The 54,820-nt window shown below is 39.6% G+C and overlaps 2 protein-coding genes across 2 annotated transcripts; both read right to left on the minus strand.

Annotated features, from left to right (window-relative positions):
* Window positions 1–7,373: 7,373 nt before the first annotated feature.
* On the minus strand, window positions 7,374–8,833 carry LOC146632519 (uncharacterized). Its single transcript, XM_085354449.1, has 3 exons — window positions 8,805–8,833; window positions 8,020–8,497; window positions 7,374–7,907 (listed from the first exon to the last, which is right to left on the minus strand). The coding sequence occupies exons 1-3, from the start codon at window positions 8,831–8,833 to the stop codon at window positions 7,374–7,376; spliced, it is 1,041 nt and encodes a 346-aa protein (XP_085210575.1).
* A 20,428-nt stretch (window positions 8,834–29,261) lies between these two features.
* Window positions 29,262–32,773, minus strand: mych (myelocytomatosis oncogene homolog). The gene is made up of 3 exons (XM_085354450.1): window positions 32,577–32,773; window positions 30,556–31,084; window positions 29,262–29,860 (listed from the first exon to the last, which is right to left on the minus strand). Exons 2-3 carry the CDS (start codon window positions 31,073–31,075, stop codon window positions 29,313–29,315), a joined length of 1,068 nt encoding a protein of 355 aa, XP_085210576.1. The 5' UTR covers window positions 31,076–31,084; window positions 32,577–32,773; the 3' UTR covers window positions 29,262–29,312.
* Between the last annotated feature and the right edge of the window lie 22,047 nt (window positions 32,774–54,820).

A 54,820-nucleotide genomic window follows, 5' to 3' on the forward strand; every position in this document is an offset into this window, starting at 1 on the left:
AAGTTACAGTTACAGAATTGTTATATATATATATACACACACACACACACACACACACACACACACACACACACACACACACACACACACACACACACACACACACACACACACACACACATATATAAATACAGAGACAAATATAAATAAAATATACAAAGGGGATAAATAGAATAAATAGGAATAAAAAATAAAAATACAAGTGAATTGCACATTTCAAGTATTGAGTCTATTGCACTGTTGACTATTTACAAAAAGTATTGCACAAGGTATTGTACAGTGAGGTGAAGAGGCACTACAGCTTAGTTGTTCCCCCCTCCTTTGTCCTCCTGTTTCCCCTCCCTCTCCCCTCCAGGGAGGAGTTAAACAGTCTGATGGCGTGTGGGACAAAGGAGTTTTTAAGTCTGTTAGTTCTTGTCTTTGGGAGAAGCAACCTGTCACTGAACAGACTCTTCTGGTTGTTTATGGCCGTGTGCAGAGGATGCCCAGCATTGTTCATAATGTCCAGCAGTTTCTTTAATGTCCTTTTCTCTGCCACTGTCACCAGAGTGTCCAGCTTCATGCCGACCACAGAGCTAGCCTTCCTGATCAGTTTCTCCAGCCTGGAGCCTAGTTACGCTAGGCTAGGCTAGGTTAGGTCTAGGTTTTATCTTATCTTATCTTATCTTAGGCTGCTGGAGGCCATAATGCACCTTTTTCACTCACTATGTGCTTACTCAACACTCTGCATTTAATCATTAGTTATTATTAATCTGTTGCTCTTTTCTACAGTGCATCTTTTGTCCTTGCAGATGGCTGTCCCTCCCTGAGCCTGATTCTGCTGAAGGTTTATTCCTAAAAGGGGGTTTTTCCTTCCCACTGTTGCCAAGTGTTTGCTCAAAGAGGGCTGTTTGATTGTTTTGATTGTTAGGATTTTCCCTGCATGATTGCAGGATCTTTACCTTACAGTAGTAAGCTATATAAATAAAAACTGAATTAAAATTGAATTGAATTGATTCTGTCATGGAAATCATAGCGTGGGCTCACAAACACCTCTAGAAAAAAACTAACATCCGGGATGTCCAGGAATTTGGTGGGATGTTTATTTAAAGACCATGCTTTAAAGAATTCTCCAGCACTGAGCGTCATCGGAAGGCTTCTCTGTGATCTTTTAAGACACCAGATAATAAATAAATGCATGGACTAGTTTTTCAGCATTATTGAGACAGAATATTTCTAGTTTTGGCAATACACTGTCTAAGAAGGAAGTCTTTAATGTTGTTCAATGTACGACATGTTACTGTAAACTGAATTTACAGGGTTGTGGTGTGACTAGCTGCTGTCTGCAGTAAATGAGCTTGTATTGCAGTAAAAGGTCTGGATAATCCCTTTCTTCTCTGCAGTATCTGGTGATGCCCCACAATGATCTCATTGACATGAATGAAGAAACCGCTGTTGCTACTTTAAGTGTGAAAGAACCGTTAGCAATCACACATCTTCCACCTCCCCATCCGTTAGTGTTTACTCACCCAGCCCACTGCAAACTTCCTCACACACATGCACACACTGCAAGCCCACTTTCAGTTCTGTATTTGATTTCCCATCAGCGCATCAGGTTTTACAATAAAAGTTGTGAAGGTGGTATTTTTATGTGTGTTTTGTGGTCTGGGGGTCTCTATGATGTGTTCCTGTTTTCTCTAAATATTACTATGTTTTCCTCTCAGTCCAAAATTAGACAACCGACACTTCACAGCAAAGGGCTGATGGTTAATTTAAAAATGTCTTCAAATTGCAAACCTCCCAAAAGCTGCAAAGACGATCAGAGACAAAACAACACTAAAGTCTGAGGGTTTGTGGTCTTTCCACACTGTATCACAGATGGTTGGATAGTGTCGCAAGCCCCTTCCTCCACACCTTTCCATCGCTCCATTGTTGTGGTGTTTGCTGTGAGTTTCCGAAACCAACAGTCCAACATTCATGTCACACTGTGATTGAGCAAGTATGTGGAGGCGAGAGAGGAGTCAGGCTTTGGAGTCTTGATTGTAGATCATGGCTACTTTTTACTAAAGTACTTGTTACGCTTTTCATGTGTAACAAGTACTTTTTACTATTTCAAGAAATATTAACAGAAATTGTAATTATTGCACTTCCATATTGCATTTTGAATTACTTGTGTTACGCCTGTTTTGGAAATTATTTGAACAATAATGAACTTTTTACATGAGATACATGCTTTTAAAGAACAAAGGCAATTTGCAGAGCTGTAGAAACTACAGAGGGATAAAGTTAATGAGACATACTATGAAGCTTTGGAAAAACTTGCTGAAGCTGAGTCAAGAAGAGGTGCAAAATGGTATCATGCTGGAAAAGCAATTGGTGGAAAAGTATAGCAAAGGTCAGAAGGAGTTTGACTGTGTTTTTGTGGATCTGCAGAAAGACATGGAAGGAGAAGAACGGTGGTGGTGCAGGACATGAATGAGGACACCATGACAGAGGTGAGTTAGGAGTAACAGATGGGTTCAAGGTAGGCGTGGGACAACATCAGGGATCTGCTCTGAGCCCTTTCTTGCTTGCAGTGGTAATGACTGGGTTGACAGATGAGGTCAAGCAGGAGTCTTCGTGGATTATTATGTTTGCAGATGATGTCGTAATCTGCAGTGAGAGTAGAGCTGAGGTAGAAGGTAGAAGAAAGCCTAGAAATGTGGAGGTATGCTTTGGAGAGAAAAGGCAAAAAAGGCCAGTAGAAGCACGACATAATAGATGTGTGTGAATGAGAGGGAGGCAAGGGGAAATGTGTAGATTCAAAAAGTAGAGAGTACATGAATTCAAATTCAAATTCAAATTCCAATTTTATTTGTCACATACACAGTCATACACAGTACGATATGCAGTGAAATGCTTAGACAACTGCTCGTGACCTAAAGAAAAAAGAAAAGGCTATAAGATAGGAAATAAATATGAAAATTAAAAAGGGTAAATTTAACTAGGAAGGAATAAAATAAAATAAAATATAAAAATTAAGGTTAAAAATGAAATAACTGTACAACACAAATTAGAATGAAGGGCAAATTTAACTGGGAAAGAATAAGATAAATATATAAATTAAAGTTGAAAATAAAATAACTGTACAACAAAATACACAATATACAGTATAGAACTATATAAGAATGTATGAAGAAATATAAATATATATATACACAATAACAGCAGCTGTACAAGTATTAACTGGAAATGAAGAAATATAATATCCAGTGTTGTGCAATCCACATCCACATGAGTTTAAATACCTGAGATCAACCATCCAAAGCAATGGACACATGGCACAAGAGAATTGAAGAAGAAAGTCCAGGTGGGGTGGAGTGGGTGGAGATGAAATAAGGTAGTGAGACCTTCTGTGATGTAAGGTATGGTGACAGTCGCACTGACAAGGAGACAGAAGGCCAAGCTGGAGGTGGCAGAGCTGCAAAAAGGGTTTTTACAGGGAGTGACCACAATGGACAAGATTAGAAATGAGTGAATCAGAGTGAGAGCTCAGGTTGAAATGGCTTGAAGAAGTTCAACTTCAAGTTAGAGGTGCAGGGTTTAGACATGTGCAGAAGAAGAAAAGTGGAGATGTTGTGCAAAGGATATTGAATATTGAGCTGCTGAGCAGGGGGGAAAGTGATTGGCCACAGAGAAGATTTATGGATGTTGTGAAGGAGGATATGCAGATGGTTGGTATGACAGAAGAGGATGTTAGGGATAGGGTGAGAGGGAGGTAGATGATTCGCTGAGGCAACCCCTAATGGATGCATCTAAAAGAAGAAGACCTGTTTGTCAGGCTTTTAAATTCAATTTCAAATTCAAATTTTATTTGTCACATACACAGTCATACACAGTACGATATGCAGTGAAATGCTTAGACAACTGCTCGTGACCTAAAGAAAAAAAAGGAAAAGGCTATGAATAAGATAGGAAATAAATATGAAAAATTAAAAAGGGTAAATTTAACTAGGAAGGAATAAAATATAAAAAAAAAATTAAGGTTAAAAATGAAATAACTGTACAACACAAATTAGAATGAAGGGTAAATTTAACTGGGAAAGAATAAGATAAAATATATAAATTAAAGTTGAAAATAAAATAACTGTACAACAAAATACACAATATACAGTATAGAACTATATAAGAATGTATGAAGAAATATAAATAAATAAATATATATATACACACAATAACAGCAGCTGTACAAGTATTAACTGGAAATGAAGAATATAGTGACCAGTGTTGTGCAATCCACATTATGTCTTGTGCAGTGCAAATATGCTTAAAGTGATTTAAGTGATGAAGTGAAAACAATGTCCAGAATGTCCAGTGTGTGTGTAAGAACTATATGTGTGGGTCAGTACTGTGTGGTGGTGTGATTGAGAGACCGTATCGCCTGCGGGAAGAAGCTCCTCCTCAGTCTCTCTGTGTTGGTTTATTCTTGGTTGGTTTATTCTTACTCTACTTAAATGAATCTCTTGGGAGATTATGATTCTTTGTGAAAAATGGCTCCATATGTTACACAAAAAAAAAAGGCTTTTTTTGCTACCAGGCAGAAGTCTGGCAAACAGGCTATTTCCGCGATGCAGTATCAACACTGGTCCAAGGAAAAGAAAACAATTTGTTACCGAATCTATCCACAATTCTCTCAGAATTCCATTCTTTTTCATGTATGCCAGCGCTTCCCTTAAGTAAACTTGTTCTACAAGTTTAGGTCTATTAGAGAGTGATATGTTTAGAAAATAAGTAATGCTAATGAAGACAGTCTGTAACAGGTTAGACAGGATTCAGAGTTTTCAAAAACTGGTCCATTAGTGTGACTCATGCAGCCCCCTGATGCCTCCCAATGACCTCTTCCCCCAAGCCTGTATTTCTGCTCTAAGCAGGGTTCCTTGGTGGCTAGATGTTATTTTCATGGGCTTTTTTGAATCACCCAGGACCCATTTACTTTAGGAGAACATACCAGGGTAAGCTGCCTATATCAAACAATCTTGTCTCTCGGACCCCTTGGGAACACATCTGTATCATCCCAGAAGAGCTTGGGAGAGGGAAGTTTTGCCTCTCTTCTTTGCTGCCTCAGTGACCTGTATCAGTAAGCTGTAGTGGATCGATGGGTTGATGGATGGATGGACATCTTCCTGGTTATTTACGCCATATTTAATGGTTCATCTCAATGTGCACTTCTTTTTTTATATTGGAGATTATGTATCGGAATTTCAGGAGCAGGACCACGCCTCCAAACACGCTCCTTCAGGCTGTCATCAATATAAGTTCCCTCAGTTCTGCAAGCTGATCATTCTTGTTTACGTGCCCCACCCTCCCTCCCTCCTTGTTCTCAATTCTTTAACTTCTTCACTTCTATTTAGTACATGGGGATCTGCCAGGCCCGGGAGCCATCGCCAGTCCCCTTCGAGGCCTTCCCCAAACCGCAGCTCAATTCATGTCAAAGCATTCACTTTTACCTACTAAAACGCTGTCAAACCTAAAATGAGGACGTGGGCCCAGCTAGTGAAATGAAGTTACAATGCATGTTTGCACATGTGTTGCACAAAATGTAGTCAAATGTTCAGGGATAACATTATAAATGAAATTAATTACGTAGCATGGCAAGGAAATATTGTTGAAATTAGAACAGCTGCAATTTCGAAATATAATTGTTCTCACATCAGCTGATTCATATGCTGCTGAAAGCATGCAGACATGTAGAGAATGACAAAAATGAGGGCAAAAGCCTTTTGACAGGCTTACATAAAAGCTTCAAGCTTTGTTGCAGCCTCAGTAAAAGAAAGGTCATTATAGACAGGAAGGAAGGGAGGCAGTAGGAGGCCACTGCAATCATCTTGTTATCTCTGATTATTACCTGAGTCTGTATCGTTTTTGGAGGTTAGAATGACTGTAAGAGGTTTGTTCTTTCTTTCAGTTCAAACCTTTATTTCGCTTTAAGTATATTTTTCTGAATGGATATTTTAAAGTAAATCATTTTTGTGTGACTGTAGGTGCTGATCATTTTAGTTGTCAGTGTTTTCCCACCAATGACATCTCTGTTTAAAAATATCCACAGCTCAGAACAAGGGGAGAGGGTAGGAGAGAAAAACCCATCAAATTACCTCCACGTTTCTTCTGATTTAATGTCTTACTTTGCAAAACAAGCAACACTTGCCATGCACTGAGACTACATTTGGAAGTTCTCGATCTAGTCAAACTAATAGATAATATGTTTTAACATCAGGCACTAGTCAGACCAATCAGAAGCAGGCGTGCACCAACAGGTCCTGTCACTCAGTAGGAGCAGCTGTGTCTGACAACCATGAAATTAACTCCATAAAGAACGAAAAGCTTAACGATTTTGGAGTATTACTGGTTGACTTATCCTAAGATTTTTGTAGATATTTCTTTTTTCCTGTTTTCTCTTCTAGCTTAATCATTAACCTTTGATCAATAAGGAAATCAGGAAGGAGAAATCTTACCTCTTATATAAATGTTTGTCCAGTGCAGCATAGTAGAAGTGAAAAACTAAGAACAACAAAGATAATGTAGTATAAAATTGTTAGTCTTGGGAAAAATGGCAAAAAGGATATTTTATGTATTTATTATGTTAGGTAAAAGTAGTAAAGTGCTTTGACATTTGTAGCAACAATCTGTTGCATTTCATCCCTTTTTCCATTTTATTGTTTTATTTGAGCTTTGACTTCTGCTGTCCCCTAAGGGCCACTGTAGGTGACTGATGTGGCATCTCCAGGGAGTCTACGGGGGTTTTCAGTTAAATAAAACAAGGAAAAACATTTGTGTGCTTGTGTTGCCTGAGGGTACAGACAGAAGATGAGCAGGAAGTATGTAGAAGACAGTCATGGTAGGCGCAGTGTCTTCTTTGTATGGTAACAAGAGAACTACATTTTGTAACTAATGAAAAACCTGGTTGTTTCTTCTGGTGCTGCATTACCAGTCAAATATTTTCTTGAATTTGAAGCAAAACTTGGTAGAAACCTTAAAAAAATACATTTTAAAGAATAGCATTACAGTTGATGCATTGTATAAACAGTCTTAATAAAGAAAATACATTTTTTCTTGCTGGATCTCACCAGTTACACACTAGTTTGTTGCCAATGTCCATTTTAAGTGTGGTCATTAACTGCTACATGTTTCTTATCTTGGGGCTCTTTAAAATAAAGTCTGTCACTGTCAACTTAACCTTTATAAACTGTTAAACCTTTTTGACAGGAGACTCTTGATCACTTAAATGAGACTTATACTTTTTTTTAATAAATCTCTTCTGGACAAAAGTGTAATATTGTGTTATAGGTAAAAAAAAAAAACAAAAAACAATGATCCAAACAAAGACTGTAAGTTTAATGAAATTTCACATGTTTATTTTAAAATGAACAAAAAAGCAGATCAAACATTTCATTAGAGTTTATGGGCTGCACAGGTTTGGAAAACAAGGGTAAATAGTAGGAGGGAGCACGAGAGACCGAGTAAGGTTGGGAGGATTGGGGGAAGGTGTGGAGACTGAGGGTGTTGCGTAAAGAATAAGAGCTGGGTGAAGAGTAGGAAAGAGCACGAGAGGGTGGGTAAGGTAGGGAGGAGGTAGAGGGGTTGAGTTGGGGTGTAGGGACAGGGGGTAAAGGGCAAGAGTCGGAGGGAGTGAGAGGGATGGGAACCAGGCAGAGGTTTGGGTTCAGATCTTCAGTTGCTCTTTTATCTTCCATCTTCTCGTCACTTTTTCCCTCAAGGTTTTCTTCGATGTCCTCTTTTGTCTCCTGCTTTTCCTCCTTTTCTTCCTGCTTTTTCTTGTCCTTTCTTGGTTTGTCCGTTCCCTCCTCTTCTCCCTCGTGGTTTTCCAGTTTTTCCTCTTGGGAATTTGTTTCCAGGGTTTCTTCCTGGTTGTCAGCATCAGGTGCAAGCTCCTATGTAGAGAGAGTAAAATGTATTTTACTGAACTGTGACTCAGTCTAACAGAAGTTGTTAGGACCAAACATGACATTATGGTAAAGTGAAATGATAGCAGAGACAGCTTACCTGAAGGACGTTCTTCCATTCGTCCAGATTTTCCTGTAAGTTCTCCATCAGATGCTTGTTCTTAATTTGGAGCTCCTCCACTTTTTTCTTCTCCTCTTTCAGGCTCTTCTCGGTTGATTGCCACTTGCTGCTCCAGTGTTGTTCCCTGGTGTTTATCTCCATGTCTTTTATGGTCGATTCATGGAGGAGTTCTACCCAGGCTTTGGTTTGAGCTCTTCTTTTCTTCACACATCTTTGAAGCGCCTCATCCTTGAGTTTGAGCTCTTCTTGGAGGCTACTCACTTCCATTTTGTGAGCATCTTCAAGGACGGCAATCTTCTCCTTCAAAGATGCATTTTCCTCCTTTGCAGTCTTCAATTCCTGAGTGGCAAAATGGAGTGCATCTTTTAATTCTTGCACCGTTTCACTTCCAGCAATCTTGTTAGCTTCCTGCTGCTGTTTCATATCAGCAGCGCTAGTCTGCACTGGCCAAGATGCCTGAATGATAAAAACATGCACGTAGTCCATAGTTAGAAAAATCAATCACACAGTGTGATGTGTGGCATTAGAAGTTTAAGGTGACACAAGAAGAAGCAAAAACTGAGTCCTACAGATGTTCTAAAAACACAAATGTTCACAGAGTTTTGTTAAAAGTGCTTACAAATGTTTAAGTATTAAAAATTAAAGTTAAACTCCAAAGTGTACTCTGCTTCCTTAAGATTATGAAAGCTTTAGACACATTTTGAGCAAAAAATTCAAAAAAAGCTTTTGCTTGCTCACACGAGAAAAGCTTACCAGATTTTCTCAGATGTTGGGTCACAAATGTTGGGTCCATTTGGGCTCAGGAAACACTGAAGAGTCGCTGTTACACTTGTTTAGCTGTCGATATTTTTCCAAAGCGTTCGTCGAGTCACAGCAAATAGCGACAGATGCTTGTAGGTTCAGGATGGTGTTTAGAAATGAAATATCCAGGTAAACACTGCAAACACTGTGTTTGGAGAATCCTGTTCAAAAATCATCAGGCGATAGTGACAGCACTACCCAGGTGTTACCATGGAGACCATGTTGTTTTGGTTTCTGTGTTCTTGTTGTTACTGACTGAACTTGAAGCTATTTAGCTATTTACTGTGATTAAAAATTAAAACTAGTTTCAATCAGAAAGGGTCCTTTGGGTGTAGCAACCTTTTCACTTAATCCTCAGGGGACCCGTGAGGCTTTCTGTCCTATACCTTTCATTACTTTCACCTCCAGCCTCACCTGAACTGTTTTGAGCCGTAAAATGTGCTGTGCAAAGATCTCCAATCCATGTTTTAATGGTGAACGGTCATTAAAGAACAGGGTGTAGGGGCTAATTGGTTTAGAGAGAGCAAAACAAGAGCAGGCACATTCAAATCGAGACTGTGGTAAATTTTCAGTGTTTAAAAGCGGAGCGTCAAGTAAAATAGAGCTGTGTGAATATCTCATACTGGATAACCAAGAGAAATAGAGACAAACTTTTTACAAACAAATCTGGTTTTCAGATTCTGGGTTTCTCCGTTTGCTACCAGAATTTATATGAATGATGAAATGTCTTCTCCATGTTAGCCGTCGACTCCTGACTGTGGTGATGGTGCCTCTTGGTGCCTCTTAATGCAGTTAATTAACATAATACGGCTTACTGTACAGCAAATTGTAGAAACAAAGCATCCAAGAAGTCTGTGATGCTCAGGTCTTTTTTTTTTTGCATTGCATCCATGTTTGTGTGGTGGACCCAAAATGTGTTTGATACACTTATTAGCCAAGCCAGACAGCTTCAGCTGATAACTTAGCATTTCACCATCTTGCTCAAATACAGTCCAATACTAGCTCCTAAAACACAGAAGGCAACTGTTCACGTGGGTTATGTCTATCTTTTATATACAGTCTTTCATTGTTATTATTAAATAAATCCTTTTTGATAATTTTGTCTTGTTCTCACATGTAGATTATTAAAAGGAAAGAAGATCAAATATGGAATAAAAGTTGAAGCTTAATATGCCTTCATTTTTTATACATTCTAGTAGGAGGCCTTTTCATTGCTAGTTTTCACCAATTCAAAGGCCTTGATAGTGCCATATGTCAGGTTTAGATATTTAGCATCCGAAAGCCACATTAATGATGTACATGAAACATGACATCCATTCAGCTGAAAGCACTTTATATCTAATGTAAAGATCCTACAGTAGTAGAGAGACGGGGCACTACGACCAGCACTTCTTGACAGTGGGGAGGAAGAACTCCTTTTTAACAGGAGGAGACCTCTAGAGGAACCAAGCTGAGGGGCAGCCGACCATCTGTAGCGACTGGTTTGAGGATGACAGAAGAACAATGACAAAAAAGAGCATAAAATTCCATCAAGTTTCCATCGAGGAGACTAAAAGGTTTTATGTGTGTGGAGTAATAAGAAAGTTTTAATCTTCAGGTAATCAAAGAAATACAGTGGTTCTACATTCTATTACTCTTTTTCTTGTCTAACCTTTGATTAATGTGCTTTTTATTACATATACTGTTCTTTCTTCTGAAGTAGTTCATTGCCAATTATAACACACGCTCCAAATGTTTATCTCCCCAAATATTTGCATAAAAGTAATACATGGAAACGCAATCATTTGCAATTCCTGATGCAGATTTTCTGGAATTCTACAAAGATTTTCATTACATTTGCATAGGGACTGATCCATGATAAACATCTGGGTCACTTTAAGAATTGGATAGATAGCAAAACTCTTTGGGGAATTTATACAGAGAAAAAAATGCTCCCAGCACCGGCAGCTAATCCCACTTCGTAATTCTTTGGAAGAACCCCCTGCTGCACTAATACAGTGCTCTCAATGAAATAAATGAGGAGGTTTTGTGATGAAGAGCTTTTGTTGATGTTAAGGGGCCATTAAGCAGTGTGCTAATCACATACAATCAGAGAAGAGAGAAGAGAGTGCTTCTAACTAGCTGCTATTGTTAGAGTTACAAACATAAAACAGAATCTAAAGTCCAACATTACTAGTATAGTTAATTATTATTTTTTATTCGTTCCGATTCCTCCCACTTTAAACAATGATGTCTTCTTAATAACTTGAGTGAAAAATTACAGAATATCTTAGTGTTTTATATCATTTCCCTTTTGCTTTAATGACATTGTGTTGCCATGAACTCGCCAAGTTTATGCAAATCTTGATAACTGAATAATGATATCCCAGCATGATTAGAAGATCTTCCAAAGACCTTATTGTGATTTCAAGAATGTGTTGCTTTGTTTGCTTTCAAGAGCCGCCGAAAAATGCTCAGTGGGGTTAAGGTTAGGTAATTATGGAGGAAGGTTCATGACTGTCAGAGCTCCTTTGGTTTTTCAGAAGTTCTTTCAAAGCAGACTTGAATCCTGAAGAAGATAGAAGATAGACAGAAGAAAGATGCAAACAATGCACTAAGACACCAGTGAAGATAACTGGCATGTCATTTTAATGGACTGGGTAACCCTTTAGCATAATTTTCCCATGTGCAGAGTAGTCTGATGTGAACCTAACCAAGTTGTGTGTGTGGCTCTTTTAGAACTTTCAGTACCTAACACACCCCCCCCCCCCCCCCCCAAAAAAAAGAAAAAAACACGTTTGAAAATGACAATAAAGAAGTAACTTGTGTACCAGTGTGTCACAAGACGAGATCCTGAAAGAGCATTTGCATTTGACAAGAAAATATGACCACTTCAGTACATCTCTGAATAATAGAGTCCCATTTCTCAAAGACACAGTGGAGTTGAGGGTAGTGTTTTCCTGGACAAAGACTTTACCCTATTGTGCAGGCCACCCTGCTACGTGAACTACACACCCAACAATTGTGTCATCCATGAACAGTTTACTAGTGGACAATGCTCTTACAGTTTAGAAAAGGTGGCTCATCAACCCCAGCACTTGTGTGTGTGTCTTCCCAAGCTGCTGACTTGCAAGCCCAACTTGTTTTTTAATATCACACAGCTGCTTGTCCATAGAAATACTTTGCACTACAACCAGCAAAGATGTGTTCCTGCTCTGAAAATCTACTCTGAGATGGAGAGCTACTTTTCTTTTAAATTGGGTTAGGAAACTGGGTGTGACTTCTTGCTGCAGATACACTCCCTTTCTCCCCCATAAATATAATCCAAATCAGTAGGAAATGCAGTGATTTAGTGCAGGTGTTCAACTCTAGAACAGCAAAACATACCAACCTGAATATTCCCACCATCTTGTTTAAGTGTGGGTTTGATGCAGTGCAGTATCATTTTCTCTACCCTTCACTTCTGTGCAAGTACCCTTCTGTTCGTGCAATAAATGCTATACATGAATACTTGAGTGGGACTTTTATACTTACAAACGGTAAAATACTGACCTGCCTGTTTTTTAAAAGCCACATTTATACAAAAACAAGCCACTTATGTGTATTATATATATTTCACTCTGTAACCCACTCTCTGAATACAACACAGTGCATATGTGGCAGGTCCATAATGAGGGATGGTATGTTAAATATGCAAGGTCTTATTCTGGATCTTCCCAGGCAGATGCTCGGTCATTACACTCCTACAAGTGCCCTCTGTTAAGTGAAGTATATGAGGTCACACTTTCATGTGACCTCTGTAACCCCAGCTAAGGAAAAAAAATCTTGTAGACATCTCTTAATAGTCTTCTTTCAGCAGGAAATTTGCTGATTGGTGTCTTGTGTTCTTTATTTACCAAATTCTTTATATGTGATAAATCTGCTTTTTTGTCCCTCCGTGGACAAATTGCCTTCCTCTGATGTGTGGTCATTTTTAAACTGCCAGCCCTGCACACAAACACAGCAGCTACAGGATGAAGCTTGTTCTTCGATTACTGCTCCGATTTTCATCTTGTTTTCCTCTTTTACTGTACTTTCCTGCTATCTCTTTCATATACGTTCTGCTGTTCTTCCTCAGGATTCAGGTGAAATGATGAATTTTTAAAATTCTATTTTTTGTGTCCATGTTGCAGCTGACAACAGCTCAGGGGTTTTTCAGTGCTGCTCAGAAGATCTTACCCAAGATCAAGAACTTCTTTCTCCCTTCAAAGTGCTCTGAAATAAGTCCTCCAGTGGAGGCTCCCACAGTGGAAACACTGTGCACGGTGCCCAAAAAGTAGCTTGATTTACTTGAACGGACTTCTTATCTATCTTAGTGTTATCTAAAAAGACTTACCTCAAGGACAGCTGGCTTTTTGTAGTTCTTAGTTAACACTGTTAATATGAAAAATTGTTTAAATGTTTAATGTCTCCCCTAAAAGAAGTGCAGAGTCTGAAAGATTTCTTCTGCATTTTACATGTAAAAATGTGTTTTGTTTGTGTTGTAATTATTTACAGGTTTACATGAAAACAAAAACGTTCACTGTGGTCTATGAGAGCTTCAAAATAGAGAAACATCTTAGCTGCATAAGCTACACACAGAGGCCCTCTATGTGTAGAGTAAACACATGACTTAACGCCAAACAGCAGCATGTGAAAGAGAACATGATAACACGATGCCTTAACATCCCTGTGGAAAGTTTACATCTAATAGTAAACATAATATTTCCTGAAATGGAAGGCTGCTATTATTCTATGGTTTTCCTCAATGCTAAAAAAAAATCCTCTGACAAGTTCAGTTAGTGCATGTTCCAGTACTTTTCTTTTTTGCAGAAAAAGACAAAAAGGTTGATGTTCAGTACTATCCTGTTAGCCCTGCTTCCATGCTCTAGCATCATGTTGCAGGAGTGTGGCCCACTGGATGTACACTGCATTCCAGTCTGTGTTTGGTGTGGGTAGAGGATGTAAGGTAACTCACAATGATGGAGTAGCTGATGACTTACCCAATAGAGGTTCTGAAGGACTAGTTGCAAACTTTCAAGAAGATGTTAATGTTTATGAGGATTTGGAGGAAGATTTCACTCTGGTGAGCTTGGCTGATGACATTGGATATCCCATTTTATGCTGCTGATGATAGTGGTCTCCAGAAACTTCACAGACTCTGCCACCTTTGCATTGTTGATAAGCAGTGGGGAATGTGAGAATGGAAGTGCAGACAAGTAGGTGCCCAGCTACTCACCTTCCCCCGTGGCTTCCTGTTTGGAACTCTTTAGTGTACTCCCAGATTACTGTGGAGTAGTCTGGTGCAGACATTCACCAGAATATTGGTCAGGCATGCTAGGACATCAATAAAGTACCAGTTTTTAATGGAGGCTGAGCTGGACTGGATAATCCAAAAAACGGTTGGATCTGTAGGATAAATGCTGAGTATTTTGTTTGTTCTTTCTCTTTGCTTAAATTCAGATGTGTGAAGAGCCTATGGTCATCTTTCTCTGTTAAGGTAAGAAAGCGAGAAGTAGAAGATGTCAATGTAATTTGGTAAAGAGGAGACTTGTCTTGAAAAGATGGGGGTGGGCCATTAGTGTGCATGACAGAGGACCTCTCTAGCCTATTGTGGTAAGTCTTTTTAGTTCATCAGCTTGTCCAGGGGTTAGGGTAATTGCAGAGCTTTTCTTATTATAATGTGTTATTGCCTCCAGTGTGTTCTTGACAGATGCAGGTTTGTTGCTGATTGAAACAAACTTACCTTGGCTTGGTTCTCACATTTGATAACATTCTTGAGTTCCCGTCTAGCCAGTATGTATCCATATCGACTTTATTGTACCACCTGTTCTTTCTGGCATCTGAGAGCCCTGAGCTGACCTATAAATCAGGGATTATGGTGATTGTACCTTAGTGTTTGGCTTGGAAGGCAAATGTGCTTGTAGAAGTTGATAAATGAGCATGTAGGGTCAACAAATGAATTGCTGTCCTCAAGATCTCCCAGCGCCTCCTAATCTTTGGACTCCAAACAGTCCTAAAGGAGGTTTTCTTTGCAAGCTCCTGTACCAAAAGCAAGTTAGTTCCTTACTATTAAAGTTAGAAAAGGGTTCAACACAGTCCTTCCCCGCAGCTGCTTACAGCCCCCAACAAGGTTAAAAAAGTCCTAAACTGAGATGCAAAGGATTGTAAATGTACCAGAGAACTCACACCCAGAGGCCGTGTTCAGTGTTTTGAGAAATTTTCACTGAGCCATGAACAAGGTCTTCCCAAAATACTATCAACATATCATTTGTCCCACCAGAGGAGAGCCAACACAGGATCACTGTTACACCCATTCAGACGCTGCTCCAAAACCCTCCCCCACCCTGCAACATTCCAAAGTTCAGGCTCTACCTAACCCCTGCCCCATCAGGGTTGTGTGTGCTGGTCGTTTAATTTAAATGAAGACAACTACCTGATACATACGGATTTTTTCAATTGTGATGGCTGAAATACCTGGACTTTAAAGCATCTTTGCATGTGGCATATATATATACATATTTACATATTCATTGAGCCCTTATATTCTGTTTGGTGTGACAAAGCAGTTGAACCCCCATTGCCCCCATTGGTTTGGATTTCACACCTGGTATTAGATGCTTTCAGTGAACAGTCTGAAAATTCCACTGAGCTGTAGCAAAAGTCATGATTATATTGGTCAGCAATTGTAACCTTCATTTTTTAAAACATATTTTTACTTTAACATAATGCATGTATTATACTTTAACAAATATATCACATAATTGAGATTTAAATATAATTCAAAAAAGAAACAAAAATAAATAAATGGAGATACAAGTAATTGACATACCTCAGATCAGTGGATTATTTTGACCATGTCACCTTGCAGCAAAGGGATAGCCATTTGGAAGTGACCCACTTGCATTAGGAGCGCAACAGAGAGTTGAACCAGTCTTGGTCATGTGATTATGAAAGTGACCAGGTGAGACCGACACAGAAAGCCACTGTTGGGGTTGTAGGACAAAGCCAACGGCAATAGATGGCTTAAAATCAGCCAGGAGAGCACTTCACAGATAAATGTTGTGGTATTAATGATTCTACTGTAGGAATGAGCGTGGGTAGAGATTCTGTCATAAAAATTGGCAGGCACTTGATGACGGATCCAAACATTCATTGGCAAACTTGCAGATGAGTTAAGAATAAAGCTTTAATGTCCAGATCTTTGATCTTTGATGCATATAAGGTGAAAATCAATTTAAAAGAGAGGCATGTATTTTAGTATTTCTTTAAAAAAAAAAGTTCTTCTCTGTTGATTTATATATATTTGGTCCTATACATTATATATACTTGCAGACTGGACTAATAAATTCATAATTAGTTGTATTTTAAGATCCTTTAAATGCCAGACAAGATAAATAGCTTTTAAAAAGAATTTGATGAACCAAAACTATTTCTGTCATTTCATCTTTACTTACTTTAGTAGTCACCCATCTTTTTGGTCTGAAACTGACCTTATTGAGTTCCACACAATAATGTCAAGAAAACCCACATACAACCAAATCTCGCAGCAGGTCTTTCACTATTCTAAACCTGAATCTACATCTAACCTTAAAACCAAGCCGTTTTTTCTTTCACTTACTCACCGACACATTTAGCTAAAACCACAAAGACAAGTCAGATGTCACGGGGAATTTTCATTACTCTCAAGACACTGCATTTGTTTTTCCACTCTACATGACAAATGAGTGGGACCTCCCCTAATCTCCTTAATTTGCATGCACTGAGTAACCCTGGTTTTGTGAAGAAATAATTCTATAAGCTTGATCAAAGTGTGCAATCAGCAGTCTCCTGACCTCAAACAACTGAGCTCTTATGGTTTTTTTGATCGTCAGGTTGATGGAGGAAGGATGTGTGATGTATCACTTTTTTTTTTAAACTAAAGGCTCACTGCAAAGTCTTTCAGGTCTTTCAGTCTTCTATGACGTGAAAGAGAGCATCATGTATCAAATCAGCGTTCATTGGTTCATTTAAAAACTTTCTCCGGGGTGAATTCAACTTCTTTCGTTAAATTCTTTAAAAGGAGAACTTGTCAGTTTTACACATCAAACACTGTTGACAATAATATATACAGAACTTGAAATGGTTAAATAGAGCAATGATAATGTTCTATCTTTGAGTAATGATGTCAGCTGAGTCAACATTAGGCAAACATGGCTTCATGTTGAAAATGACAAAGCACAGTATCTTTAAAAAAAGTGACCTATGTAATTTGAGTCTTTCTCTCCTTACACATAACAGTTATGGGCTACATTTGCCACATTTAAAATAACAACCCCAGCCTGTTTGAAACAGCATGAGGAGGCAGGAAGGGCGGTGGTGACTGTCCCCCTTTGGGAGCTTTGTTTTTGTACTTAGTTTCACTTCATTTTCACTCACTGTTTGGGTGTGTATTGGCTACTAAATCACATATTTATGTCTAGAAAACAATTTGTTGATTTAGTTAAAGCATTTCAGACTGCACTGAAAAATGATCCAAATGCAAGACCATTAGGCAGCAAGTGAACTTCAAGACAAAGCTCACATAGTACACATGAACCTCCAGCTCAGCTACCTTTACTCTTATGACTCTTCATCACAGGCAGCTTTGATTTATTTCTGACTTGGCCTTTGTGAACATGTATGCACTATAGCTTAGGGTCCTTCTATAGCAGTTATTTGAGTTTTCCAATTGATATATATGTTGATATATTTCTCCAAAGCTTTCACAACAGGAAACTGTATTGTATCATCAAACGGGCATTTACCAATCAAGAGGGAGGTAAGATATCCAACACACAGCTGATGAAAACACCAGTAAGATATAAGAATAACTGCAGCTCAAGGAGAAGAAATTAATTCTCAAATTTGTGCAAAACTATTCGTGAGCAAAAAAAAAAAAAACAGATTTAGAAGAGTTCTGATGTTTTTATGTCTGATGACATAAAGTCATAAGTCTTGACTGAAAATAGGAAATAGGACAATAGCAGTGATGGTCAACCAGAGTAAGTCAATGGATGATGTAAACGTCTTAGGAGACTCACTGAAAATCCAAGATTAAGTGTTTGTGGAGAAGATAATTTAAAAGGCAGGATAAAGATGTGTTTTTAAAAAATAAAAAAACTGGCCTGAAAAATGATGTGAAGTGTCACTGGACTAAAGACGAGACTGTGAAATTAGGAATAAGGAAAATTTGGGACAAACAGAAGGAATAAAGAGAAGAGTGCAGGAGGAAAAGCTCAGATTCCTAGGATTCCAGGCAGACCTAAGAACACAGATCTTTCTTATTGAATTTATGCAAAGGTTCATTAAATTTATCTGGCATTCTCTTCCTGCTTGGAAACACGAGCCAGGGTGGAGTTTTAGTCACAGACTCAGTCTCCTCAAACCTGCGCCCCAACAAGACCAGAAAAGAGCCAAAAGAATAACAATGTTTGAGACAGACAGTGATCTGCTCCTTTTGCATGCTAATGATGTGTTAATGAGAACTTTTCACATCAGATAACCCAGAGGCGGTGCAGTGAAGCCAAAGGTGCAATCGGGAAGCAAACAAGCTTCTAAGTGATCAGGTAAAAGCCTACAGCCTGCTTGTCTCCACCATATTTGCACTTGAAAGCCATAAGACACTACTATATGTAGCATCCCACCCCCCATTCACTGAAAACTGTGTGTCAACGCTGAAAGCCTCTAATCAGCTACTCAAACAAGTTTCAACTGTATTTGACATGGAGGATGTTGGACTACAATATCAAGTAAATATAATAATTTCAAAGAAAATGTTCAAAACATATGCTCACAAATGTGGTTTTATATATAGTAAAAATAAAGGGAAAATGGCATCAGTGTAAATACGCTGGTGCCTGTAGGGGATAACGCAAAGGAAATAACTAAAAATCTCCCTTGGCAGTTTTAAAGTGATCCATCAGCCACTGCACAACGCAGGGTGTCATCAATGCACTCTTAGTCTTGTCAGATATTAACTACACACCAACAAAGTAAATTCTGTTTATGTTTAGTATGTTGTAGTAAAAATTGCTCGTAAAATAATGTATTTATTATTTTGTAATGAATTGCAATTGGAATTAGTTTTTATTTTGTTTTTAATTTTATGCCTTTGATTGCTTATCTTCCCAAGTCTAGTCGCAAAATGCTCATATTTTTCTGAAATCTGCCAATGTGCCTTTAGCAAGCTTTCACAACATTTTCCATGCAGCAGTCTTGCACCAAATATCTGAAGTTTATCTTCAATAAGTATGCACATTTCACACATTTGGCTCCTGGTCTGCGATTTCAATGTGAAGGTATTTACATTAGAACAGGCTAACTGTAAATTACATTCATTTTCTCAGCTTGAAAATCATTTAACAAGACTTATACTACACACAAAAAAGATAGAAACTAAACGCACGCACACACACACGCAGACACACACACACAGATAAGCAAACAGACAGGCATTCACACTTTCCTGGCAGCCCCACTGGCTGTCCTGCACACACACAGTGTGCCAACCAGCCTGCCTCGGGATCTTACACTCGTGACATATCTGATATAATAGCCCTATTATTTTAACATGACTCTCAGAGCCAGTAACATGTAGACAGGAAACGCATCATCATAGTTGTTCACAGCCCTGGGGAAGGCTTCTGGCCAGGCAAAAGAGCAAAGGGTTCTGGGTAATGGGTTACAGATGAGGGGAATGTAGGGCAGCTGTGTCAGCTAAGACTGAGTTAGAAAGACCACCGATTACCGGCTGTTGAGCCACATCCAAGCTAAATGTGGATTTAACATCTAGGAGGTGAACACATGATGATGAAGATGATGACTGAGAACAGCTGCCTTATAATCTATGTCCAAAAGAAAGATCATCGTTTTATCACATGGAGACTTTTAATCAGAGTTTTGTGTCATATTTATTTACAGTGAATGTGAAGACTCGGAGAAAGAATTTAAACACCAGTTATGCAGAATTAAAATGGAGTTGCAGAATATTCATGGCATTGTTGACAAATGAAAATCAGCTTTTTACATAAAAACAACTTTCTTGTTTACCTTTTGATCTGGTAGGAAAATTTGAGAGCTCTGAAATGAGGCTAATGTTCAGTATGTCTGGTGTATATCCTTAAAGGGAACCTATTATGCTGTGAGTCAAATGCTGAGGCTTCTGACTCCTCTAAACACTCAATTTCAAGCTTTCAATTTTTATTTCTACTCCCAGGTCTGCATGCTATCAGTAAGCGGGCCTATCCATATATGACCATCTCAGACATGCGTTGCTCTTGCAGAGTCCAAGAATAAAACCACGGAGCTCTAAATGAGCACACCCTTTAACGCTAGCTGGAGTATTTGATTTGTAACAACTGGATCAAGTGAAATTTAGGAAAAATGTTCACCAGCCATTGTCACCCCTCCCCTTTATCATCAGTACCATTTGCTGTCCTGTTGCTTATGGCAAACAGCAATTTCAGGGCACATTTTTCCCTATTACACAACTAACTTTGCTTAGTTATCTAACTAAGTTCTTGTGCATAAAGAAGTTGTGCGTTTAACTATTAACAGGTTAGTGGATTTCTAGACTGGGTATGAACATTTTGCATGTCACTAAGTTTTAGCTGGTAATTTCAGTTGTCAGTTACAATAATTACCATGTAGCTGTCAATATTAGACAAGTGAAACATTTGTTTGACTGCTTCAAATATTAGCTAATAAGGAGTGGCTAAAATACTTCCATTTTTAAAAAGAAACCACTTGATTTACAAAATGTTAATTTAGGTTATTGAAAGAACTCCACTGTTAAATAGATATAAGGCCTCAAATAACCTTTTATGTTGTTGTTTTAATAAGGTGCCTGGTGTCACTCATTGACTTCACCCACATCCAATTACAAAAACAACCCAAAAACAAACAAACAGAACTACAGCAGCTCAACTAATCAGTACATAAACTAGGGGTTAATAACCAAAGATTTTCCCTGGATGTAGCGGACGGGAATTAATGTGAAGGAGACCAGATGACAGAAAAAACAACCACAACAGACTTCAGTCGTTTTCCAGAACTCTGGTTATATCATAACCAGAGGCGGATCATACCACCAATAGAATTTAAGAGATTTCCCCTTACACACTCCAGCTACAAATAAACATATACAGTAAAATACTGCACTTATTTTAACACACCCCACATGCATCTGAATACAAACAAAACCCAGCTAAATAATATACAAACTATTTAGCTAATCTTCAGCCAAATCAAACTGAAGATTCAGGCTCCTCCCACCCTCAGCTCTCATCTAATGGTTTACACCACTAACAGTGAGTAATTAGATAACGTGAACGTTATCTTCTCACACCCCCGTTCTCTGCGACCTGCTGGAGCGGGGGGCCGGGAGGAGGAGTTGGCCATCCGACTGCGGTCTGGAGTGTGGGGCCTCCCTGCTGCTGCGGAGTCGGGGCAGTCTGCTTCTCCCCACCGCAGGGAAAAAGGGTAACACCACCTGGGTCTGGGTGCAGTTTCCCCCTCCAGGGGCAAGGGTACCTAGACCCGGTTCTTAGAGTACGCTTGGGGAGTATGATCGTGTGTACAGCGTCTCTTTATGTCTGTCTCCACGTTGGGTGAGTGTTGAGTAATTGCATATGAGAGCATGAGGGTGGGAATGGATGTTTGTATCTGTGTGTGCCTGTATGTCTGTGCCTATACTGTATGTCAGGTTGGGTATCAGACGCCACCTCTCTGGGGACATCTCAGGCCCTCCAAGGTTTGGAGGCCTATCTCCCCCTACTACCACTTCCCCTGCCAGTGGCGGACTCCCTCAGACATCAGTGCGTTGGTGGTTCTTTGTGTCCGGGGGTGGGCGCCCGGGTACACACCGGCTCACTCCTTGGTGGCTGCTTATGGCCTGGAGCCTGGGGCTCACTCGGGCCACTTCCGGGGCGGGGTACCCTCGGCCTCTCGGCCCGGGGCTCGGTCACTCTGGCACAGCTGGCTGCCGGCGGAGCTCACGGGCACGTCACTGCAACTCCCCCTGGCTTCTGCTCCGCGGCTGCTGAGTGAGCCCTCATCTGGGACTCTCCTCAGCTCTTTCTGGGACAGTGGCGCGGCTGCCCCTCTGTTGGTCTTCCTTGGTCTCTTGTGTTCTGAGGGCCTCTGGATGTCTGGAGTTTTGATCTCCTCCATACCTGCTTCATGCCCTGGAGGACGGGGCTGTGGCCCCCCCACACCCTCTAGCAGATCATTACATGAAGGAACCTTTAAAAAACAAGCGCGTCCATGCTCACAGGTGTACACACGGGTGCTCACACACACAAACGACACCCTTTTTGGCTCCTACCTCAAAGCACACTGTGTTCTGTTGATGTTATGTGGTGCACAATAATGTTTAATATTTAGTATTTACTGTCATATTCCCATTTATCATCGTGATGTTGTTTATTGTATTGCTCTCGTTTTCTTCTGCTTGTTTTCTTTTTTCTTTCTCAACAGGTGATCCAGGTGATTGATATATGTATTTTTTTTTTTTTTTTTTTGTCTGTTTATTTAGTTGGTTTTTGGGGTTTTTTTTGCCCTTTATCCCCGTCCCTCTTCTCCACTGTTTTTCCCCCCTCTTCCTTTCTCCCTTTTCTTTTCCTCATTCAAGTTGTCCTGTATCTAGCAAGTGAAAAAATAAAAAAATAAATAAAAAAATAAAAATAAATAAATAAATAAATAAATAAAATAAACAATAAAAGGTGAATCAAATAGACCATTACGGCAAGGCTGGGATGGTCTATTTGGTAAAGTAAATCCGTTGGGCATCTTTCCTCGCCTTTAGACAATAATGCTGATGGCAAAAGAACCAAACGGGACAGGCAGGAAAAAAAAAAAAAAGATAACGTGAACGTCATTACCCATAATCATGCGAGCACTCCCTGAATCAGGCTTTCAGGAAGTTGACTTCAAAAGAGAAAGTGGTTAGTGAACTTCAAAATAAAAGCATAACAAAACCAAAACTTCCTGTCAGACATTGCGAGTGTGTGCTTCTTAGTGACGGAGATGCTTCCCCAACCCTCACACTGGACCACTCCTTGTATTTCAGATTGCAAAAACACAATCATATGGGGACCAGATTTCACGATAGAGTCAGAATGATACACTTATGATGAGTGTGTTGTACTGTGGTTCACGGTTTGTAGTCAGAATGTGGTTTGGAGTGAATTATGTTCTAACATTTCTTTTCAGTCTGTCATTATTTCCTGCACATTGGAAAATAAAATGGGCACTGCTTTTAGTCTCTAAAGCTTTATTTTTGCCCCCCCCCCCCCCTCTCTCTCTCTCCTTCTCTTTATAAACTCTTTTCATTTGTTTCCTCCCTCGTATTATTTTTCCATGTCTCATCTTCACTCTCTCTCTTTTTTACGATGTGGCAGATCAGAATAAATGACTCAGAATATTTAAGTCACAGAACCACACAAGAAGTAAATACAGCCAGCTACTGTGCAACGCCCACACACACACACACACACACACACACACACACACTGGGCCTGGTCTGTTCCAGCCTGAATTTAAACACTCCACCCAAAACCTTACTATGTCAAATGCTCAGCCTTTGGAATTTTTTTTGTGTCCTCTTTCATAAGTCGCATGTGCACTGCAGATCTGGACTTTTGTAGACATTACACAGAAGAACTTCTTACACTGTCTTCTCAGTCTACGTTAAAGGTCTTCAATGGTCCAAGCAAACACGGAGATCCTGCACCCTTCATGGTATCAGTAGTTTTTGTTGGGTTTTCTCAAGCGGAGTGTACCATGTGTTGAATTTAGAGCATCTCAGTTGAAAGTGACCAACCTGAAACAATCTGAGCCATTCAGAATTTCCAACTTCCCAGTCGGAATGCTTTCAACTCGGAAACTCGGAGCAGCATCACCAACCTGTGTCAACAGTCCAAGGTGGCGTTAGTACACATTACACATAAGTAAGATTGTAAAACTTAGTCTGTACTACTAGTACTACTACTACTATATATTGGCGACTCACTAAATATGCCATACACAGAGCATTGACCAGGCTCTACCTATGAATGTGCTGTAGGGCTATTTTTAAGTGCAAAAAAAAAAAAAATCAAACATTGCTCGTTACTGCTTTTGATGCATGATTAGGTCTACCTTGAAGGAGCAAAACAAATCCCATTTATTCTTGCTTATGTTACTTTATCACTGGAAAGGGCTCAACTTAGGAGTGATGTCACTCACAGTTCAGATGCCCGACTTCCAAGGTCGGCAAGGAAGGCAGCTTAAGCTGCTCAGTGACAAATGTTAACCAAAGATACCGTGGGAAAAAAGTATCAGAAGCATAAGCTGACCATGTGCGATGTGCATATTTGTGTGAAGAACTGAAGGTTGGTCTGTTGGTCAGTTGTTGGTTGACCAGTCAATTCTCAGGTAAGCAGCTGAAAGAGCTATTACTTCAGACTGCACTATAAACCTGCATGATTCATTCAGAGAAATACACTGTGGTAATCAGCAATCAGATTAAAGATAATCTTAACCCCAATCTTAGCAGGAAAAATATAAACACAAAGCTCCACCTTCTCACTTTTACGTCCCTTTAACTGAATACTGTGAACAGGAAAGCTGAAATAATTACTTGTGTATATTAATGTTGTTTGAGTGACTTATCAGGCTTCCCTTTCTTAAAACGACAAGCCTAATCTGCCGTTGCAGATAAAAAGGCTTTTATGGTATCTTGACCAATCTTGTAGTCACTATCTGATCCACCTGACAGTCACAAAACCACTTGCTCACCTTGACCTACATAGCTGTAAACTAAGCTGCATGTCGATGGTTTAATGTGATATTACACTGACTTACATTTATTTTCTGTACACTTTTTCCATAGTACCAATTACCCTTACCTTCAACCCCTGTCTTTGCCCTAAAATGGAATTTTTAAATCATGGGAGAGTGACAGGTGTGTGAGGGTGAGCATTTTTAAATCATGTTTATTTTTTAGTGATCATAAAGAACATATGTTCACACACATTACAGCTATCCTTACATTACTCTCTTACTCAATATAATGTGATTTTTAAATTAAGTGTACTGTGTTTTTTTCCCCAAAAGTGAATATAGAAGGGATGAGATTACTCAAGGGAGTTTAACACACACACATACACCTACTGGGCACATGTCCACGGATTGCACATGCAGACTGCAACACATGGAATGAGCTCAGATTGCACAACATACAATTGCTGCTGAGCACACTTTGCCCTGGGAAAATGCTTGCATATCTCTACACATGGGAGCGGTCTGGAGATACCGTTGATACGCGAGAGTGACAGGTGTGTGAGGGTGAGCATTTTTAAACAGAAGAAGGACTATGAATTTGCAAGCCAGACGCAGTGGGAATAACATCTCACGCAGGTCATCATAGGGACAAGTATAATTCTCACGTTCTTGTTGATATTTTGCCAGTATTAAAAATTGGACAAATTGTTACTTTAAAAAAAAAAACCTGTACATTTAACAGGAGTTTTACTCATTCTGGCTGATTAGCCCAGTACTACAGTACCGTGCAAAAGTTTTAGGCAGGTGAGGAAAAATGCTGTAAACAAAGAATGCTCTTAAAAATGGAAGTGTTAATCTTTTATTTTCATCAATCAACAAAATACAGTTAATGAATAAAAGAGAAATCTAAACTACATCAATATTTGGTGTGACCATCCTTTGAATTCAAAAGAGCATCTCACTCGATGATGTTGAGATCAGGGCTCTGTAGGGGCCATACCATCACTTCCAGTACTTCTTGTTCTTTTTTATTTTGACGATGGGTTGTATGTTTGGGTCTGTTGTCCTGCTGCAGAATACATTTGGGGCAAATAAACAATCATTAATATTTCTGAAGACATTCTGTTTATAGCATTTTTTCACACCTGCCTAAAACCTTTGCACAGATCACACATCTTTTTGTCTTGCCAGTTTAAGCCTAGCTCACCTAAATGGTTGGGAATGGAGAGTATAGAAGATAGAGAAGAGGAGAAGTAGGAAAAATAAGTGTGGGGCTATACAGGAGGGTTAGTAAAACCTTAAAACCAGTGTAATGCCAGAAAAACAGTGGAACACATGTTCCTCCTTATTTGTCTAGGGTTGCATATTGTCTAGAACATTTTTTATGATAACAGTTTATGCTAAAACCATAGACTGTAAATAAATGATGGATGTAAAATCTATGACATCACCAATTGATTTCTGGATTCTGTTTTCAAGCATTAAAGTTGTTGAAAAATGTTTTGGGGTTTTTTTGGCCTTAAGAGAGTATTTTTACACAAGAGAGTGGATTGTTAAGCTAATGCTAACAAGGTGCACCTGCTAATACAATAAAATAATCCTCTAGTACACATGTCTGAAACTCAAAGCTTGCAGGCCAAATTTGGCCCGCCATGCCGTTTTATGTGTCCTGCGTGAACTTCTCAATGATTATCTTAAAATAAGTTTATCGTTTGCTGCTTAAAAGCACACAGTGATCATAAACTACATTTCCCACAACACATTTCGATTGTTTGAAAGGGAGAGAGACAACATCTAATTTAACTTGATCTGTTATTTAAACATACACATGTGGTATCCACAGAAAAGTCAGAATCTTAGCTAAAAGCTTACAACATAATTTCAATGACCACCAAAAGCTAAAACAGCAAACAGATGTAAACACAAAGCGTGGATCCCACGTACAGGAAATGCCAATCGGGTGCGGAAAACCGACATCTCACAGATTCTGAAACTCCAGATTTCATCACTCTCCAACCAAAATTCATTGAACGGCAAAACAAGATCACTACGCTATACTTCACTTTTGAAAAAGACTTTTAATGAATTTCCACTTACGTTGGCTGTCTTGCTTCCACCATAAAATTGCACTTCCTTCATAGCTCTCTCTGTGTGCTTCGAAAGACTAGTTTCCCATCAAAAATCCCTAATTCGTGCATTATTTGCTTGTTTATTACACACCAGTCTATTGGTGAGTACAATAACAGCTGAAAGCCTAATTTCTACTATCCAGTACAAAAGAAAATTTCAACTTTCACAAATTGCAAAACGAGTTACGTCTCTAATAAAACCTCTTTGTGAAAAACAGATGTTTGTTTTTCCACTTTCAACTATAGAAATCTGGTTTTTATGACAATTAAAAAGCAATCGCCACAACATTAAAAAAAAAAAAAAAAAAAAGGCTTCCTGACACCGACAGAAACAAGAGTTTTGCTGGTCCAGCCTGCTTAAGATCAAAGTGGTCTATATGTGGCTCGCAATATAAAATAAGGTTGACACCCCTGTCCTAGAAGCATCATTTGAGTTTCCATGTTTATGCAGACGACTTCCAGATTTATTTGGAAGTCAGATTTACTCTTCCTTTCTCCGGGAACCAGCTAACAAATATTTCATTCTTTAGCATCTATACTGGTGCATTTTTGCTGTATATGTGTATTACTATGCAACTTCCACAGACTTTACTATATTACTTTGTCAGGGCATTCTTGTAAAATAGACTGTTATTTACAATAAAAGATGAGCTCATACTAATGGGTATGAACAGATATGTTCTCTTAGGCGATAAAAAGTTTCAGGTATATTGATCAAGTGGTTTTTTGTAAGAGACATTAATAGCATGTCACAGTCCCCCCCCCAATTGTCCCTTCTGGTAAGTGCTCTGACAACACATAATAAATTACCACACTAAAAACTTCATCTCTAATTTACACTTTAAATTTTATTTAAAAAAAAAAAAAAAAAAAAAAAAAAGTGCATTCACAACAAAGAATGAATAAGACTAAAATAAGTTATATTACAATATTAAATGTACACTTGAACAAAAACTGTACAATATGTACAACAGAACAAAAGGCAAACAAAAACATCACAGGCCCGATTGCAGCCAGGTGGAGGTAGGTTTCCTAAAGAAAATTGAGTCATCCCTGCTCACTTTGTTTACAAGGCAGTTATATGACTAATTTCTATGAAATGAACAGTTAAATATTTGCAGAAATACAATTAAGCTTCCCTGAAAGAACTGGTTTGAAAACAAAGGAGACAGTGTCCTGAACAGCATGCATCTCAAGGCAAAACTGCTTCTGGCTATCAACGTGTCAAATACTTACTTCAAAACCTAATTAGGCCATCTGCACATTTCATTATTAACCTTAATAGCAACATCAGCAAATAAATCACCTGACAGTCGAGGATTCTGCTGGGCATGTTCATGTCTTAAACTATTTTTGTGTGTTACAGCGAGAGTATAGAACAGCCTGTGAATCCAACCTTTCAAAACAGGGAATGTTTATTAGTGAGTGGCCCTTGTTGATTGATAAGTCTTTACATAAAATATTTATTTCAAATCATAAGTAGTGTGATTTGTTTCTTTTAAACACTGTTCATTTTTTACAATTTGATCCAAGTACAAGGGCCACCAACTGACCAATCAAAATGACACTTACTCACCTGAACTGACACAAAAGAAAAATGACTGAATCAAGTGACTATGATTGCAGTTGTTGCAGCCTCCTCCGACTATTTAAAACTTTGAGTCTGTCCTCTTTTTGTTTTTATTAAAAAAAAAAAAAAAAACCCAAACACACACACACACACACACACACACACACACAAAATATAAATGTTAGAGATTTTGCCCAAACTTTGGCTGCTTTGCAAAGCTTGCAGTTCAGTCTTAACAAAAAACAAACCTGAAGTCCACTTAATATGGCTCACCTTTGAGCTTAACAGATAACACATGACTCAGTGAGTGAACTAGTGTTGAGCTGAACTGTGGCCAAGCATTGCTGTGTACAGCGTTGGGATTAACATACATCATTCTGTAATAGTTGTGTTTAGCCCAAACATAAAAGCCATACAAGGCTGAAGGCACAACTTTGTAATGACATTAAGTCAAAGTTAACAAAGCACAATTAACTCTAAAGCCACCAAAGACCTGTGAGAATGGAGGGATCATAGTCAATATGGCTATAAAAGATCCTGAAAATAATATTCAAGTTTCATTAAACTACAACACTGTACTGCAGTGGCTTCCAGTTAATTGGTCTAATTGAGACTTTGCTTTAAATCATTGACATTTGACATACTCCCACAGATGACGCAAAAGAAATGACAGGATGTTGTCTTTGTCTTGTGTATTGAGGTGGCAGGGGGACCAAAAAAAAAAAAAAAAAAAAAAAAGAAAAAAAGAAAGAAATGCACTACACTCTACAGTCAAGGCATGACAATGATTAATTATGAGGCAATGTGTGTTATATCATGTCCAGGGAAACTGTGTGCATGTGAATATACAGTCTACATGACAGAAACAACTGTATGTGCGCTTTCCAGCAGGAAAAGCCATTTCTTACTCCCATCTATCTACAAAGTCTCTTCCCTTACCCCGCCCCCCCCAAGAAGTCTCTGAAAACCTACAAATGTCCAATCCTGGTCCGTTACCTACGGAGCTGCTCTAGTCTGGCTTTCAGCTTTTCCTGTTTGGCTTTAAGTTTGTCTTTCCTGGTTTGCAGTCTGTGGGACTCATCCTCTAAACTATAAATACAGTCTCTGGCTTTCTTCAAGATCACCACCTTAGATGCCTTGTCATTGTGCGACAACTCAGGCACGTTGTCACGCAAGCGCATGAAACAGTTCTTTAGCTCGTTTCGGCGTTGCCTCTCCATCACATTGTGAGTCTTTCTCCGCTCCTCCTCATCCTCCGTCTCTGTTGAGTTTCGGGATGAGTGACGCGATGAGGTTGATGAAGAACTGCGTGAAAGGCAGTGGAAGCGTGACGGGCCATCGCTCCCTCGTGCACGCTTGTTTGATGGCGGCGGTGATGCAGGGCAGGGAGCAGCGTAGTTGTGCTGTAGCTGGATTTCAAAGCGGTATCGCTGCCGAGCACGTTGTTCCTCTTCTTGCTTCTGCTGACGTTCAGCCAATGTAGGCTCAGGGGAGGAACTTGAGGAACAGCGGACCACAGTCACCACATCAATTTCCTCCTCTGTAAGAAAAAAAAATAAAAAATTAGAGTAGTTCTTTGGCCCCCCATGACCATGTCATAATCTTGGTGGGTTGTGGCACAACTTTTAAAAGGACACACCGTATAGACTGCACAAAGCCCACCGAAGGACACCAGTCAGTTGTGAAAATCTAACTTGAAATAGTTAAAAGTTTACAACATCCACAAAGAATTCCAGTGGAATTACCAAATCACAACAAGCTATCATATCCTAAGAGATAGTAACCACTGAAAAACTAATATAAATGCCAATCTGCCATCTCCGTTCTAGCCCAGAGATGCTGCAGGGCTTAAGGCAGTAAAATGACTCATTAAAAGCGTAATAGATTGAGCCACAACTCTCACTGCTAAACATGAGTCACACACACATTTCTCTTAAAACCCCTAATCTACTTAATGTCACTCAACATCTTAAACCTCACCCACACCTTAATAACACACTTCAGCCATTAAGGCTTCTGCAGATTAAAGGTGGGTGCTGCTGTCTTGATAAGCTGAACACAGAACAGTTTGGGCTTAGTGCCAGTAAACATTAACAGAATTGTCAATGAAATGCCAGTGAGGCTGTTCTGGGTGTGGGTGTTTATACTGATAAGCACTGCAACAACAAAGCAGGACTGAGATTAAAGTAAGAGTTGATCATCAGCACTACAACTTAATGAAAACATTCAACTTACCAGAGTCGCTAGATGAATATGTGGACAGCTCGCCACCAACTGATCCGTAGTCTGATGTGGCTTCACTGGGCTCCGGAGCTTCCATAAGGCTCTGGCAGTCAAGTGTGGAGCCGGCGATCTCCTCAAAGATGCGGGTATCAATGTCAGATAGTACGGGGCTGCAACCGAGTAGTGAGGAGACAAGCTTCTCCTCAGCTGCCAGGCACTGCCAGAGGCAGTCCTCAGCTTCCTCAGAGCAGGGCTGGTTAAGCTCGCCTTCTTTCTCAGCATCAGAGTGGAAGAAGTCACACTGCCAGTTGAGCTGCATGTCATGGTCCTCCAGTAGAATATCCGACACGTAGCTGAGCTGGTCCTCCTTGGACAGAGGCTTATCACCACCCAGCCCAGACTTCATGGGGGGCGACTGCGGAGGTGTCGGTAATGCCTGGAGGTCTTTCATCAGGCTTTGGCAGAACTCGTCATCAAAGAGCAGCGGCTCTGAACAAAACCAGTCCTGCGACTGAGTGAAACTTTCCAACATGTTTGAAATCTGTGACAACGACAACAAAAAACGGTATAAATTAAAAATCTAAGAGGTAGTGGAGCTTATAAAGTTAAAATCCAGAGAAGCTAATCCAGTAGTGTCTTTACAGCAGCGGCGTCTATTGGGTTAATCCCAGCAGCAGCAACACCTGTTGTAGTGATAGTTTTAACCTGTTCCTCTAGACTGAGTCCCCAACCTGCAGGCTCTACCTTTTTATCTGTGTTTACATCACTATAACCCCGCCCCTCTGCTCCTGGGGAGGCCCTTAAGCCCCCCCCTCCTCAAAAAAAATACCCCCCTACCCATGACATCACAGGAACAGCTGGGACACACAGAAACTTTACACCTCTTTCCACCATTTACATTGTTCCTACTCAGAATAATAAAACACTCGCAAATTAAGTCAGGCTGACTGCTGACACAGAAAACAATACTCTGAGTCTAAAGGAATGGGTGCGTTGCATTTGCTACGATACTTGGGCCACTTGCTACTGTTAAACAAATACAAAAAAACCTCAGCTTTCTGGCACAACACAAAGGACAGTTTCCCCAACTCTGTTCAGAAATACACTATTAAGCACACACACACGCAAAAACATGCATGGGACACTAAATGTTGATTTTCTACTCAATTAGAAGCCACTCCCAAAAGCTTTAACAACAAAAGCTTTAAAAAAGTTTCACTGAAAACAAAAAAAACAAAACAAAAATGAGCATTTCTCATTTAACCAAGGTCGTTTCAGCTGGAACAGCCTGACCTATGGTCCTATTTGGGGGAGGGGGAACTCTTATAATACTCCTGTGGGGTCGTATGGTATGTGCATGTATAGCAGGCAGTGTGGGAGAACAAAAGCAGCAGTGTGTGTCCGGGAGTTAAAGGCTGCCTTTCTTTACCATCACGGCCTGGGAAAAGCTGAGCTACAACTTAAATGCAGAGCGCAGACAACGATTACGCAGCAATATTAAATACATTCTACACTTCCCTCTCTCTTAACGTATCCAAAATATCTCTTGCACGAAAGAAGGACTTCGACCAAAAATACTTGAGACCAAGCACAGCTGGAATGTGAAAACAGAAGAGCACGAATTTCCTTAAGTTTTTGAACGCATCTGCTGTTAGGTCGTCCTGCCTTCATGCATCTGCAGAATGTATTGTGCAATGATTCATTTAACCAAATTCACTAAGGTGACACACTAGAAAAATAGAATATAAATAACTACACGGAGTCTAAGAATGAATCTCCGTAAGAAAAGTAAAAGTCAACCGTTCGTAAAAGCACAAAGTCCGTAAAAGGATTTAAAGGTTAACTGGCGTTGACGGTCATTTAAACCCCGCATGCGTTAAACAGCGCCGGGACCCCACGTGAAACCGGCAGTCATTTTTTCCTCTTTGAAGCACCGCTAAGATACACCAAAAGAGAAAAAAATACAAAGAAATGCACAAAACCCCCATTCTCACATGCGTGCAATGAGGTTTCCGATAAAACAGCTGTCTTACCTTCAACTGTCCTTACAGGAGAGTGCACTCAAAATAAAGACAAAAAGTAGAAATGCCCTATTTATCCAGCAAAGTCCACAGCGAGACAAAAACGACTAGAAAATCCTGCCCAAGTGAAACTTTCTGCGTGTAAAATTGAAGTTTGTGCAGGGCAGCATTTCGGGTGTATCCTGCTTTTTCTTCTCTCCTCCGCCGCTTGTATCAGCCAGAGTAGGTGTGGCTGCAGCGGTCACTGAGTTTAATACAGGGCGTACGCCGCGATCCTTCCGCCGCCGCTAAACTCGCGCCAAAACATAATAGCCAACAAAGTGTCGTTAACGGCAATCATATCCACCGCTGATGTAACCGCAGTCGGTTTCTCTTTTGATTAAGTCCAAGCGGAAAAAAAGGGGGTGACGGCAATTTGGTTTAATTGCACACTGAAGCCGGGACTATGCGCGGAGTGATACATACGCTTGCTTGATTTCCAGGAATACGGTGGCGGGTAAAGTTGGGAAGAAACACACGTGGACTGAGAAAAAGCCGGGTATCTAACTGCTCACTGCCTGCCTACTTTTCTCATTCTCGCCTTAAGGCGTCATTTGAAAGCTACAACAGAGTTAAGCCAATATAAAACCATTTAAACAGTGATTTTTTGACAGTCTAAATGATAAAACAGTCAAGTGAACCACACTTGAGGTGTTAAAATGAACATTTTTATTATTTTTTTAAATGATATATTTCAGAGATTAAAATGAGTAACACATACATCTCACTCATTACTGGAGAATGTAGAGGATACGCTCACGCATTTTACGGGTTAAGGGGTTTATACCGCGTTTCCTCCCCCTCTTTGTCCCTTTAATTGTAATATGAGAAGGGGAGACAGGCTGACATACAGATGGACTGAGTGCTCTCAGAGCCACGTTATCCTCCAAATCCAACTCTTGCGAGAGTGTTTCACCATCCACCCCTCCCCCTCTACTACTACTACTACTACTACAAACTAAAGGACCTAAAGCGTCATCATATCACCTACTCCACTTTAAGCTTATGCACAATTAAACATTTCAAACACGAAAATGTATATTTTACAGTCCTTTTTATTCTTCAGAAAATGCTAATTTTTATTTATCTATGATGTAGTTTTTGTATATTTTGTTGCAGAATAAATTCAAACAAAACGGAACGAACAAACACAACATATGCACATTTTACTGTTTCCTCCATTATTTCCTAACTGATCGTTTACAGATCCTTCCTTGTAATAAATTATCTTCCAGTCGTCCCACTCGGACACTGTAGCCCTCCATCCAGTGAGTCCCTTGCGCTGCTCCACTTACGTAACCGTCAAGGATTTTGCCGGTACACGTGCAGACACGTCGGCCAATCAGATTGCCAGTTAGCCTGTTCACGTGAGTTCTTAGCAAAGTCCAAGGAACACTGTAAGGAAATCTTATACCAACCCCTTTCTATAAATTAAATTAAACCCAACACACGTGCCAATGATTTTAAAATGAGCTTTATTACATGCATTAAAAGTGTGTCTGTATCTATTTTTTAAATTACGTATTTACTAAGATGATCATGACTTATGATATGCATAAGTCTCCACAAAAAAGTCTCTTATTATAAGCTCAAAGACCCCAGCATGTATTCAAACATGTAAAGTAACAGCTCTTCTTCATTCACTGTTATTCACACACTGCTTTTCTGAGCATACTCTGCGTCTTTAGATGTAATCGCAGCCCCCTAGGTGGTCTGCCACATGTAAACTACTTTCTGCTGAGTGTGAAAGTGTACTCTGTGTTTTCACAAGAGGGTGAAGTATTAATATCACACAGACAACAACAGCAAAGCTGCACTGAACTTGCACTAAAGAAGCAATCTGCTGCTCCACATTTTAGAAGATGGTTGTTTTTTTTCGGGGGGGGGGGGGGGGGGGGGGGGGGGTTACAGATAGAGATCACAAGAACATTTTGGTACAGCAGCAGTGAACATTCACACAAAGAGCAGGGAGCAGGCTAAATAAGTGGATTAATGTGCCACCTACAGGCCAACTGGCAAACTGACTGGTGGTTGGCCCAGTTTCACCTGAGTATGTTGAACATCTTGACCGAATGACTGGATTCTTCGTTTTCTGACTAATTTCTTAATTCTGGGATTTCCAGATGCTTTCACATGAATCCTCCCTCAAACATCTGCACCACAACATGAAACCTTTGTTAAACTCAGCTGAGATCAGATGATCATTTGCTATTAGTTATGAGTGAAGTTAAAACAACACTTTAACACATTTACAAACTGCAAAATGTTGCTAAAATCAGAGTAGTTTGAGGTTTGCTTCACAAAACCTCTCAGCATGTGATGTGTTTGCTTTCACTTCTGTTAAACTGTGTGATGAGGTAAAAGGTTTATCAACTGACTTACTGACTGACAAACCAACTGACCGGCCAGTGAACTGGATGGCATAAGAAAGCTATTAGGACACACACACACAGCCAAAGCCTAGGGGTGTGAGAGAAGGAACCAGGGAATGGGATTAACACTGTGTGTGTTCTCCGCTACGATCTCCTCCTTATTAGGAATCTTCATCCGGCAGCATGTATCTGCGCAGACAGACAGGCTGCTGCTGCTTTAATTAGACAGCAAAGCTCATTCACATAGAAGCTGTGCACACTGACGCTGGTGGTTTTCAAAGTGTGAGCTGGAGGGCTGGTTCCTGCTTAGAACTTTCAATAAAATACCCCCCCCCCCCCCCCCCCCAAAAAAAAAAAAAAAAAAAAAAAACGACAACAAAAAAACCAAATCAAACAAAAACAAAAACCCACAAACAAACAAACAAACAAACAAACAAAAAAAAAATTTCTGACTTTTTTTTTTTTTTTTTTACAAACAAGTCCCTTAAATGAGCAAATACAGCCAGACCTGCAAAATGGCTTAATCTAGGACACAAAGGGATCCTATGAATGCAATCATAGCAGCAACTGCAAAAATGTGTAACAGTCTAAGACATCTGCAGATTTTTCTATGTGTTCATTAACAGGTTAGAACAGGGTGGGTCACATTTTTTCCAGAGTGTTAGAGATCTGAAAAAGAATCGAACAGAACATGGTTGCAGGTAATAGTGAAACTACACCAAAATATTATCGATCTAAACACTGTAAAGAGCACAGATCTTGCCAGACTTTTTTTCTTACAAAACAGGTGATTGATGAAACAAGTTATACTGAAATTTCATTGTCATTGCATGAAGATTACACAGCATATTGCTTCCTCTTATTCAGTCTGGTAGTCATTTTCTTTGCTTTTTAGGCAGTCTGGCTTAAGGCGGTCCAGGGATAGTATCTTTGTCTGAGCTGCAAAGTTTATGCATTAGAAGACCACAAAGATCTATTTGCAGGACACCAACATGCCAATAACCTCCATAATAATAATCCATCCACATTAAAAGCCTTTGATATTAACAAATCCATCTGTTATTACAAAGCTGTGAAATATTAAGGAAATGTAATCATAAGATAAGCACTTGAATGAAATGGAAACAGAATAGGTAGATTTTTCAGTTTCCATTTTCTCCATTGAAGTGAAACCCTCATGTTAGAGTTGGAGAAGGGCTAGGATGTCTCATATCTACCATACTGCTTTGCTTAGAAACCCTGCTGCTGCAAGCATGACTCCCCATGGAGTAAGGTTCATCGGGGAGGGGGGTGTAGGGGACCGATTGGAATTTGGCTGTTGGCAGCCAATTGTTCCTCTCGGTGGGGACAGCACTAGAAAAGCCCCACTTTATCTATGGATTTCTGTCAATTCCATGATAAAGGCTGACATGCAAAAAGAGTTTTAGATTAAACATGACATGACACCTAAATGAAGTAATTTCAGTTGCCATTAAGAGTTCTGTCAGAGGTCACTAATGAAATACTGACCTATGGGGCAAGGTAACTAATGAAATAGTAAATGACATTTGAATGGCATCAGTGTCTAAAATGCATTAAAAAAGGAACTTGTGTCATCTTACAGGTCTCATACAGAAACAACCTTGACCTTTTCAGTGATGTAGAAATTGAAGTAATGAACCAAGAATCTGCTGCACAACAATTTGTCAGTGTATAAAGCGGAATAAAACAAACAAACAAATCTCCAGTGTGTCCTTTGTTTTGGTAATTTAACAGAAGCTATATGGTCTGAGATGCATCTTTAATAGAACCTTCAAAAGCTTCGAAACATTCAAGTTCCCAGATGCCAAAGAGTCATTTAAATTTTCCTCTTTTGGAAGTAAAATCCTTTCTCACAACATCACCTCACGTTGTATGATTACTCTGCTGAATTTGAAATTCAGACACGCCACATATCTAGTTATTCCGAGTGAGTGAAATGAAAACATCCACGTCATGACTGTGATCTTTCTAATAATGGTGGTTTTTCTTATTTTTAAAAACATTTTGGGACAAAAGTTGTTATTGTTGCATGAACGGTAGCCCCTAGCAGAATTTTCGATAGTCATCTTAAAACCAGAACTCATTCATTATGGAATTTTAATGCTTTGAAAGACATCATCATGCTGTGCCATTTTTACTTCTTAATTTAAACCCTTGGGGGTTCGTAAAAGCCCCCACATATATTACTGATGATGTCATGTAATTAAAGTGAGGGTGTTTGCTGACATTTTGGAAAGACAGTTTCTCCTGATAGCTAAAACCTGTAAATTGCTGCTGGTGGACCCTGAGGATCCTTTCAGATAAGCTAAAATAAGAGCATAATTGTACTCTTTTTTTAGCTGCCTCTAAGGATTTTTGGGGGTTGGCAGGGTGGTGGTTAAGGGTGGCGGACCAAAACAGTGGGGGGAGGAAAAGATGAAGAGGAGAAACAGATCCCTGACCCATCTAATAAGGCCAGCTTGTTTTTGTCACTTACAGATGAACTGCTTGTCTTTTACACCTCAGGCTCTGTTGACAGTTTAAACAGACTTCTACTACATATTTAAAAAAAATGGATGAAAATCTCCTTTGGACTCCGGCCTGCTTTGTAAAGTCTGATGCAACCTCTGTCAGCAACAATTGACGTTATCCTGTTTATCATTACAACTATAGAGTTCCATATTAGCCTCATATCCTGAATATTGTCCACAGTGGGACAGTCATCGTATCCGGGATACTTCAGGTAAATGCACCTTACTACAAGGGAAACTTTGTCACCTTCTTTACCAGAAGAAAGAAAAAAAGAGGAAATGTTCCAAAATTAGAAACCTTCTTCTGTCATAATTGCAGGTCACAGAGAGAAAGACTAGAACTGGTCTTCCTTCATTCCTTTGAAATTACAGCTCTTATGGCATCACCGCAGGATCTTACCAAACTGTGTAATGAGAGCCCTTCTCAAACTGTTAGTGCTGGTGTGTCGCAGAGCTGCATGTAAAGTCGACACCACGTTACCATCGTGCTGAAAAGCAACATTTTGCCACCTAAACTACAATATTGGCCGCCGCGAGCAATGGCCACAATCAGCTCCAGAGAGGTGAGACTGCCATTCGTGAACTGCAAAACTGCAAATCAAAGGCAGGAAGGAAGTTATTTCATGAAACGTGGGTGCTGCCAGGTAAACAGAAGGAAAAAGGAAAATGTTTTTTCTGGATATTTTTATAACGACGCTAAACAAGCACAAACAAAAGCTGGTAAGGAGAGATACAAAAGCTTTTATAATGTTGCAGTTTGAGCAGGTTAATCAAATTCTCCTTGATGATTCTTCAGCCTGGGAGCCATCAAAGAGTGAGAATTAATAATAACAGCAAAAATAAAACACGTCTGATATTTTCACATGAAATTACCATAAGGTTTATCGCTTGGCCCTGCTCATCATCTTCTGCTTTGTATGTGAAACAAAAGGTTCAATTTTTTTTAATGTGATGTTGTCCTGCTGGGTTCATCGAGTAGCAAGCTTGCAGTGGGGCAGTTTGCAGCTGAGTGTGAGACACTTTGGATTAAAAAGTTAGCACCTCCAAGTCTGAGGCCACGGTTCTCAGCTGTAAAAAGGTTAACGACCCTTTCTGGATTGGGGCGTCTGAGCTACTTCAAGTGGAGTTCAAGTATCTTGAGGTCTTGTTCATGAGTTGAGGACATTGACAGACTGATTGGTGCCACGTGTGCTGTGATGTGGATTCAGTACTGTCTGTCGTGTTAAAGAGAGATTTACATTTCTATGCTCACCTATGGCTTCGAACTGTGTTTACAAGAATAAGACTGGAGATTCAAAGGGTGGTTGGGCTCACACTTAGATAAGGTGGCAAGTTTAGTCCTTTGGTGAAGGGCTTACCACTTCTCCTCATCGAAAGGAGATGGTTGTGGTGGTTTGGGTATCTGATTAGGATGTCTCCTGGGTGCTTAAAAGGATTTCTCCTGGGATTTTTTTTACCATTTCCTACCAGGAAGAGGGGTACATCTTGGACATATTACAAAACTGAGCTGCTTTTCCACCATCCCTGGACTCGCACCAGTTTGCATACAGGGAGAACCGGTCAACCGAGGATGCGATCGCCACAGTGCTGCACACATTACTGAAGCACTTGGAACACAGGAACACCTATGCACGGCTCCTCTTTGTAGACTACAGCTCGGCTTTTAATACCATCCGGCCATACAAACTCCGTCCCAAACTCCACCAACTGGGACTTAACTCCTCTCTGTGCAACTGGATTGTGGACTTCCTCACTAACCGTAGACAGAGTGTCAGAGTGGGTAAGAACACCTCTTCCACCCTTGTGGTCAACACCGGTGCCCCTCAGGGGTGTGTTCTGAGCCCTCTGCTATACACTCTCTTCACCCATGACTGTATTTCCTCCTGCGCGTCCAATCTCATTGTTAAGTTTGCAGATGACACCACAGTGCTCGGACTTATATCCAACAATGATGAGACAAACTATAGGACAGAGGTGCAACAACTCGAGTCATGGTGCCACGACAATAACTTGGTCTTAAACACCAAAAAGACCAAGGAGATCATTGTAGATTTCCGGAAGAGGGGTCATAACAACCATCTGCCTCTCTTCATTGGCAGTGAGGCGGTGGAGAGGGTGAGCAGTTTTAAATTCTTGGGGGTAACTGTGACCGAGGACCTGTCCTGGGGCAACCATATCACCTCAGTTGTACGGAAGGCCCAACAGCGCCTCTACTACCTGAGGAGACTGCGGAGCGCACAGATTCCCAGATCTCTGATGTTGAACTTCTACAACTGTGCCATCAGCAGCGTTCTGACGTATGGATTTCTAGTGCGGTTCCCCAGCTGCACCAAGGCCGATCAGCAAGCACTCCAGCGGGTGGTGAAAGAAGCTGGCAGAATTATTGGAACAAGTCTGCCAGAGATCAGTAATATCTTCCCCACTCGCTGTCTGAGGAGGGTGCACAGTATCCTGCGGGACCAACATCACCCTGCGCGCCACCTTTTCCATCTGCTGCCCTCAGGGAGAAGGTACAGGTCTATACAGGCCAGAACATCCAGACTGGCCAACAGCCTGTATCCACAGGCTGTGAGGCTCCTGAACTCTCTGCCCCCCTCTCACGGACAATAACCATATCCAACTTCTTAATAGCAATGAACTGGTCTGCATTGGTGCATCATATCTTTATTCTCTTCCCCCTCCTGCCCCCCCCCCCCCCCCCCCCCTCTTTCTTAAATAGATAACTATCATATCTGATATCATATCTCACAGTACAATAATATTGAATGGGTTGCATTGTTGTATTTTGTCATGTTTCTCAGGTCTTTGTCTGAATTTCTACGAACATTATTGCTAAGGATTGTCTTATTGCATTGGAGTCACACTGGGTTAAATATGTACACTTGGGTTTTAAGGGGTATTTATTATTTTCTTCTTTTTTTGGGGTTGTATGGAAGCCCCAAACGCAATTTCATTGTTCTTGACAATGACAATAAATAAATAAATACTAAAATAAATACTAATACTAAATGCTAAACAAAATAAACGCTCTATCAACTTCTTGATGAATTTTAATGAGTCATCTTGCAGTTGTCATTTGTCATGTCTATGTATTACAGGGTTGGAACATGAGTAAGAAATACACAACTCAAGTCATGCTGGCGGACACATTGCCCGGCTTAATGAGGTCCATATCAAGTGTCAGGGACCAGGACGTACTGATGAGAAGTGAGCAAGAACAAGGTATGCATGGACAAACTGGCACCAAACGCTTACAATTACTATTGTTTCAGAACAACACACTGGAAATATCTGGACTTTACATCACAGCCAGGAAATAAAACAATACAATAAAACACCAAACAGAGCCAGAAAACATAAAACGCACCAGCCGTCAGCAGCTGGTTTTTAAAGTTTTAAGTGGTTACGGGTGGAGTTTTCCTTCAAGGATTTAAATGGAAGCCAGCGTTGACTGACCTCAGTCAGCTGCTGGGAGTAGAAAGAGGAAGAGGGACAGGCAGTCGGGAAGCATTTTTTCTGGGAACAGCCTTATTGTGGTGTGTGTGTGCGCATGTATGTGTGTGTGGCTGCACGTAGTTGGTGGTAGTCATCAAAAGGAGTAACCACAGCTTTGCCAGGAACATGTAACAATGCATCCTGCTGAACTTTCTCCAGGACTCTGTGAGAGAGAGAGAGTGTGTGTGTGTGTGTGTGTGTGTGTGTGTGTGTGTGTGTGTGTGTGTGTGTGTGGACAAAGTTTAGTTTAAATCTACATTAGTTAGGATACATGTTTGATCTTTACAACTTCAAAAGCACTGTGATTTTTTTTAGAGTTATGGTTACAATTAAGTGTCGCTATAGGGTATAAACAGCTGGAGAATGTCCTCAGTTCAGTACTAACTATATTAACTATAGAAAGATCAACAAAGTTGTTGGTTCCTGTTCTTTTGTCTCCAAAAAAGCACCAGGATATACTTTCATATTTGTTATATTTATGTTATGTGTGACTCTATATGTTAACTCTTTTGCTCTTTCCATATATAGCCTTCTTTGTTCTCTTGGTATCTTAAAATATAGTGCTAGTGATTCTTTGTGCTGGTGATTTTTCACTTCTTCAGGTCTTCCTGTTGGCAGCCAATGTGCACAATGGGGCCACTATGATTAATGGTGCCACCTGGTTTTGCAGTTGTATTTAGTGATATGTGAGCGCAATTGCTCAGTTGAGTGGTGATTATAATAGTGTCCTACACTATGGTACAACATCTGCCTGGCCTCTCGTTTCCTAACTTCATCTGTATCAGGACCACTGGATGTTCTTTAAAAAAATATATTCACAGATTTGAATTTCAAACATATTTATATAATCAAGTGAACTGCTTGCAACAACCCTTGTATTGGATATTTTTGCACTGCTGCACTTAGTTAAATCTTAATAAAGCAAGAACTCCCAGAGAAAACAAAGTTGGAGGGACGAGGGTGAGGAGGTTTGGATGTGTGCAGAGGATGGATAATGGACAGAGCTGCCAGGCAGAAGGAAAAGAGGAAGAGCGCGGAATAAGTTACAAATGATGACAGGGATAGAGTGAGATGAGGCAGATGATCAGCTGTGGCAAACCCTATAGAGAGCAGGGAGAGGAACAAGAGCAGGTAATGAAATCATGAGTCAGCATGGTATTTGATTAGACGCAGGAAATAAAGCCTATTCTTCCGTAAAGGAGTATGGTTGAATTTTATTGACTGACCTTACTCTTTATATTACCTCCCCTGACTCTCAAAAAGCCTTTCTGCGTTAAACTTTTTTAGGAAGCATTTCTGTCTGAAAGCGCTACAATTTCTCCACTATTCTTCATCACGGCGTAGACACCAACTCTGCAATATCGGCTGCACTGCAAAGGCAACTCTACTGAGGGTTGGAATGTACATTTAACCAAATATGTGCCATGCATGAGAATAACCACCTTTTAACACAGCTGTTGAATAGTGTCTTATAATCAAATGCAGCAGGTTGTGCAGATGATGTGGTAATATGTCATAATTAGTTATTTGGTTAACATAAAACAAATCTTGGACATCGATGAATATAAAAAAAAGTCCTGTGTTTGCGATTTAATATGCTATATCCTACTTGGCACGTGAGACTGAAATCACATCGAATCATGTTAATACTGAAAAGAAGTGACCTCTCTTATTCCTATTTATTGTCTGTGGCTTAATGTGTTTGGCGTTCTTGTGCCTTCTCCTTCACTTCTCCTTTCCCACGCTGTTAAAACCATTCATTCATGATTTCAGTATTACCACACCCTATTGTCTATCTTATTTTCTTTAGTCAATCAGCAAGTTTCTGTTCTTTAAACCGCATTGCATTTCCACCATTCTGCTTTCAGACATTCTATTGTGCACCAACATCTAGACTCCTGTCTCCTCACATCACCTTCATTTATGGACAACTCTCAGTGAAGATGTCAAAATGTCAAAATGTTGTCATACACTTTCAAATGATCTCACTATACTTAAGGCCCGGTATATTTATCTCTAAGGTAACCAACTCTGAAATCATGCAAACTTTTTTTTAGATGTCCTATCATGTTGTCTTGCAGTGGGAAAGGACTTTGATCATTTTTTGGCACACTAGCTGTCCAACATGTTCAGCATGACGTAACAGCATGCACAGTGGTACACACATTTCTCTACTATTAAAAAAAAGTTTGTACCCATAAATACAACTAGATAATTACAAATTATTAATTAAGAAGTTATATATTATTATTCAATAAAGAGATGTTCTCTTATTTTGTATGAACAAAGTTCACAGGACATTTGGATCTGGAGTGCTGAAGATGATCCTCAGGAGTGAGGAAGACATTATGAACACTTAATCGTTTCTGATGATTAAGAACCCTGGAATGTTTTTCCTGTGTTTTCTGTTCACTAACAACTTTAAATATATTATCTCCCCCTGCTGTTAATGCAATTTTCTACATGCGGTAATGCAACTTCTGCATGCATGTCCATTTCACATTTTGGAGAGGCAAAGCATGTAATGAATATAGTGAACCGGTGTGTCTATTACACGCTTTGCCCTGATAGTGGGTTGTCTCTTTTAGGTCTACGGAAACCTCAAAACTGCGTATATTTATTTTTTGTTTATTCTGTTTTTTTCTTTTTTTTGGCCTCTTTGACTGAATATAGTATGTAATAAAAATCACCAGAAAATGTTTCCATTTTCAAATACAATTCAATTTTTATGTCACGAACACATTTATCTTTATGTCAACTTTCAAATGGAGCAAAAACAGAGAACAACACAGTTAAACCACAGCTTTGTAGCCAGCAATGTAATGTCGTGCAAGCCAGTAGATAATAAAAACTTTGTCAGACAACCATCAGAGCAGTTTAAACACATGGATAGACTGTTAAAAATGTTCTTGTGCGCCTTGTGTTACAAGACAGTACAATCTAGTACATCGCTATTATACCTTATATACCCTAACTGAGACGAGTCAGAGCTATAGAAGCAGAACAGGACATTTATCCAAAGTGGGACAAAGCTGAAAAAATTAGAGCATACAAACCTCAGTGTCTAGCAAAGTTATAAGAAAAATACAGCTGCAACCATTGCTGAAGCAGAAGCACTCAGTTTCATCAACCTTCTGCCTGAACACAACTACTTTCTTCTTTGCAGGCCAACGGGTCCACAATCGACCTCAGTAGAAGTCCCTCTGCATACATCCCATGAAGCATGATGTCACTGATGAGCCCAGTATCTGTGCCTCTGCTTTTTTGGGAAAATGGATTGAAATACAGTATTTAAATTTTTAACTTTAAATATAATTTGATAATTACAATACAGTGATATAAAATTATCTACTACTGTAATTCATGCATAATCCTACTTTGATAAACCCATTTCCAAGCCTCCAAAAATGTATCAAATGTATAACATCTGACTGCAAATTTTTTAATCAGATGTTCTTAGAAACCTCTTGGAAAAAACACATGGGTATCATGTAAGTGCCTTTGAGAAGACATATGAAAGTAGGAAAATCTCCAATGAGAATTAACTGACCCCCAAACCCTAAATTGACTTAATCTGAGATAGAAACCCTGTTTTAAGTTCCAGAAAGCATTTTTAGTGAAACCTTGGGAGTTCGTTAGCCTAGCGTTGGTTTTCAGTTCTGAGAACAGAGTCAGTTACTTTCTCTGTGAACCTAATCTGCTCATTGGCAGGTTTCCTTTAACAGACCCTGAGTTTTTTGTAATCTCCCTTCTGCAGAGCTCGAGGCAGCTTCTGAACATGTTGTGTCCTTTTGTCAAACACCCTATAGATGGTAAAGTGTATTAAATTCACTTTATGCATCCAGAGGATGCAGATGTGCTCTGAGTAGCTTGTGGAGCATTGCAGTTTTTTCAGCCCATTGTGCTTCCACCTGGAAGGACGTGGACTACACCAATAAAGTTTTGCTTGTTTGCTTCTGCACATATTATCATTTATGTACAGCATTCTTGATGCATTTAATTGGAGACATTACCTCAGATTGGAAAAAATTCTTTGCTTTGCTTCCTTTTCTTGCCGCCAAAAGTCTGAAAACTGAAAAAAGTGTCCCTCACATTCAAACACCATCTGCAAGCTTATATAATGTTTCTGGGCACAAGCCCGAATTATAATACAGAATCATTAGAATTATTTGGTATCTAGGCTCCAAGCTCATCACTCCCACACAAATATAATACACAGAGAAATAAGAAAATGATGAATAACCATAACCTAAAGCCTACAGGAGAATGCTCAGGTGGCAGAGTAGAAATTTTGCAGCCTAAATACTGTGATCAATAATTGAGGTGAGCAAAGTGTATGTGGCAGTCCAGCTTGAGCTTCCTGCCTAAACTAGCTCACAGGCATCACAACATTTATTAAATACAAGTCTACAGCTATTGTCTTAAGATCTTATACACAGATTTTTGATTAGTTTTTGTTTCGCAGGTGAGAATTTCCATAAATACCAGATTTTGTTTCACTTCTTCTTATGTTAGTGAATGACACTAATTTATAAATAAAAAGTTGGTTTTTGTGTTTTGGTAATGCATAGACTACTCAGAGAAAAGTAAGCAGCCAGGTCTCCTGGCGATGGGAAACTGTTTTTTGTTTAAAATACATTAAATATGACTTTAAAGCAAATGCATTTTAACCGGAGTAATCTTTCGTGCTAGCAACAGATTCGTTTTCGAGACTGAGGGGGAGGCTTCACACTATCAACCATGGCAACAAGGTTCTTTTTTGACCCCTTTCTCTGATCCTGAGCTAGACCCACATCAGTGTTGCAGTTTATACTTAAGTGCTACATATATGCCACAGGTGCATCATAACTGCAAACCTCTGAACCCCTATGTAACCTGTGACATAATGACACATGAACCTTCCTGGAAATGGAACTCCACTCAAGTCTATGCAGCTCCCAACTATTTTGATTGGCCTGTTCGGTGTGGTTAATTCCTTGAGTGCCTCCCATCTTCTTTTCTCTGCTGCTTTTGAATTTATCAGTGAAAGAAAGACAATCAGCACTAAAATATAAGGGCTTGTATATATACTAGAAAGTTCCTGGAGCGAAGACTTGGAAAAAATATCTTTCCCTCTCCAACAAAAAAAATGACCAAAACAAAAAGAGGAGACGCAGGAGGAGGAAAACCTGCACCAGAATTTTATTTGTTTCTCTTTGAAAACAACAGGTTGTCACCACAAGGTGATTGACACATAATGCACCATGCAAAAACATGAATGATGACAACAGTGTCGGACACTTGCATGGGCTGCGTTGTAGGCGCTCAAAAACTTCACAGCAGAGGTCTCAATTAACAGTTACATAGTTCCACAGAAGTCCTGCACACCCATGTTGGGTTTTAAGAGAGAGGAAATCAGTTGCTTGTGCGTGTGTCTGTGTATGTGTGTGCATGTGTTTAAGCACACAATGAGTTGTCTGCTGTGTCAGGGGAGATAAATGAATCCCGACTGGCAATCAATGGAAAACAGAAAAACACTGGTCCACCCCACAGTGTTATCAGCAACAACAACACTGCTGTCTTAACACACACACAGACACATCACATCAATGTATATACACACAGACACACACACACCCACTGATAAGAAAGCTCTTTGCATTATGCAACACGCAGCATCTGCTCACTCACAGTCACACACTATCACTTGATTTCAGACAGGCATCTCACTTCCTCCAGGCTGCTGACACACACACGCACACAGACATGCTCACACAAAGTTACTGAAACTTCTGACTTCTCTTTAAGTTGAAAAACGTTTAAAAGGTAGGTTTTCCTCAGAAAAACTTCCCCTGATATGAATGAAGACATACACATCCCACCACACTAATTTAAGAGAACAATGTTGCAACCACATTCTGCACATTGCTGTTGTATTAACTAAAAAAAATGAGTGAGCACAAAAACACACTGCTTACATGAGCAGGTAAAGACAGACTGTCTACTCAGATATGCCTGCAGCCACAGTAACCATGACTGCTACTGACTGCGGTTGCCTCATGGGACGATCAGTCTGGATGGCCGGACAAAGCCTCCATGCAGCTCTGACTCCCATCATACTGATGCATTTTTGGCAGTCTTGGTGTTGCTATGCACCAAGTAATCAACTGTGGGCCTTGGCAAGTCTTGGAGTCATTTGGAAAATGAACCGATCTTTGCAGTGTTTCCTGTTTACACCACCACAGCGGATCTTAACATCAAACAAGATTTGATTGAAGTGCAGATTTTCATCTTCATGGGATTTAACAAAAGTGTTTGGGAATTACAGTGATCTTTATGCATAGTCCCCCATTTTCAGAAGCTCAAAAATACAATTAACTGACATGCTGTTTCCCTCATTATTCCATGACAACTTAAGCAGATATCTGGAGTTGATACCTGAAAGCTGATTGTATTTGCCAGTTTTTTTACAATAGCAGGTCCAAAGTGATGTCAACACAAGTGATGGAGGCATCATTAGGTTGAAAATCAAAGTAAACCCATCAGAGAGGTAGCAGACACTGGCCAATTCAGCAGCACCAAAAGGCTTGAATGACAATGGAAGAAAATGAAAGTGCATGATCAGAGAATTATTTCCATTCTTAAACTAAACTAAAAGTCAGGAACATCTTTGAGGAGGCAGGTGTATCATTGTTGAAGTCTACAATCAAGAAAAACCTTCACGAGAGGAAAAACAGTATTTACAGCAAAGTGCAACCTGCTGTTACACTTGGGCCAGAAACATCCACAGGAGTCTGATGTTATGGAAAAGTTTTGTGGACATATGAAAACAAAATTAGCCTACACCAAAACAATGGGCTGATAAAAGAAAAATGAAAGGAAAGCTCATGGTGTCCCATTACTTTTGAACCACTTATATCAACCACTATGTATAGAAAAAAATGCAATACTTCAAAAACATTATTATTTGATTTCAAATTTACTTTGGTGATGTGAAAATTCAAAAAAATTGCAAAACTTCCAAAAATCAAAGCCTATGTACAAGAGTATAATAGTAACTTTTATAATACTGTATATAAAAAAAATCCATCCAGCTTATTGTCATATTGTTTATGTTGTAATCTTACATGTTTTTCAAGCTAGTTCTGCCAGTCACAGACAATGGCCTATCAACCTACCTGTTAGCTGCCTCCTTACTGACAGCTGCTTTAGTGCCTATAATTCAATGCTTTTCTGAACATGAGCATTTAAGTCTGCTTCCCTGGTATCTCATGTACTACTTGAATCACTGTGACTTTTAATTTTGACAAATGGGAAAGCATGAAAGGAGCTGTCAAAAAGCCTTAGATAGTCATGATTAAGACAAACACATAAGGCTGAGAGAAAAAAGAAGATGAGTGACAACAGACAAGATTTTGTACTGATGAGTTATCTATTGCTGCAAATTATGAAGATAGGGCTGAAAAGTCCAGTGCCATAAACATGCCAGTTCATTTTGTGTGGGATTACACAAAATGGAAAAGCAGAAAAAAAATGGACAGATGGATCACTATTCACCTTGCATAACACCTTTACCTTAACCTAAATTGACCTTTGTGTCATTCTTTACCCGTAAACGCAACACAGAAAGTGTGTCACCATCAAATGGCATGCTATTTATCATGCAAGATCATAATACTTGACTGTGAGCCAAGACAGCTTTGCAGTTACGGCCTAAATAAAAATGACTGAAATATCTGTAGTAGTGAAAATATTTTCTGCACTGATGTTAGTGCTACTGTCCGCACGTACTTCTTCTTTTTGTTATAGATTTCTCACCTTGACAGCTAAAAGAACACACTGCAAAAGGACCGCCATACACTTGCAGCAACATTAACACATAGTTTGCAGTGAAGAAACTCCTTTAACCTTTCACTAAAAGAGGAAGTCTGAACTTCACTGACACCACGATATGTGAGAGATTAAGTTTAAAAAACTGCTTTTTAAATGTGATATTGGCTTAAATCTGTTTGGTTTTGTTGTTAAAAAATGTAATATGACTAAGACCCCAAATGCAATCATTTTTTAATTTTATGCCATATACACAGGGTAATAGGTGATGATGATGATGATGATGATTATCATTATTATTTATACTATTAGTAGTAGCAGTAGTCATGATAGTGGTGGTAGTATATGGCAGGTCAGTTGTAGATCTTTTCATAGCTCTGCTGGACTAAGATTTGCATTTCACATGTGATGAAGCAGCAGAAAATCAAACTGCTCTATGAGCTTTGTACACGTATTTACTGAATGAATAAAAACTATGAATGGAAGCATATCTCCCTCCAATCTGCACATATGTACACCCAGCCAGAACTTCCCCATTCATGACTGTGCAACAGGAGGAAGAGGAAGAGGCCTCCATCAGCCAAACTGCCCGTTTTCTCTTCCCCTTTCTGCTTAAAATAGAAAGTATAGGATGTACCGGACACTTTGTGTTGCAAGCGTGGAGAACGTGTTGCATGCAGACCGCAGGGCGCACATCTCTGTCTCTGAGTACACTCTGTAAAAATGTTGAATTCAGCAGATGTGTGAAGAACTTACAGGAATCATGTGCAATGCTTTCCTTTAAACCACCATCTCTCCCTCTTACTTTCTCTCTTTTTGACAAATGTATGAACTTTGTTATCTAACTGTTAGCAGTTACTTTGTTAAACTGCACATATGACCAAGAGATAGATGTAACATATCTCTGTCCGCAGTTGTAGGAATCCACAACGTGCACATGACCGAAGTCTCGATTTATCATTTGAGAAGAGCAAGAAACTGAAACATTATTTGATGACCATGGTGCTGCTAGCTTTTCTTTAAAAAAAAAGTATTTTTGTGTTCTGGGAATATCTCCTGCCTTTCAGGTCATACATGTAAAGCACAAGGCATTAAGTCAGGTACACCCCAAAAGGAGAAGCTGGGATGTTGGGTTGCAAAGTGGCTTGCAATGCAGCAATTGTAGGTAGTCTAAAGCAGTTTCCCCTATTTGCATTCATAGCATATAGGGCAACATCCAAGCAGCATATAGGATGCCCTATATGGTAGCTGGATTTTTACATAAATATCATTGAAGCTGACTATGTGGCCTACCAGAACTGAAACTATGCTCAATTTTGATAAAGGATGCTTGCGATGTTATTATTTTGCTTTTCATTTGTCTTGTCTGGCTAAAGCCAGCACAGTGGTTGGGAGTTTGGAAAGAAGCTGCAAAATTATATGTGTTCACCACCAGATCAGCCAGTAGTTACCCCAGATATTTTATTCTGAACACCACACAGACTCATGCATCTACCTGTTTTCCTTTGCCGTCCAATTCAAGGTTGCGGGGGCCTTTATCCTATCCCAGCTGTCATAGGGCCAGAGACATAGTACACCCTAGACAAGTTACCAGTCTGTTGCAGGGCTAACACAGAGACAGACAACCATTTACTCTCACATTTGCACCTATGACAAAGTGAGCAATTAGTCTAACCCTGTGCATGTCTTTGGACTGCCAAAGGAAGCTGGATTACCTGAAGTGAGACCATGCAGAAACTTCATACAAAAAGCCCCGGTATCAGCAGCTCGGTAGATTTCTGGTAGCAGTGGATCTCCCTCAAACACAGTACACAATTGACCTTGGACCTTAAAGGATGTTTTTTGAACAACAGCTTTTAAGAACCTTACCAGATGTCTCAATGCTGTTTAGACATCTGGCAGAGTTGGCTTTGTTTTTGCATCTAGTCAAAACACCATCAGAAGAATTAACTGCCCCGCAGTTACTTATTTTTTGGCAATTAAGAAAAACTAGAAGAACCATTTATTAAATTAAAAGAACTGATTAGATGATTATGAGTTCCACAGAGTGAAGCGTGACTTTAGTGCTACGTGGTGGGGTCAAATTACAAACATTCGTGAGATTCCAAAACACTGAAGCAGTTTGTCTGCATTTATCTTTTACTCATCTTTGACCTGTGATATTGCACATCTGGTCAATAAAAATTGGAAGATCACAGTGCTTCTTATGTTCACAGAAGGAGTAATTGATTTCTAGACATGTTGTCAACTAGTCCTTTCACATGTAATCACTGAAGGAGAGTTTGAGTAAAGAATCCATGAATTTAAAGGTCTCCTGTGCTAAAGTAAAAAGGGATTATTTACTTTACCAGGAATTTGAACTAATGGCTTTGCATTGCAACGTGGTAAAGTTGAGCAAAGTTCAAAAACCATTTGCTACACTGGCCTCATTAAAACGAACAAAGCTCTGGTAATGTTGATATTTACAAGGCCTTGGAGTTGCTCACAGCGTGAGGTTCCTGGGCTCCTCCTTTCTGTGTTTTCCGTGTGTCTGGCTTTGTGCCCGGTGTCTCCAAGCACTCCAGTTTCTACCACACTTTAAATTGTTCATAGGTACATATGTGGAGAGGATGAACTGCTAACCTTTGAATGTATCAGTGCTGTGATAAGAACAGAGTCCTTTCCAGTCTGTAACTCTGATCAGTGCAGAAAGAAAAATAAAGGCAAAAGCTCATTTATGTAGATGTCTGGTGAAGTACCAGCGCACAATTTCCCCTAAAAAAATGCAATGACATTTAAATGTGCTCCTGGTACAATTTTTAATCATTTGTGGTACAATGCAACCCCTTTTTTGCTTTTAAAGGAATAATTTCACAACATTTTACGCTAGTTTTTATAGAAAGAAATACAGCAGCTGACGCAGGACCGAAGCCACTCATCTCTTCCTGCTGACCCTCTGGCTTGCCCCGCTTATAGTATACTCAGTAGTTACACTGATTCTATTGTCACTCAGCCAATATTGTACACAGACATAAACAAAGCACACTGTCCTATTGAGCTGAAGTTAATCTCCTGCAGGCCTCTGAACTCACAGTCACAGTTTCTCCTTTGTATGACTGAGTACCCATTTAGCCCCATGGAGACAATTTTACTGTCCTGTGAGTCCCTCATCACATGTTTGTTTTTTCACTATTAATCATTAAATGATCTAGAACAAGAGTGTACACAATGTTTTAGTAATAATGAATCCATTTAGGGACAGTTGTAACAGGAATTACTTACAGGAATAGAATAAGCACACGTTTCTGTACTTCTGTATTTTCTCTTTTCTGAAGGATATTGCATAATTAAGTCTTCCAATAAAACTTTTGTTACTAAATTCTGAAGCAACCCATGTAGAAAGAACTTTTTGGGATTTTTTCTGATACAAAAGGACCAAAAGAAGCTGCCGTCAGGAGGTAGGTTAAGTGGTGATGATCGAACCATACATGCATGGCCATTTTTGATTTTATTTTAACTTGCCATGGTTTTGGTAAAGACCCTTGTTTAAATTTCATTCTGCCACATCTAAAGGCGATGACACAAGCAAACATTATTCATACAGACATTGTTTAACTTTAAAGGGTAACTATAGTTCATAATAACAGTTTACACAAATGACCTTTGTGGTTGTTTCATGAGGAGGACAGTCCTCTCAGATGATGACCCTACAGTTCCAATATGTGACCCCACAGTTTGCTGGTGCGACTGACATCTGTACACATAGTGTCTACCGGACTTTGCACGATCATTAGTCACAGCCAACACAGCATTAAACAATTTTAAGTTTCAGGAACACCTGAAAACTATTAACAAAAGAACACGATTAAAGCAAGGTGAATTCAAACTTATTATGTGATACTTTAAATGCTAAAATAAAACAATTCATCGCCTACAACATGGCCTAAACTAAGCATTTAAAATAGGTGGGGTATTTGCTGTGGGGAGTACAAAAGCATTATAGCCACCATGTGATTACATGTCGATTTGTACCACAACTTACTGCAACCCAAAAAGGGCAAAAATCTTTCAAGCGTTTCAAGTGACCACCATCTTTGAGGCCCATGTGTTGTATGTAAGGAGCAGTGAAGAAACCACAATTACTTACCACAGCATTTCCACTGGTTAGAAAAACAGAGAGAGAAAAACACACTAAAACAGACAGTTGCTTCATAACCTTAAAATAAAGTTCTCATTGTAATTAATTAAAAAAAGCAAAAAGTGAACAAAGAAACCTTATCTCACAGCAAACCCCCAACTAAATCAATTTCAAATGTATGTCAAGCAGCATGTGTGAAGTAAAACGCAGTTCTTCTTCTTTTTCTTGGTTTATTGGTGGTTGGCAACTAGGGTAGAGGTGCATTACCACTACCTACACTAGTAACAGCGTCTCTCCAAAAAGGTCTTCTGAGGTAAAATTAATCTTCAGTTCCTTTAGAGTTCCTAAAAAAAATTTCATTTGCTCATTGCCAGTGTGACACTTCTCAAATTAAAGCCAAATTCTCATTTGATGATGGTGCTTTTTTGAGACTGAAATATTGCAAATACAATTCCTCTTTTGTCCTCTATCAAGATGCTCTACTACAAAGGGAGTTCAGTATACCCAAGGTATCTTTCCATTATCTAGATTCACTTACCCTATCATTGGCAGTCGGGATAACATTCACACAAAGCTGGTAAAAAAAACGTGCTGGTGGCAGTTTTTGGTCAGTCTGAGCGCCACCTTCTCCAATCAGAGACACTATCAGAGGATGATAAAAGATGACTAGAAATCTATAAAGAACATAGTTTCTTAGTTTAGTTTAGTTTAGTTTAGTTTAGTACATCTCCTAAATGACTAAAATAATACCTGGACACTCCGATGAGGCACACAGTTCATGCTTTATTCAGTAGTTTCAATAAGGTATGGTGTAACAGCCTGCACCTATAAAAAGTATACTCCCAGAAGAGAGTCTATATCATACCTAACTCAGAACATAACCTGCTCAGGGTAGTTTTAGTTTTCAGTCTATCAGCTGCAGTTTTGCTGCTATTTAAGGATTTGACAGTAGAGAATGAATTTAAAAGGACAGTTTAAGATGGATTATCACATTTTACAACATATTCACAAATAAAACAAGAAAATGTAAAAGATAACATAAAAAATAAAACTGTATAAAAATAGTTTTCATTAGATATAATGATGCTTTGTGCTGCTGGGTACACATGCTGCAGGAACACAAAGTTCTCTTGCCACCCAATAAGGTAGCTGTACAAACTTGAAGTGGACCAATCAGATAGGGAGAAGTACAAACATACAGAATGTTTGGCAGCTAACAATCTCACATGTTAACTACATGTGAAGGAGGCAGACCGTGTCTAAGGCCAGCCACAGTTTTTGGAGCTGGCAGCTTGTTGACGTTCCCAGCATTCCCTGAAACTGGAACTGTGGAAGATTCTCTGAACTTCTGGGACGTACCAGAAGGAGGAGGGGTGGAAAAAGGGCGGGAGATCAGGGTTAGTGCGGTGGAGTGTTCTTACCACTGGACTTTATTTTTAGGACTACAAGAAGAAAGACTGGGAGAGCGAGAAATGCAAAGACAAGCTGCTTCAGTCACATTTTAGAAGAAAATTGACTTATCATCATGACCCCAAGAGTGTTTTTATCATAATCTGCTATATATTTATTTGTGCTGCATCACTTCTGCATTCAGCAGCCACACTTGTCTGAGTTTGCCCAGCAAATTAAAGAAGTAGCTTCTCCTTTAGTGTTCTTCAAATGAAAACCAAAAGCAAGCAAGCAAGAAAAAGCAAGAACACGTGGGAGAGAGGAAGACGATTACATGTCTGCACTGGGTTGGCAAAATGTGTGTTTTTTTTTTTGTTGTTCTGGCACTGAGTCAAAACTGTGTTTGACTGCAGACTCTGCAGAGCGGTTAATAACCAGCAAACATTATGAAATAACCAGTGAGAATGTTGTGTTTATCCACTTCTGCCACTCTGTGACTGCAAT

The sequence above is a fragment of the Diplotaxodon limnothrissa genome, linkage group LG5 (assembly GCF_057381915.1).
Source record: "Diplotaxodon limnothrissa isolate DT_005_m linkage group LG5, D_limnothrissa_male_GT1.1, whole genome shotgun sequence".
Lineage (NCBI taxonomy): Eukaryota > Metazoa > Chordata > Actinopteri > Cichliformes > Cichlidae > Diplotaxodon > Diplotaxodon limnothrissa.

Coding starts and splice junctions, on each gene's coding strand:
- mych (XM_085354450.1), bottom strand. CDS start 31,075: ATGTTGGAAAGTTTCACTCAGTCGCAGGACTGGTTTTGTTCAGAGCCG. Junction 29,861..30,555: donor ATATTCATCTAGCGACTCTG/GTAAGTTGAATG, acceptor TTTTTCTTACAG/AGGAGGAAATTGATGTGGTG.
- LOC146632519 (XM_085354449.1), bottom strand. CDS start 8,833: ATGGACCCAACATTTGTGACCCAACATCT. Junction 8,498..8,804: donor ACATTTGTGACCCAACATCT/GAGAAAATCTGG, acceptor TTTTATCATTCA/GGCATCTTGGCCAGTGCAGA. Junction 7,908..8,019: donor AATGGAAGAACGTCCTTCAG/GTAAGCTGTCTC, acceptor CTCTCTACATAG/GAGCTTGCACCTGATGCTGA.